The sequence below is a fragment of the Kogia breviceps genome, chromosome 5 (assembly GCF_026419965.1).
Source record: "Kogia breviceps isolate mKogBre1 chromosome 5, mKogBre1 haplotype 1, whole genome shotgun sequence".
Taxonomy (NCBI): domain Eukaryota; kingdom Metazoa; phylum Chordata; class Mammalia; order Artiodactyla; family Physeteridae; genus Kogia; species Kogia breviceps.
In genome coordinates this window covers 84,221,405-84,283,385 of record NC_081314.1, presented here as the reverse complement: position 1 = coordinate 84,283,385, position 61,981 = coordinate 84,221,405, and the positions used below count along the sequence as shown (strand labels likewise).

At 39.7% G+C, this 61,981-nt stretch overlaps 1 protein-coding gene across 1 annotated transcript; it reads right to left on the bottom strand.

Annotated features, from left to right (window-relative positions):
* Nucleotides 1-22,295: 22,295 nt before the first annotated feature.
* On the bottom strand, nt 22,296-37,916 carry LRRC58 (leucine rich repeat containing 58). The gene is made up of 4 exons (XM_059064560.2): nt 37,254-37,916; nt 27,322-27,450; nt 25,673-25,950; nt 22,296-22,829 (listed from the first exon to the last, which is right to left on the bottom strand). Exons 1-4 carry the CDS (start codon nt 37,751-37,753, stop codon nt 22,621-22,623), a joined length of 1,116 nt encoding a protein of 371 aa, XP_058920543.1. The 5' UTR covers nt 37,754-37,916; the 3' UTR covers nt 22,296-22,620.
* Nucleotides 37,917-61,981: the final 24,065 nt, after the last annotated feature.

Below are 61,981 nucleotides of genomic sequence, written 5' to 3'. Positions count from 1 at the left end.
CAAAGGTACTGACTCGAAGTAAAGAAAAGTGCTTCAGCCAAGGCCCCCAACAAGGAGGACTCTGAATGGAGACATCTGGGTTAGGAATGTAGATATGTGTATGAGCATGGCTGGTTGGATTAGGGAGAAGGAAGGCTGAGTCCTTGACCACACCACCTCCAGAAAATTGCAGTGGATTGGCAGTGCATCAAGTCTGGTGTGGGGAGGGCAGCTTCTCCCCATGATGCCTGCCAGGCAAAGCCTTGTAACTTTCAATGATCAGTTCTAAACTATCACACATACGATTTTGGCCTGGAGCTGGAGTCTTCAATAAATAATGACAAACTGCTGAAACTTGTCCAGTATCCCTTCCCACCAGAGCATGAGAGAGTGCCAGTAGAAATGGTAGTTTGTCAGGGACCCAGTAGGGAAGACTGAAATGATTTCTTTTGGGGTGTATAAACTGACATCTGAGGGCAGGACAAAGAGTTCCAGCACGACTGGGCAATGGAATGAGCCCAAGAATCCTAAGCAGGCTGAACCAGGATCTGATGTAATTGGTCCCCTCCCTTTGGGAGATGAGACTTAGTCATTTCCATTGTCCACTCAACTGAGGGCTCTACTTTTGGAGTGAATTCTAAGCACAGTGGTGTGAATGCTTGGTTTTGCTCCGTGACCTCAGAAAGTTATGACAAATCTCCTTAATTTTTATTTTTTCTTAAGAAGAACGTAGGGGCAGGACAGGAATAAAAACACAGATGCAGAGAATGGACTTGAGGACACGGGGAGAGGGAAGGGTAAGCTGGGACGAAGTGAGAGAGTGGCACGGACATATATACACTACCAAATGTAAAACAGATAGCTGGTGGGAAGCAGTCACATAGCACAGGGAGATCAGCTCGGTGCTTTGTGACCACCTAGAGGGGTGGGATAGGGAGAGTGGGAAGGAGATGCAGGAGGGAGGAGATATGGGGATATATGTATATGTATAGCTGATTCACTTTGTTATAAAGCAGAAACAACACACCATAGTAAAACAATATACTCCAATAAAGATGTTTAAAAAAATAAAATAAATAAAATAGATAATCAACAGTATCTACTGTATAGCATAGGGAGGAACTCTATTCAGTATTCTGTAATAACCTATATGGGAAAAGAATCTGAAAAAGAATGGATATATGTATATGTATAACTGAATCACTTTGCTGTACCCCTGAAACTAACACAGCATTGTAAATCAACTATAGCCCAACATAAAATAAAAATTAAGTTAAAAAATAAAAGAAATAATCTATTTTTGTTTGTCCCTCTTGAGTTTCCTCTAAAACTTATGGATATTTTTAGCTTGCACTATTTCACTGAGTAATGGATTCTCTCATTCCATTTCCCACTGTGTATACTTCATGTTTTCAATTTTTCTGCTTCAAGATTTAAATACTTTGAAATGTAATGGAGAGTAAGCATTGTCTGGTTATCTCATCCACATCCTTCATGATTTCATAAACATTTTATCACATCTTTCAGTCTTCATTGTTTTGGCCTGGTCTATTCCTTTTTTTTTTTTTTTTTTTAATTTATTTTTTATCTTTTGGCCAAGCTGTGTGGCATGTGGGATCTTAGTTCCCCAACCAGGGATCGAACCCATGCCACCTGCAGTGCAAGTATGGAGTTTAGCCAGTGGACCACCAGGGAAGCCCCTGGTCTATTTCTTTTTAACTCATTAGATGGATGATTCTCAAACCTTTTGGCTACCATAGGTGGAACTTCCTGTTTCACTAAATTATTATTGTGATCACTACCAACACTATTATTAAGTATCTATCATAGGGAAGCACCATTGTAGGTTCTCAGAGAGGGACACAGAGTTGAATAACTTATGATCCCTGTTGAACCTACTATTCTCTTTGCTTGGCCTGTAGAAGTAGCCCCCAGAGATAAAAGAAGACATTCTAGGTGGATAATCTCTTTGATAGGCCACAGGGCTGTTTGACTCTTTAGTAATGAACATAAATAGAAATTAATTTTCTGAACTCTTTTTGTCATGGAAGTAGATTCTCCACAAGGGTGAGGGTTATTAGACCTCACAGTTCTAGTTTTGCCTAGAGATTCTCCCTCGGTGTAAGGAGTTCTGACACCAACTACCTAGAGTTAGCGCAGACTTCACTGGTTGAGGGCACAGTCCTCCATAAGACTGTCTTTACTACAAACACAAGCTGCAAGTTGGTGTTCATTAGCATAAGCTATCAGGTATGATCTGGGGGGCCAACCGCAAATAACAAAGACACTTTTATCACTCTGAAAATTTCAAGGATTTGGAGATGGATTCCCAGGACCTGGGGAAAAAGGCCAGTTAAATTTTTTATAATACAACCCCCTTGGGGTCTCTCCCTAGGCACCTAAACATTAGCCTCAAGGGGTGCTAGCTTCTCCTCTACCTTCCAGGCTCAGTATTCACAACAGATCCACTGCCTTCTTGTAGTACCTGTTCTCAGGCCTGACAGAGGCAAGACATTACTCTGTAGCTAATTGTTAGAGGTCAAGTATATCCACATAAAATAGTCCAACATCTACACAGCAAATACTCATATGATAGCAGGGGAATTGGGGCTGTGTATTCCCACTCTGATTTCTTTTTCTTCCTGCTCCTGCAGAAGACAAAGTAAACTGAGAAGTTTGGTTCTACCAGGAGTTTTAGTCTTCAAAGATGTTGAAGGGAGTATTAGGGAGGGTTTGGTAAACAGGCATTCCCATTTGATGTTGATGGTAGTGTACATCAATATAACCTTTTTGGAGAGTAATTTGTAAGTAACCAAATGCATGTAACAAGAAATTGAGGGGGAATTTTTCTCTTCCTAAATTGTATTTAAGGGCTTCCCTGGTGGCACAGTGGTTGAGAGTCCTCCTGCCGATGCGGGGAACACGGGTTCGTGCCCCGGTCCGGGAAGATCCCACATGCCACGGAGCGGTGGGGCCCGTGAGCCATGGCCGCTGAGCCTGCGCGTCCGGAGCCTGTGCTCCGCAACAGGAGAAGCCACAACAGTGAGAGGCCCGTGTACCGCAAAAAAAAAAAAAAAAAAAAAAAAAAAAAAAAAAAAAAATTGCATTTAAAACCGAAAGCTTACACTGTTAGACACTAAGTAAGAAAAACTACATATATATATACATTTTCAAGACAGCCATCAACTGATCACCTTAAGATGGGGTCAAATACCTCCCTAGGGCTTCTGGAAGGAAGCAAAAACCAGCAATACTATCATCAACACACCTCAACAACCATGCTGAGTCAAGTTAAGAAGACTGGAAAAGAGTGGGATGAATGATGAGCGGTGGTCTTGTGAGAAAAGACTACCATAATCACCATGAGAGTCTTTTCCCTTCTTTGTGAGAGGAAAGGAGGGATGTTTTCCCCTCCCTGAATCCAAATGAGTGTGGACACCAAGGGTGGCAAGGGGACTTTATTGTTCTATGGATTGAGAGGAGAGGACCCTACACAAGGTTTCTGGGCTTGAATTATCTTGCCAGTACTCCATCCAAGAAGGTTACCCATTCAGGGAGCAACAGTTGTGAAGTGGACCCTAGTGATCCCGTGGTGGGAGCTCAGGAAGAAGCTGAGCTAGAGCCATGTCGCCCACACTGGGGACTGTGCAACAGAGAAGGAGGCCTCACAAGACACCTCCAAAGATCAAAAATCTTGATGCCTACTATACAAATAACATCAACTATCTGCCTGGTCAGCCAGAGAAACAGCACAGCCAACAAGATACAATTAAAGTCAAGAAGTGTTTGCTTTTTTCCCACCACCATTCCTCCTCTGTTTCTATCATTGAAGGAGCCCTTCCAAGTATCTCAAGGGAAATGGAGAGCTTTGAATCAACTTTGAAGTTTTAAATGGACTGGAAAGTTATGGAATCTGCTCAAGATGCCCTCAAAAGCCTGAAGGGTATTCAGAATAACACAGTTGAAAATGATGGTTTGAGAAACAAAACCATTTCATGTTTAGACTCTACAAAGAAGAGAGTCTTTTAAATAAACCAGTTACATGCATATGCTCTTTGATTCTGGAATTCCACAGGTAGGAATTGAGACTAAAGATATAGTAGCTAATGTATGACACATTATATATACAACGATGGTAACTGCAGCATTATTTGTAGTAGCAAAGACAGCAGTAACAAAAAGAAAAAAAAAACAAAAGCAACAAAAAACTGGAAACAATATGATGCTATCAATTGGATACTGGTGAGAGAAGACAATGTGAGGATGAAAGGAGAGGTCAGAGTAATGTGGCATCACAAGGCAAGGAATGCAGGCAGCCTCTAGAAGTGGGAAAAGGCAAGGGAATGGACTCCCCCCAAGATATTCCAGCCCTGCCAACGTGGTCTCGTTTTCTGACATCCAGACATTAAAATAATAAATTTGTGAAAAAAACCCTACCAAGATTCGTTCCAAATGGCAGAGTAGAAGGACGTGCTCTCACACCCTCTTGTGAGAACACAAGAATCACAACTAACTGCTGAACAATCATGGACAGGAAGACACTGGAACTCACCAAAAAAGATACCCCACATCCAAAGACAAAGGAGAAGCCACAATGAGATGGTACGAGGGGCGCAATCACAATAACATCAAATCCGATAACTGCTGGGTGGGTGACTCACAAACTGGAGAACATTTATACCACAGAAGTCCACCCACTGGAGTGAAGGTTCTAAGCCACACATCAGGCATCCCAATCTGGGGGTCTGGCAGTGGGAGGAGGAATTCCTAAAGAATCAGTCTTTGATGGCTAGCGGGACTTGACTGCAGGACTGGGGGAAACAGAGACTCCATTCCTGGAGGGGACACAGAAAGTAGTGTGTGCATCAGGACCCAGGGGAAGGAGCAGTGACCCCATAGGAGACTGAACCAGACCAACCTGCTGGTGTTGGAGGGTCTCCTGCGGAGGCGGGGGGTGGCTGTGTCTCACTGTGGGGATGAGGACACTGGCAGCAGAGGTTCTGGGAGGTAATCCTTGGCGGGGGCCCTCCCGGAGTCCACCATTGGCCCCACCAGGGAGCCCAGGTAGGCTCCAGTGTTGGGTCGCCTCAGGCCAAACAACCAACAGGGAGGGAACCCAGCCCCACCCATCAGCAGACAAGCAGATTAAACTTTTACTGAGCTCTGCCCACCAAAGCAACAGCCAGCTCTACCCACCACCAGTCGCTCCCATCAGGAAGCTTGCATAAGCCTCTTAGATAGACTCATCCACCAGAGGGCAGACAGCAGAAGCAAGGAGAACTACGATCCTGCAGTCTATGGAACAAAAAACACATTCACAGATGATAGACGAGATGAAAAGTCAGAGCCCTATGTACCAGATGAAGGAACAAGATAAAACCCCAGAAAAACAACTAAATGAAGTGGAGATAGGCGACCTTCAGGAAAAAGAATTCTGAATAATGATAGTGAAGATGATCCAGGACCTTGGAAAAAGAATGGAGGCAAAGGTCGAGAAGTTTCAAGAAATGTTTAACAAAGATCTAGAAGAATTCAAGAAAAAACAAACAGAAATGAACAACACAATAACTGAAATGAAAAAATAGACTAGAAGGAATCAATAGCAGAATAACTGAGGCAGAAGAATGGATAAGTGACCTGGAAGAAAGAATGGTGGAATTCACTGCTGCAGAATGGAATAAAGAAAAAAGAATGAAAAGAAATGAACACAGCCTAAGAGACCTCTGGGACAACATTAAATGCAACATTTGCCTTATAGGGGTCCCAGAAGGAGAAGAGAGAGAGAAAGGACCCGAGAAAATATTTGAAGAGATTATAGTAAAAAACTTCCCTAACATGGGAAAGGAAATAGCCACCCAAATCCAGGGAGTGCAGAGACTCCCATATAGGAAAAACTCAAGGAGAAACACGCCAAGACACATAGTAATCAAATTGGCAAAAATTAAAGACAAAGATAAATTATTGAAAGCAGCAAGGGAAAAATGACAAATAACATAAAAGGGAACTCCCATAAGGTTAACAGCTGAGTTCTCAGCAGAAACTCTACAAGCCAGAAGGGAGTGGCATGATATACTTAAAGTGATGAAAGGGAAGAACCTACAACCAAGATTACTCTACCCAGTGAGGATCTCATTCAGATTCAACGGAGAAATCAAAAGCTTTACAGACAAGCAAAAGCCAAGAGAATTCAGCACCAGCAAACCAGCTCTACAACAAATGCTAAAGGAACTTCTCTAAGTGGGAAACACAAGAGAAGAAAAGGACCTACAAAAACAAACCCATAACAATTAAGAAAATGGTAATAGGAACATACATATTGATAATTACCTTAAATGTAAATGGATTAAATGCTCCAACCAAAAGACACAGGCTTGCTGAATGGATACAAAAACAAGACCCATATATAGGCTGTCTACAAGAGACCCACCACAGACCTAAGGACACATACAGACTGAAAGTGAGGGGGTGGAAAAAGATATTCCATGCAAATGGAAATCAAAAGAAAGCTGCAGTAGCAATACTCTTATCAGATAAAATATACTTTAAAGTAAAGAATGTTATAAGAGACAAGGAAGGACACTACATAATGATCAAGGGATCAATCCAAGAAGAAGATATAATAATTATAAATATATATGCACCCAACATAGGAGGACCACAATACATAAGGCAACTGCTAACAGCTATAAAAGAGAAAATCAACAGTAACACAATAATAGTGGGTGACTTTAACACCTCACTTACACCAATGGACAGATCATCCAAACAAAATTAATAAGGAAACACAAGCTTAAAATGACACAATAGACCACACAGATTTAATTGATATTTATAGGCCATTCCATCCAAAAACAGAAGATTGCACTTTCTTCTCAAGTGCACATGGAACATTCTCCAGGACAGATCACGTCTTGGGTCACAAATCAAGCCTCAGTAAATTTAAGAAAATTGAAATCATACCAAGCATCTTTTCTGACCACAATGCTATGAGATTAGAAATCAATTACAGGGAAAAAAACCATAAAAAACACAAACACATGAAGGCTAAACAATATAATACTAAATATCCAAGAGATGACTAAAGAAATCAAAGAGGAAATCAAAAACTATCTGGAGACAAATGACAATGAAAACACAACAATCCAAAACCTATGGGATGCAGCAAAAGCATTTCTAAGAGGGAAGTTTATAGCTATACAAGCTTACCTCAAGAAAAAAGAAAAATCTCAAATAAACAATCTAACCTTACACCTAAAGGAACTAGAGAAAGAAGAACAAACAAAACCCAAAGTTAGCAGAAGGAAAGAAATCATAAAGATCAGAGCACAAATAAATGAAATAGAAACAAAGAAAACAGTAGCAAAGATCAATAAAACTAAGAGCTGGTTCTTTGAGAAGATAACAAAATTGATAAACCATTAGCCAGATGCATCAAGAAAAAGAGGGAGAGGACTCAAATCAATAAAATTAGTAATATAAAAGGAGAAGTTACAACAGACACCGCAGAAATACAAAGAATCCTAAGGGACTACTACAAACAACTCTATGCCAATAAAATGGACAACTTGGAAGAAATGGACAAATTCTTAGAAAGGAATAACCTTCCAAGATTGAACCAGGAAGAAATAGAAAATATGAACAGATCAATCAGAAGTAATGAAATTGAAACTATGATTAAAAATCTTCCAACAAACAACAGTCCAGGACCAGATGGCTTCACAGGTGAATTCTATCAAACATTTAGAGAAGAGCTAACACCCATCCTTCTCAAACTCTTCCAAAAAATTGCAGAGGAAGGAACACTCCCAAACTCATTCTGTGAGACCAGCATCACCCTGATACCAAAACCAGAAAAATATATCACCAAAAAAGAAAATTACAGACCAATATCACTGATGAATATAGATAAAAAAATCCTCAACAAAATACTAGCAAACAGAATCCAACAACACATTAAAAGGATCATACACCATGATCAAGTGGGATTTATCCCAGGGAAGCAAGGATTCTTCAATATATGCAAGCAATCAATGTGACAAACCATTTTAACAAACTGAAGGAGAAAAACCATATGATCATTTCAATAGACGTAGAAAAAGCTTTTGACAAAATTCAACACCCGTTTATGATAAAAACTCTCCAGAAAGTGGGCATAGGTGGAACCTACCTCAACATAATAAAGGTCATATATGACAAACCCACAGCAAACATCATTCTCAATGGTGAAAAGCTGAAAGCATTTCATCTAAGATCAGGAACAAGACGAGGATGTCCACTCTCACCACTATTATTCAACAAAGTTTTGGAAGTCCTAGCCACGGCAACCAGAGAAGAAAAAGAAATAAAAGGAATATAAATTGGAAAAGAAGAAGTAAAACTGTCACTGTTTGCAGCTGACATGATACTATACATAGAGAATCCTAAAGATGTCACCAGAAAACTACTAGAGCTAATCAATGAATTTGGCGAAGTTGCAGGATACAAAATTAATGCACAGAAATCTATTGCATTCCTATACACTAATGATGAAAAATCTGAAAGAGAAATTAAGGAAACACTCCCATTTACCATTGCAACAAAAAGAATAAAATACCTAGGAATAAACCTACCTAGGGAGACAAAAGACCTATGCAGAAAGCTGTAAGACATTGCTGAAAGAAATTAAAGATGATACCAACAGATGGAGAGATATACCATGTTCTTGGACTGGAAAAATCAATACTGTGGAAATGACTATAGTACCCAAAGCAATCTACAGATTCAATGCAATCACTATCAAATTTCCAATGGCATTTTTTACAGAACTAGAACAGAAAATCTTAAAATTTGTATGGAGACACAAAAGAACCCGAATAGCCAAAGCATACTTGAGGGAAAAAAATGGAATTGGAGGAATCAAATTCCCTGACTTCAGACTATAATACAAAGCTACAGCAATCAAGACAATATATTACTGGCACAGAAACAGAACTATAGATCAATGGAACAGGATAGAAAGCCCAGAGATAAACCCACGCACCTATGGTCAACTAATCTATGACAAAGGAGGCAAGGATATACAATGGAGAAAAGACAACCTCTTCAATAAGTGGTGCTGGGAAAACTGGACAGCTGCATGTAAAAGAATGAAATTAGAACACTCCTTAACACCATACACAAAAATAAACTCAAAATGGATTAGAGACCTAAACGTAAGACCAGACACTATAAAAGTCTTAGGGGAAAACATAGGAAGAACACTCTTTGAAATAAATCACAGCAAGATCTTTTTTGATCCACCTCCTAGAGTAATGGAAATAAAAACAAAAATAAACAAATGGGACCTAATGAAACTTAAAAGCTTTTGCAAAGCAAAGGAAACCATAAACAAGACGAAAAGGTAACCCTCAGAATGGGAGAAAATATTTGCAAATGAATCAATGGACAAAGGATTAATCTCAAAATATATAAACAGCTCATGCAGTTCAATATTAAAAAAACAAACAACCTAATCAAAAAATGGGCAGAAGACCTAAACCGACATTTCTCCAAAGAAGACATACAGATGGCCAAGAGGCACATGAAAAGCTGCTCAACATCACTAATTATTAGCGAAATGCAAATCAAAACTACAATGAGGTATCACCTCACACCAGTTAGAATGGGTATCATCAGAAAATCTACAAACCACAAATTCTGGAGATGGTGTGGAGAAAAGGGAACCCTCTTACACTGTTGGTGGGAATGTAAATTGATACAGCCACTATGGATAACAGTATGGAGGTTCCTTAAAAAACTAACAATAGAATTACCATATGACACAGCAATCCCACTACTGGGCATATAATGAGAGAAAACCATAATTCAAAAAGACACATGCACCCCAATGTTCATTGCAGCACTATTTGCAATAGCCAGGTCATGGAAGCAACCTAAATGCCCATCGACAGCCAAATGGATAAATAAGATGTGGTACGTATATAAAATGGAATATTACTCAGCCATAAAAAGGAACGAAATTGTGTCATTTGTAGAGACATGGATGGATCTAGAGACTGTCATACAGAGTGAAGTAAGTCAGAATGAGAAAAACAAATTTCGTATATTAATGCATATATGTGGAACCTAGAAAGATGGTACAGATAAACCGGATTGCAGGGCAGAAATCGAGACACATGTAGAGGACAAACGTATGGCCAGCAATGTGGGAAAGCGGCGGGGGGTGGGAGGGGTTGGTGTGATGAATTGGGAGATTGGGATTGACATATATACACTGATGTGTATAAAACTGATGACTAATAGGACCTGCTGTATAAAAAATAAATTAAATCAAAAAAATAGGATACTGGTTAAATCAATTATCTTATAATCATACATTTAAAAACAACAAAAGGATCGAGGTAGAGGTGTATGTGTTGACACCGAAACAGCTCCAGGATATTTTGTTAAGTAACAAAGCAAAGACAGCACAATGTGTATAAATGTTTAAAAATAAAAAAACCTGCTTATATAAATATTTTAAAAATAGGTACTATACATACTGATATATAATTTGAAAATAATTCTGGAAGTATCCACAGGAAACGTTAAGAGTGATTTCTTTTGGAACAAATGATTAAGAGACTTTAATTTTTCATTTGATACCGTCAGGTGCTATTTGAAGTTATTACTAAGGACATGTGGGTTTTTTTTTAATGTAAAAATTAAATAGTTTATACAACAATGTGAATGTACTTAATGCTAATGAACCGCACACTTTAAATGGTTAAAATGGTAAGTTTTATGTTATGTCTATTTTTCCACAATAAAAATGTAAATAAATATGTGTAAATTCATTTTAAATAAAAGAAGTATCAAGAGGATAATAAGGAGCTGCAGGAAGAGAGAGTGAGTATGTAAGAAAGCTCTGAGGTGGCAATAAAAATAAGTTCAATGCCTTGCCTTGGACTCTCATTGAAGGCTATTGCACAGGAGGCCTCCTGGGGCTTTTATGGGGGTGGTTCAGAAAGGAGTCAGGACATGAATATTTGTGTGGAGTAAGTTGGGGAGGGGAACCTGGTAATTTTTTATTTTCACTGGAGTTGTGGTTACACTCTGCACTGTTGTGTGAAATTAAAGAGCAGGAGGATTTACTGGGCAGCGTGACCAGTTTTCTACCTGAGTAACCAAGGGTTTGACTTACACAAAACACAAACCTGTACAAAACCTGGGCTGGATTCTTCATGGATGAGACACTGGCCTAGACTCATGGGGTCCCAGAATATCAGAGCTGGAAAGGGCCTCGGGTAGACCCTTCTTTTACTTGAGGATATTAAGACCAGGGAGTGACATGTCCTGGTCCAAGTCACACAGAAGCTCAGTGACTGAATTAAGATAACTTGGGTCTCTGGACCCCTGGTCAAGTACCCCTTTTTTTCTAAAAAAGTGATACCAGCACTGTTCTAGTCACGGCTTGACTGTCTTCACTCAATTTCTCTTCCTGTTAATTACCCAACTGCTCCTCAGATTTGAAGGTCTGGTGTTTGGTCATTATTCCTTTGATGCATTGCAGGATTCTGTTTGCCTGATACCCTAGAATGTTTGCACCTGTATTCCATATGTGAGATTATGGTTTTGCAGTATTATTTTTCACCAGTTTTGTGATGCATATTGTTTCATGCTTTAGTATCTCTGAAATCAAGTTGCCACTGACAATTGCCATAGGCCAGGCCTAAGTTGTGACATAGCTGTTGTTGGTGGTGCCTGTGTGAACTTGTCTGAAACCTTCCATTGACACTTGCAGCAAGAGTAAGAAAGATGTGGTATCAAAACTGGCAAACATCAGCAGTTTGAGAAAAAAAAAAAATCCAGAGACAGCAATGGACCATTCTTTTCGGAAAGGCAGTATTACCAATGCTTTGGTGGTGTGGAGAACAATATTTTATGGAAAAACACAGACATCAGCAGCTTTGGATTGAAAAGTGATTCAGAAGAGCTTGACTCTGAGTATGAAGACTTCTTTTTTAATGATGCACAAGAGTGATAGAAGATAATCTTTTAAAATAAGCCTAAATCTGACTATATTTAAAATAAAAATTCCAAATGCTAAGAAAGTATTTTTTGTCATAGTACATAAAATAATGTGAATTTTGCCATCATCGGCATCTTAGATTAGATAAAATATGTCAACTACATCAAGCTTTGATATTAAACCTTAAAATGAACTGAAGAGAGTCCCATTTTTTGCTCTAGGCTTTGACCATTTAAAATAACACGAGAATTAACTAAAGATCAACTAAGGCTCAATTATGAATCCATGTAATCCTGGGGTCTTTCCAATGCAAGGTTTTTAAGTACATTTTAAGCTTTTCTGTGCTAAATGTTCTATTTATTTACTTATTTATATTTTTATTTTTGACTTTTAAATGATTATTAGTATAATATCAGTATACTAAGTACTGACATGTAACAAGTTCTTAAATTCTATTATCTAGTAATTTTGAATAAGAGAAACCAAAAGCAGCCCAATACTAGTACCCATTGTTCTAACTCTTAGCCGGAAAGGACTATTTTAAGGCTGGCTGTTCACATAGGTTACAAATAACTATTTGCCACTTTTTCATAGATAAAGCCCCTGACCTTCAAGAAAGATTTAGGGAAAAAAAAATTTAATCCCTTTCTTTCTCAAGAAAATTGGTTTTTTAAAAACTATATATAAGAAAGAAAAAGTCAGTGTTCATAATATGCCACTTGAGCAAAAAGGCATAGGAAAACAGACAACATATACCCATTAAGTTTCTAAGAAATATGAGGTAAAAAGATAAAATCTTTGGATAGGCTCTAAGTTTGTACAAAGAAGCTACGTTTGCTATTCTGCAAAAAGTGAAGGGACCTATTATATAATATACAGAAATAATTTAATGCTTTTTCACAAGAATATAACCCAAGCCTTGCTAAAGCCTCATATTCCATGAAGGCATCTAAAAAGCCAATCCATGGAACAGCGCTTTTGTTGTTCCCCTATCCGTTTATGTGGTAATTCTCATGGATTTCTGGCCGGATGTCACAGACGAAGACCAAAAGGTTATCCAGGACTTCATCCTTGTTCCGCCGGAAGTAGGTCTGAAGGATGGTCATCTTCTCCTGGGTGTCCTTCTCCACTTCAGTGCTGCAGCTGCCGTGGGATCCCAGAGCTGCAGCTTCCTTGGCCTTGAACTCCTTCTCCCTCTGCAGGCAATACTGTTCAATTTCAGCCAGGGTTAAAAATGTAATTACAGTCATGCCAAAGCTTAAGTCATAGGGACCTAGCAATCATCTGATTCGTTTTTATCCATTGGTCATTTACACACGTCTTTCTTTTATGAGATGCTGCCCTCAGCAGAAATAAAAAACAGTTTGTTTCAAAGCTGCCTATTGACTTATCCACTACAACAAACCCTTGGAAGTAATATAAAGGGTAGAATTTTAATTGCATATTCAGGGGCAAAGTTCTCATTATTCCACTAACACTGCCCCTGGCTGCTTGTGCACTGGTTTAGGAGGAAAGATTAAAAGACCCAAATAGAGGTGATTTAAAAGGGTGGGGTGAGTGAAGCAAGAACTTACAAATATTTGAGAGCTACAAAAATGGAAAGGAGTTTTGAACACAGATAATTGTAGACTCAAAGTAAGGAAAAAACTCAGAGATCATTGTTGAGTTTACAAACAGGTTAAAATTACAAATAATGACAAAATTCTAAAATTGTATAAGCTTTCTAGCTGTTACATAAGCTTAATTTCCAAGAAGTTAAACTTATTTCACAAATCTTTAATTCAGCTTAAAAAACCCCCAAAGCAACATTAAATCCTGTCTTTATTCATAGAAAGAAAATACCCATAGTAACATTTTAAGAATATTTTTTGAGTTTCCATGGCATCATGAGCAAGTTTACTTTTCCATTTAAGTCTTCCATACATTTACAGAGTTCTTAAGATTGCATTACTATTCAGATTTAAGCAATAAAATAATTATGTAATCTTATAGCTAGACCTAAAAGAAACTGGGGTAGAAATTACGCATAGTGCTTATAAAAATGTGTAGTTGAGCTGAACTTTTCTTACTGTTTCTTAGCAAGAGAATCTATGTTTATGGATGAACTATAGTGTTTTCTTCTAGGCAGATGTCTACATTTTCTTATCTTTCGTGGTAATGTCAACTTGTTCATCACCGCTGCTTAGGATGTTAGCCATTTGTTTACCTGTGGTCAAAAGAAACAGTGTAGGGCTTCCCTGGTGGCGCAGTGGTTGAGAGTACGCCTGCCGATGCAGGGGACACGGGCTCGAGCCCCGGTCCGGGAAGATCCCACATTCCGCGGAGCGACTGGGCCCGTGAGCCGTGGCCGCTGAGCCTGCGCGTCCGGAGCCCGTGCTTTGCAACGGGAGAGGCCACAACAGAGAGAGGCCCACGTACCGCAAAAAAAAAAAAAAAAAAAGCAGCAGTGTATAGTGACTTGATGAGGTTTTCCTCGCCCATGGAAAGGCTGTCTCCTGCCTTGTGGCTTTATCCTGAAATATTTGACCAAGCCATCCTTTTACGAATGTTTCTAGTCCCGTTGATCTGTTTTGCTGCTTTTGTGCTCCATGATTCCGCAGGTACTCCGACTTAGTTGAAGCTGACTTCAATACAGCCAATTCAGTATTCCACTTGAATATACCACCTTATGTCCAACAAATGTACATCCATCTTACATTTCAGTTCAAGAAAAGGTAACTGACAGGGAGAAGCAAAGAACATTGGATTAGTAATCAGTGCCTGGTCTGAAGTAGGCATTCAATTAAAAAAAATTTTTTTTTTTTAAATAGATGAATGGATTCTAGCTCCAGCTCTGTCACGATTTACCTTAAGAGAACCTGGGCAAGTCACTTTATCACTTTGGGCCCATTTCTTCATCTGTAAAAATCCTACTTCAATGACCTCAAGTTATCATGAAGGGATTTTCACAAAAGAATCATCATCCTTGCTGGGTAACTGAGTCACAGAGAAGAGCTCAGTGGGCATCAATAATTATTGATGTCCAGACTCCACCTCTAGAGATCAGGTTTCAATTGGTCTGGGGATGGGCCCATACTTTTGTATATTTTGAAAGCTCCCATAGTGATTCTAAAGTGCAACCAGGGTTGAGAACAGCTGCCCAGAAGAAATCCTTTTAGATCTTTTTCCTCCCTGTGGGAGAAATACTAATTGGGAAGCACTATAAGGCTTAAGATTTGACTTGACTTCCTTTGGATCTGTGGTGTGTTAGGGTCAGTCTTGTGAGATGCTATCTGGGAGTAGAAGGAGTCTGATTTTGGTTGGTTATACTCAATTTACATAGAAGTTCAATTCAGATTTGATAAAGCTGATATTTATATCCCTTTCTCAAATCTATGTCAATTTCATAATTGATTTCAAACTCAGAGGAGGGTAAAGGGTGTGACAAAACCACACCAACACATTTCACCAAGTCTAGTCCTACCTCAGTGTCATGATGATTAAATAAGGTAGACTCTTGAGTATGCTTTGTAAACATAACAAGCTACCCAGATACTTACTCTTATCTAAGGTTTCCCACTAGATGTAAAGTTCTGAAGAGATGGTGTGGACAGCATCACTTTGATGCCCGTTTGCAGATTACAATGCAGTAACAATGCTGTTACTGATTTCCTGTCACACAATGGAGTATTAAAGAAAGCAGCATACAGTAGTGGAGACAGCACTGACCTGGGAATCCAGAGGCTTGGATTCAAGATTCCACCATGTGAAGTCTTTTCAACATCTTTATTGGAGTATAATTGCTTTACAATGGTGTTAGTTTCTGCTCTATGACAAAGTGAACCAGTTATACGTATACATATATCCCCATATCTCCTCCCTCTTACGTCTTCCTCCCACCCTCCCTATCCCACCCCTCTAGCCCAACATGTGAAGTCTTGAACACATCTCTCTGGGCTTAAATTTTTTCATCTCTCTAACATGAGTCACCTTCAGACCTTTGAGGTTTCCTTAAGCTCTAACGTTCTAGGGCATGCTGATGGAACTGCTCACGAAGCTGGCAATGACTCATGTTATGAATGGGACACATCCAAGTCTTACATAGCCCCTGAAATGTTCTGGCTTCCCATGTAGCATCTAGCGTTAGACAAGCCATTAAAGAAGCTTCTTCCTAAACTTGTTCTAAGGAGAACATCCACAACAGGGCAGGTTAGGGAGCAGTTTTATCCTCAGGAAAGATCATTTACACCCAATGTTTCTTCTCTTGTGCCCTCAAATTTCTGAGCCCATTTTCACCAAGAGGACTTCCTATATACCAACCAGGGAAGTGCTGAGCTTTTTCCATTTCAGCAATTCTGAAACATCGGCTGTTTTGCAGTGTCTTTCCTACCCACTCTTTACCTCAACTCATAACCAACTATGATATTCTTCCAAATCCTGGAATCTAGAAATATGTCAGGTGTTCTAGGGTCACCAAAATAATGGCACTAAATAAGTACTGCAATATCAATGTGCTCAGTTAATACTATACTACTTTGCATCAAGATTGCTTGATTCTGAACTAAATGCAAGAAGTAACTGACCTTCAGTAGCAACATGACCTCACCAATTATTTTTTAGAGTATGCATCCGTAAGTCTGTTAAGACTGTGGAAGCAGAAGGAACTCTGGTAGAAAGGATCTGGTCTAGTTCATCTTTCATCCTTTGCATCTAGCACAGAGAGTATAAATACTAATACACGCTAAATGTATTATTCATGTATTGAAAAAATTCAATGAATAGATGAGCAATGGTATAGCAAGTAATCAGGCAAAACCCAACAGTATAAGGATATTGGATTTTTTAAGTAAACGCTTGTCAATTAAAACTAAAATACTTTTGCTTTTCCAGAATACAGAATTAGATTCCAACAAAACACTTTTAATAAAATAAGGCACAATGTTTGATAAGGCAAAATTCACACAGAGGGTTAATATTAGATCACATTCTTTTGTGTGTCCTGGAGGAAAAAAAGGAGGTATAGAATTGAAGTAGCTTAAATACTCTTTTTAGAGCATTTACCATTACAAGGTAATACATAAATTTGATGCAATAAACTATATCTTGTCCCCAAAATAAAATGTAATTATTGAGTCACACTGCTGAATTACATTTATTGTTACCATTGTTTTAAATATATACCTACAGATATAGATATTCTTAAGTCACAAGAATGCAAATACAGAAAATTAAGAAATCAGGTAATAAAAAATAATTTGACTAAAGTAAAAGTACATATATATATATATATATTTTTTTTTTTTTTTTTTTTTTTTTTTGCGGTTCGCGGGCCTCTCACTGTTGTGGCCTCTCCCGTTGCAGAGCACAGGCTCCGGACGCACAGGCTCAGCGGCCATGGCTCACGGGCCCAGCTGCTACACGGCACGTGGGATCTTCCCGGACTGGGGCACGAACCCGTGTCCCCTGCATCAGCAGGCGGACTCTCAACCACTGTGCCACCACGGAAGCCCAAAGTACATATATTTTTGATATCCTTTGTTGATAAAGTCCCAAACTTTATAAAAAGTTAAAATAGTGGTTATTTAAAATATTTCTCCCATTATATTTTTGTTTCTCATGAATACAAAGTGGGCTCAGAAATGCAACAGACACCAATTGCAGGCACACAGTTTGCTCCATAGTTGTTGTAAAGTGATTGTTGAGGTTAATAATCCTTCTCAGTAACACATCATTGTCAACCATTTAAATTAATGAAAGGATTCTCTTAAAACACGAGTTGTAGACAGAAGAATTAACCAATTTAGTAATGCTTTTGTAGTACCAGCAATAGTGATGTCAAGCTTATCCCCAGTTTCTTCCCATAACTGGAATTGAAAATAAAAGTTTTACCCAATTTATTCACAGCAAAAGGAAGAAAGTAACTTCTGTTGAATGCAGATAGTCTCTCCAATCACGGTTTCTAGTATAATGGTGTATAAATAACCTTCTTTATACTAACAAATTTTAATATTAACTAGATTGAATACTGTCCCTTACGATAAACTGAGACTGACATGCAAGTGCTAGATAAAAGTCTAGTAGCACCCAAATCAATATTACCCTGTGAGTGTTCAATAACGTGTCATGTTTGTTGTTAGTGAACTGTTATTTTCTATATCAATTCTTAGCAAATATGAACCAAGTAGAGACATAAAAAGAATGGGGATATTTACATGCAAAAATATTAAACCATACCCCCTTTTTAACCTGGTATTACAAAGAAAGCACAAAACATGCTAGGCTCATGGTAATGTCTTTATATGATGCTATTAATATGAATTCGTTAGGAACTTGTCATCCCTTAGTGGTAGCAGATACATTTTCTTTATATGAAAGAGAATATTACTTTTTCACTGATTTTATTTCAGGGACTCTAATCCTTCTAAGACAGTATGTATGATTGGGATTCCTTCTCCAAAAGCCCTAGACTCAGAGACATTAGGACTAATTTTAGTGGAAGGAGTCCTTCAGGATCACAGTCATTCTCCTTCAACTCAAAGCAAAGCGTCATGAGGCTGTCACACACAACTTATTAAATGACATAGTTCCCCAAACTTTGGCTCCAGGAGGAAGATTTAAGGCACATACTTTCAAAGCACAACTGAAGGCACCTTTAAAAAGATCATGACTATAAAATACAAAATTGGATGCTATTAAATTCATCAGATTAATGTTATATAGTGCAGTGCTTAATACAGGAACAGTGAAGGTCAAATACTTCTTTTCTGTACAGTGGGGATCAGAACTATGAATTCCAGGTCACGGTGCCTAAAACCTATACAGCAGCCTTTACTGTTGTTAAATGCTCAACACAACTTCAAAACTGACTATTTTGGACTAAATGGGGAGTGATAGTTATACTGTCATAATAAAATCTCTACTTTGGATGAGAAGAAAGGGAGTCATTTAGGTAAAAATTAGGTATTTCTAAATAAATGCAGCTTAACTAATTTTATATACTATACATACATATTATAACTGATAAAAAGTTCTGCCCACAAAGGGTCTTATTTAGAATAACTTTTTAAAATAAATAGCTACTGCTAAAATGCTTTATAAGATCAAACTTAATTTGCAGTAATCATTTGCTTAGTATTTTTTCTCTTTTACATAGTGAAAAGGTAAGCATTAACCAAAGGTGTACCACAAATTCCAGGTTAATGAGGTATTACTTTCTCCCTTTGGAAAGAGCAAGGTTGGGTGTAAGAAAATCCTATTATTTGCTGGCCCTTCATTATGGAGGGATGTGGACAATATCCCACTAGCAGAAACTGAAGAAGTTTAGTGATAAACAGGCTTTCAGATGGTAGTTAGTGGGCCATTTAATTTCAAAACAATTCAGTATTACTTTAAAAAACTTTCTTGGCTCAGGGATCTCCTTGGGTGTCTGGTGACTTCTCTTTCCCTGCCTTTTGTGGTTTTTAAAGATTTCTTTCATTTAACACTCCAGCAATCAGCCTTTCCCTTGTCTTCTTTTGTTTAAATTGGTATTTTCAACGTTTGGGAGAACTGGTCTGCAGTATTACCCTGCACTAGTGTGGACTGCTTTTAACTTTACATTAGTACAAAAATTTCTCAAGTTTGAGGTACAGTTTATAATACAAGTCTTTACTTTTAAATTTGTCAACTTAAAGTTCCAAATATCAAGAATTTTAGAGTAAGAGACTCCCCCAGGAAGCATTTAGAAGTAAAATATGAACAGTAACCCTCAGATCTACCTCTACTACACAAATACAGAGAATGCTGAGAACCCTGACTAGCTTGTCTTCAGGTCAGCCAATCCCTGGCACCATGGAAGCAAAACGTTATAGTAGCTAATCTTCCTATTTCCTAAAATCCTAGGACCATTTCACCGACTCAGTTTGGTGACACTGAGAGAATTGGATTCTAGGAATAAAGATTACTAAGAATGTTCAATGTATCTATTTCAATTCCAAATATTAGCACTGAAGAATTCCATTCTAAACACATTTATGCTTTGGTTAAGTAGTTTTATCCACAGTAGTTTTGGTCACTAAAATTGTCCAAGTAGAGCAGTATCAAAAACTTACACACAAACAAGTGACTCAGCAATTAGAGAGGCTTTCAATTTAAATACAGTCAGCTATATGACTCTGGAACTGTAACTCACTTCTGGTTAACTTCTACAGTCACCAGTTATGAAAACAGGGAAGGTGGAGAAAAGAAACAGGGGAAAGCTTAGAAATTATTAGCAGCTCAGGAAAAGCTCAGAAATTACTAGCAGCTCTTATAAAAGGTTAGGTGAAAGATAAAAAAAGATAAAACTAACAGCTAAAATGTAGATTTCAATAAAAGTCACCAAAGAGAGCTCCATACTGATCAGAGATTTTCAAATGTACATATAGAGAAGCATAAGAAACATTTTGTTGGAAGACATTTTGCTGTATACAATGTATATATCTACATTACACAGCAAAGACTAGAAACTATTTCTGGTTGGACCTATTTACATCTGTAAAAGATCAATCAGTGTATCTTCTGGCAAGGTTAAGCATCTATTTACATACCTACCTGTTTATTTCACAAAGACTAACTCTTAGAAGATTACCCAAGCTGTTACTTACATCAAACTGGTAATTAATTAGGAAGTAAACCGAGGCATTTAAGCCAGTAAAATTTGGTCCTATCAATTTGAGTATTTTACTATGAATACATTATTTATTTTCTATGAAAATATTTTATGTATCTTACCTAAATCACTTACAAAAAACACTTTGGGCTTGCCACTTAGGCACTGCCTAAATCATCTTTTATCTTTTATAATTTTGTAATATGCAGCCTGCTGTGGCTCAAATGGAGAAGTAAACAAGGACTTTTTATTACTTCCATTTTATGATAGAATCACCCATGTACTACTTTGCTAGGCAGTAGAAAGATACTACATTACTTCTACAGACATAGTCAGAAAATTTCTGGATCAAAAGGAAAAAAGAATCTTATTACAACAGAGTGAAGGGATTCACTCTATAGCAGCGTTTCACAACTGCAGTCATGAAACTCTCATGATGTTTCATGAATTAACATATAATAAACAAACTATCCTACAGTATATTTTCTTCTAAAATAAAAAATATATGTGACAAAAACCGAACATATGTACATATCATTATTATACAACAACTTGCTTTTAGGAAATGGTGTGCCCCAGTCATGAATGCCACAAGTCAGAAGGGAGATCATCTGATGTTCCAATGTGTTTCTGACCTTTGTATTACTCTATAGGTAGTATTTACCAACAAACCATTATGTTATTACAGATGAGTTAGCTAACGATTGCTAATGTGTGCTATGTATTTTATTTTATAATGTCAACTTACAGTTGTACTATTACTCAATTTTTACTGCATACTAGTTAACAAAAATTTGTCATTTCTAATGGCAATTTGTGAAACTATTTTTCTGTTGTACTTTAAGGGTATATTTAATACATTTAAAATATTTTATCAATATATTATTTTCAAAAAGTACTCCATGGTTAAACTTGTTTTGGAAACTGTTCTATTGTGTAAAAACACAATGACTGCTGTGCCCAATTTTATTTCACTTGTAATGTTTCTCTAGTTTTTCTTTAAAAGTAGAGGAAGTTACAGTTCAGTACACACAGGCTAAGGAGTCATACTGGACTGCTAAAACCTTTAAAATCATTTTCTCACTCCTTTAATGCAAGACATAAAGAAGTTTCCTATCTTATATCTTTTTTCTGTTAAAATAAATCTGACAGATTTTTCCATTAAAAACTATTATTCTACCTTAGGATGAACAGACTGAACAAGATTGTGGCCTCCCATTAATTATAAAAGTGACTTGTTTAAACAAAAAATGAAGTTAAGGTGGCTATGAGCTCAGATGTCAGATATACAGTTGTTTACCTAGTTTTGTTAAAGCATATTTTAAAGTGTTCTGCAGAGTATGTCAGGTTATAGGCTGCTCTGGTATCATTTCTTGAATAAATTTCTAAATCCTTGTTATGATTAAGGCACTATTACAGTCATTGCTGGATTATACAAGGGTAACAACAATCATAGAGAACAAAGGAGCAGAAGTGAAGAGTTTTAAAACCCCACATGAAAGTTATATCCCTTACTTTACCAGTCAGTAGCTGAGAAAGGTTTAGTACCTATGTAACCATCTGTGAGCTTATCTGAATAACTCTGTAATCTAGACATATGGGCAATACAAAAATGAAGGGCTAATCCTGTTATGGTATAGTGTTCAACCTAAACTCACGGACAACTCTGGTAAAAATTACATATTTGATCATTTCTATCTTCATATCAACTGTCACAAGTTACACCACTCATGGTTTATTATAGCACTGCTCTTTAGGATGTTCCATTCTGCTGTGTGATTCATGCAAAACTTGAGTGAAAACTGCGAACAATCAACTAAATCTGAAACTGCCATTCAGAGTGAATTACATTAAAAGAATCCAAACATGGAACTGGACTCATTCCCGCTGAATGGCTAGAAACACAAAATCTTTTACACCATCTCCAACTCTGTCATGGACATTTAAGATGAAGGTACGGTTTCTAGTGAACTTCCAAGTCTATTCTCTTTTCTAACCACCTCTGCTCAGTCTTTTAGTGTTTCACACTGCCCTGCTTCCCTTTTCAACCAAGAAGAACTTTCTGCATTCTGTGTGCAGCCACACTGGCTTCATCTTCTGAGTCAGATTCACTCTGGGATGTGGAACTGTGAGAGGCAGAGCTGCAAGGGGAAGAGCATTCTGGTGAACACAGGTAGTGCATCAGGGGGAGACGGTATTTCCCACAGAAGTCCACAAATTTAATTTGTCTGACACAGCAATCAAAGTAGACTCCTGGAGAGAAGAAGGAATAAGGACAAAGTAATCATTACAAAGCAAAGACCCAGATTTTCTTTTTCAACCCTATCTCCAGCATTCTGAAGAAATGTCTTATAGTCTTCTCTGAGAATCTTAAGCAGAGGTAGTGGCTGCTCCCATAATTGTTTATAGAAATACTAGAAGGTCTTAGGGATGGCAGTTTGACTACAAAGAGAAGGCCAGGAGATTTATCTTAAAGGGAGCTGGTGTTAAAAGGACACTATTTACTTAGCTTGTTTTCTCTGGGTGACTTGGTGGAGAGTGGTTGATGGAGATTACAGGATACCTAAAGTGCCCTTTCTCCATCCCCCAAGCCCCTCCTTGGTACTACCCTACAGTCAAGAAACTTAAAAAAAAAAATACAAAACTCCTTTGATAATGATCTTAAAGAATTAGTTATTATACGCAAAATTCGCAGAAAGGAGACGACTTTTAGTACCCCTGTCCTTATGTATTGGGAAGGAAAAATTAAAAGTAACAAAATGCCATCCTATTTCCACAGGGTCTAAATCTACAGTTTCAAAGCTGTTTCACTACTGATCTCACTTGACTCATGCAATTATATATTGCTAAGTAAACTGAAACTAGTATTCAGCTCTTTTGAGTCCTAATTTAGTGCTCCTGAACTGTGGCCCTTCAGCTAAGTAAAAATACAGCTAGAGATGACAGGAAAGCAGAGGTTGCTGTTTCGTGGGCTTCTAGTTGCTCCTCCTACTAGATACTGCACATCTCTAACCCATGAAGGCTGTCACAATGGTTGCAGTATAACTGGAACTCCTAGAACCCTGCGTCCCATCACCTCTCTGGAGAAGAATCTCAACCTTTATACTCTATCTAGGATTCCTCTGGCACCAACTACTCTGTGTATATCACATAAGGGACCAAAATAAAAAAGATGTGGTCCAAGCAAAGGAGAAACAATTTTTCTCCTATTTATTTTTTTTTCTGTTACTTCTCCATTAACTTTCTAATTTTTTGATCCTGTAGTAAGTATAATTAATAGTTTAAAAAGGGAAATTCATGGTATGTTACTTTGAACAATTCAGAAAAGTAGACAGATTCAGTAAACTGATCAATCATTAACAATAAATCCCCCCAAATGAGTTAGCTTTCTGAAACAAATGGAAGTAATAAAATAATTATAGTTACCAAGAGCTAAAATAGTATAATACTATCTTGTCATCTGTAAGATCTCAGACTATACAAAGGCAATATCTCACAAAATAGAAAATTACTTTTGTTTAACTTAGAATTCAGTAACTAGGGAATCTGAGGGGGAAAATGTCAATAGTTCACTTCAGATATTATCTCAAAATTTTAAGCTAATAATTTAAAAAGTATTTTTGTTCCTAAGACAAATAACACAGCAGTATACTAAAGAACTCATTAAGAAACCATTGAAGAGAGAAAAGAGACTTCTTGTAGAGGTCTATTTCTAGAAAAGGACAGATTCCAAGAGATTAGATACAGACTATGAAGCCTGAAGGTCTGTTGTGAGTGTTGTCTGCTGCCTCTGTTAAACCCAACTTCAGAAGGAGAGTCACAGAGAAAATCTAAGTACTTCTACCTTGGCACGGCAGTCTCTACATCTAAAAGTAAGTGGCCAGAAACGGCTAAGAGTAGTGTCACTTTTCTTTCTTAAACTAGTAGTATCTTTTTTACCATTTAATATTCTTTGAGAAACTTAAATCACCTTCTCTCTGTTTAACATTATAACAGTTTTCAAGGCCTGACGGGATATCTGGGGAAAACCTCAGCTGGCTCTGATCATATTTATGCAGTATTTCCCTGGCACCTACAATAATAAAAACCTTTCTGTACCCCCATTAAATTGGATTTTTTTAAAAGTAGTTTTTTATGAGGGAGCCAAAATAAAATGACCTGCTATCATTCACCAACTCCCCTCCACACGCTCTGGCACTTCAGGCCCTTCATAATCTGGCCTCAATGTATCTTTTACTCTTCTCTCATTACTCCCTTAATTGTACATTTGAGCCAAATTATTACTCATCCAACATTTTGCCCCGTATTGTTTTGTTTCCAATTTTACTCTCTCCATCTGAAAAGTTTTCTATCCTCAATAAAACCATATCAAAATTCAACTCATACTTCAAGAACTGTCTCATCTTTTCCAGATCTAATAAATGTGCTCTTTCCCTCCTTTGATTTCCAACAGTATTTTGGACTCCTACTTTACACTGTCTTACATTATATTATTTGTTTAGTTCTCTCTAAATGCTCTAAACTCAAGAAATTTTGAAGCATGGATTTAAAAGAATATAAAATTCCAGGGTACATTCCTGTTCTCATACACCTTGAATTGTACTCTATAAAGGTACCTGATACTTAGAACGGTGAGTCTAAGAAAATGTCCTTCAAATAAATATGAAAGGTGGCCAAACATTTTAGAGACTCTTCTAAAGCAATTAGAACTGTTTATGCTTTCTTTCTGTTTCCTCTCATGCTACCAATTTACCTTATCCTATGATAGTTCCAAGAAAGATGAGACTTTCTGGGTATTTTCCCTGTGTATGAATCCTGAAGTACCATGAAAAGAAGAAATAAGGAAAGAAAGAAGAAAAGGAGGGAGGGAAGGAAGGAAGGAGGGAAGGAGGAAGGAAGGAAGGAAGGAAGGAAGAAGGAAGGAAGGAACCCAGAGAGGGTGAAATGTCTTACTTTCTGGTAAAAGGGTGAAAGAATAAGGCAAACAGAAACAAACTGCTTTTCTCTGAAAGAAGACAGCTAATTAAAACAACACTTAGATCATTAATTTAAAAGTAACTAAATGAATGGGAAACAAGGACACTGAATTAACTTACCTCCACACTTTGGGTTTGGGCAATTGCTGGCTAAACTCAAGTATCTAAGAAGATTCCCAGGAAGATCATAGGGAGTATAGGAAATATTTCGAATTTTAATGGTCCGTGCAGCTAACTCCAGGAGAGTTGGAGGATCATAGGTTAAATCTCTAACAAAACGAACAACCAATGGATTTCCTCGCAAACTCAATTCTTCCAAATGAATAAGGTTGAGGATCTCTCGAGGCAGGTATGTCAGCAAGTTATTGTGAAGACTGAGGGAACGAAGTGAATGCAACCTAGAATGAATGCAATACAAAAATCAACTGCCATAAGCAAGAAAACTACTCAGAAAGTTAAGGGAAGGACTCAATTTCCCCGTAAGAATGAGCAATTAAGTTTAAGGTCAATGGAAGTAAAATTAAAAGGTCCTGAAACTAAATTAGAGCCCATACTTGTGTATGTCATGAAGGACTTTTGCCCATGGAATCTTAGAGAGCTTAAAATAACTTAGAGAGTATTCTGATGTGTTAGCTGATATAAATGCTAGATTTAAAGGGGTTTTGGGGGGCATGCTTTATCATTCAGATACCTAAAAAAGGAAAGATTTCAAATGTAACAGGAATCAAGATCCTTCACATTATCTCATTAGGACAGGAATGCTTCATATCAAATATAAATCAATAAAATTCCATAAAACCTTGGGGAATCTATGCCAAAGTAATACTCTATTTTTGATTACAGAAAAGAGGCTCAACAACTATGGAAAACAGTATGGAGGTTCCTCAAAAAACTAAAAATAGAGTTGCCATATGATCCAACAATCACACTCCTGAACATATATTCAGACAAAACTATAATTCAAAAAGATACATGCACCCCTATGTTCATAGCAGCACTATCTGCAATAGCCAAGACATGGAAACAACCTAAATGTCCATCGACAGATGACTGGATAAAGAAGATGTGGTATATATACACAATGGAATACTACTCAGCCATATAAAAGAATGAAATAATGCCATTTGCAGCAACATGGATGGACCTGGAGATTATCATACTAAGTGAAGTAAGGCAAACACCATATGATATCACTTATATGTGGAATCTAAAATACGTCACAAATGAACCTATCTACAAAACAGAAACAGACTCACAGAGAGAGAACAGACTTCTGGTTGCCAAGGGGAAGGAGGGGTGAGGGAGGAAAGGATTGGGAGTTTGGAATTAGCAAATGCAAACTATTATATATAGGATGGATAAACAACAAAGTCATACTGTACAGCACAGGGAGCTACATTCAATATTCTGTGATAAACCATGACAGAATAGAATATTTTAAAAAATGTATGTATAACTGAATCACTTTACTGTACAGCAGAAATTAATACAACATTGTAAACCAACTATACGTCAATAAAATTTTAAAAAGATAATAAATTTAAAAAAAGAAAAGAGGCTCAATGATTTTGAGGAATATATCAGAGCATTTAAAAGTAAGATTAAAAATAAGCCACCCAATTCATAACACACCTCAGAACTTTCACTCTCATGTATCATTTACTTTGAGAACACTTAATTCTTTTCCACATACAAATCATGTGGGTGAATGCAGGATAATTCCTAAGCATGTATCTCTGTGTGTACATAAGCTGCCTGAAAATACTCACTGTGAAAGCTGAGGAGGCACACTTTGGATTTTGTTGTCACATAATACCAAGTAATTTAGAGAAGGCAAATTTCCTAATTCTGGCGGGATTTCTTTGATGAAGTTTCCTCCAAGATATAAACACTCTAAACTGCAAAAATAAATGAAAAAAAACAAAAAAAAACACCAAAATTTGAACAAGTACCCCATTATCTTTATTACAATGAACACATATCGTTTATTCATTCAGCAAATGTTTTACTCAGGCTTTCTATGTGCTACACAGTCTCTGGAGGAATAATGCAATCTTCAGGGAGCTTATATTATAGATAAGCAGACAAGACACACCACTGTTAGACAATATTATAATTAAATGCAAAACAAGGCCCCACATAAACATAACATGATTAAAATACCAAAATAAGCAGAACAATCCATAAATGATATAGGAGTTTAAAAAGCACAGAAATAAAAAAAAAAGACATTAGTTCTGATTGGAAAGGCTCCCAAAAGTGTTGTGACTTCAACTGGACTATGAATTTAGCCGCTCATTTAGGGTAGGAGGAAAGGGGACCTTCAGGTCGGAAGAAGGGTTTTTATGGGATAATGAGTATACCTTTTAACACATAAGAAGAGAATTCATGTTGAGGAACCCAGAGATACAGCTGGATAAAGGCCAAATTACAGGAGCCCTGTATTCGTGCTGGTGGGTTTGGATTCAATGCATACTAGGCAATGGGAAGGGGAAAACCACTAGCTTTTTTTTGAAGAGTGGAAAAACACAGCTGAAGTCTATGTTTCTTCTTTGCTCTTATTATGGCAAATGCAGTCTTCAGAGGCTAACTAAATAAATTATTTAAAACTGACCACTATTATGAAATTAAAGTTCTAGATAATTATCCTGTTTTCTAATAATAAGTTAACAACATTTTAGACATAGCATATATTGCACCAAAAGTACGGCTAACTCCTTGTGGTGATGACTGTAGAAAGGCTCTCTCCAAAAGATTTTTTCAGGTGATGGGGGGATGGCAGAATCGGTTCTTACTATATAAATATCAATGAAATGTATACATATAGATCTTTTCCATAACTATGTTACTTTTGTCTTCCTGTTAAATCTGTTCAGTAGACATTATCAAAAACAGCCTACTAAACTGTTACCCAAACTTCCAGGATAAGAATTAACTGGGATACTTTTAAAGCTACAAAATCTAGGCCCTGCTCAGATCCAGTAAATCAGTTCCAGCGGAAGGGCCTGAGAACTGGCAGATTTTAGGGTACAAGCTGTAATGTTAAAAGAAAAAGCCAAATGACCCTGCAGAGTTATAGCTAATTATAACCCACAATTAGCATTTAAAAGCACTCTTTACCCTACAGCCCTGCCAACACTTAATATCATCACCTGCTTTAACGTTTTTATTCTACTTTTTACTATTTAGCTGGTGTGAAAAATGATACCATTCTGTACTAGTAATCTCTAATTATTAGTGACGTTTAGCATCTTTTTATGTTTTGACCATTCGTACATCTTTAGAGAATTGCGTTTCTATCCTTTACCCATTTTTCTCATGGGTTATATCGCTTTCTCTTAGTTTGTTGAGAGCTTTGTTGTTGTTAAACATATGTTCCGCATAACCTTGTTCCTCTGTGGTCTAGAGCATGGTCTATTTTTGTTCAGATTTTATATGTGTAAAAAGAATGTGTAGTTATTAGGATTGAGCTTGTTAGCTGTGCAATTCAAATTTTTTATAGTGTCTCATTATTTCACCTTCTTACTCTGGTGGTTCACCAGTTTTGGGCACTTGGTGTTTCTTTTAAAGTTCATTTTTCTTGGAGTACATCCTGTAGAAGTTCTTTCAGTAAGGACTCACAGTTGTTAATCTTTGAGTCCTCTGTCTCTGATGTTCTTATTTTTTCCCTTCACATCTGAATAATAGCTTGGCTATTATTAATATTATAATATTAATATTAATAAAATTCTAGGTTGACAGTTACTTTTCCTTACCAGGAGGAAGATACTGTTCTACCATCTTATTACAGCCCTTATTCCTTTGTAGGTAATCTGCTTTTTTTCTTATTAGGAGTTTTTAGGGTCTTTTTTCTTTATCCTTCTTGTTCTACAGTTTTATTATGTGTCAAGATACCAGTTCAGAGTGCTCTCTTTCTTTAATTGTGGGAAATTCTCAGCTACTATTACTTCCAGCATTGCCTTTCCTACATTCTCTCTATTCTCTTTCTGGAATTCCTAGCAAACAGCACTTTGAACTTCAGGGTCTATTTTCCATTTCTCTTAACATTTCTTTCATACGTTCCATTTCTTTATTTTTTTGTACTACATTCCAGAATGCCTCAGTAAGATCTTTTAGCTTACTGATTCACTACGCATCAGCTGACTCCAGTCTACCATTCAGCCCACTGAGTTCCTAATTATATATTTTTATTTCTAGAAATTCCAATTGGGGTTTTCATAGTTGTCAGTTTTAAAACTTCTTATTCTTGTTTCACTGATGAAGTTCCCTCCTTTATCTCTATGAAGTTAGGAAACAAACTTATTTTAAAGTCCTTTACAGATGGCCTTTACACATATTTTCTCAGATACAATTTCTTCCATTTGTTGACTTTCTTATCTGTATTTCATATCTCAGCCTTCCTTGATGTGTAGTGATTCAAAAAGCCAATTTGAATCTGAAGTTTTGTCATTCTAAAAATATATTAATGATACTCTCCTTTCTATTTCTTATCATGTAAATCTTTTCAAGACTGCATTTCTCTCTTTAGATTTATAATGCTCAGTAAAAAAGTAAGCAGAACACTTAACCCTGATAGGCTATTTTTTCCTCCTTTAAGGATTACCTTGTGGCAAAAATCAATGGTCTGGATACAAAACTGAATTCCCCTACATATAAGTGTTTAAACACTGGTGAAAAAGGTTCCTAGGCAGGATTTTTTTATCTTACAGATTATGGTATTAGTTACTGCTCAGTTACTGAGAAATTTCTATTTTTCAATGATGAGAGCTACTAGAATAGAATAGAATAGAGTAGAAAAGAATATTTGGAGTCCAAAACAGAAACTTCTCTGGAAAAAAAACAATTTTAACGAGACAGTTGGGAAAAATTTTTAGCAAACTTGGAAGTTCTTTTATACAGGATTCAATAGTTACATAACAACTTGCAATTTAGTCTAGTGAGGGAGAAAAGAAAGTGATGAAAGGAAAGAGTGAGTCTGAGAGAAAATATAAATATTGCCCTTTCTATATGGTTAAGTCAGGAACCAAGAGAAACTAGTGTCTGGTGGTCAGTCACTACTCAATGTCTTCTCTCAGTGTTTTGGAGTTGGTGGGGAGGTAAACAGACAGAAAGGACGCCAAAGCTTAGTTGTTATTGTGACTTTGGCAGAGAAAGATTTGATGTTCTAAAATATAACCAAGTTCGGGGCTTCCCTGGTGGCGCAGTGGTTGAGAGTCCGCCTGCCGATGCAGGGGACGCGGGTTCGTGCCCTGGTCCGGGAGGATCCCACATGCTGTGGAGCGGCTGGGCCCGTGAGCCATGGCCGCTGAGCCTCCACCTCCGGAGCCTGTCCTCTGCAACGAGAGGGGCCCCGACAGTGAGAGGCCCGTGTACCGCAAAAAAAAATAATAATAATAAAAAAATAAAATAAAATATAACCAAGTTCATGACTTCAAAACCGTATAAATCTCTTTTGCAGCTGATGGATATCATTAATTAGAGTATACAACCAGCATATTAAATTTACATTTTCAGGCTTAAGTTCCACTTTGAAACTCAAATAATTTCCAGTTCTTGGACTTAAAGCCTTTCAATGATTTGTGGGAATTAAATTTCTAAAACACACTCTACTGTTTCCAAACATGCTTTTCTATAAGGAGAAATGAAACTATTGTTGAATTTAAAGCAAAACTGTAGTGTTTAAAAGTTCTTGTATTTGTCAAAATTGCACCTCTGTTAATCAGCCTTGAAACAATTTTATTCTTTTGATGTTTGACAAATACAAAAAACATGAAAATCATTCACAAAATTAAGAGATGAATTCTTCCTTTCTTTTTTGTTTAAGGTTAACAGACCAACCTTAAATTTGTTTTCTGAAAAGTATCTCACCTCTCCAATCCTTAGGGATACTTAAGTGGGTACCTTTCCTATAGGAAGGGCCAGTGACCCACTGGAAAAATACACTAGGGTCCACTTAGTGCCAATCAACTTAACCACAGGTGTAAGTAGGAAATGTTTTGCTTCTCCACCCAAACAAAAATGACATTAAATATAACAAAAATATACATTAGTCCCATGTTATGATTGGTTAAAGGGAGATGGAATTAAAGTGAGACAGGTTTGTACCTAAAGAGGCAGAAAATAGAAAATAAGAGAAACACAGAAAGAAAAGAACCACACATTTGTGGATAAAGAAAGTAGTTTTCTTGAGGCAGCATCCCCATACTAAATCATTTTCAAATATACTCACTACAGGATTTTAAAGTCCGTTACACGTTCAAAAGTAGAAGCACAAATGGAGGAATCATCTCTTGATTCTTGCCCCAGACTAAGGCATTGAAAAAAGTCAGAAGGAAGAATTGAGAGCCAGAGAAAAACTCAATATGTGACTCTAAATGGGGAAAAGAGTTTTTATTTAAACTTTACTGCTGCATTCTATTTATCATCTGGTTGAGTCGTCTCTTTTGTAAGATATCAACCTATTGCACACTAGCTTCAAAACAGTCCAGGACATTAATAGTTAGCTTTTATTTCTATCACAATTCTCATATCTTTAATTTCTAAAACCACATCAGGCAGACAGTGAAAGAGGGATCATGAACAGAAAAAGGAAGGAAATCTTTTCTTACTTGAGAAGAAAAGATTGTGGGGTATGGAACCAAAGAAACTCACTTGCGCTCAAGCCTACTCTCCCAATATCTAGCATCCTGGATGCCAAAGAATCCTGGAGCTTTTGTTTTCTTTAACAAAGTCTATTACCCGTTGGGTGATAAGTTATTAAGCTCTTCCTCAGTTAATGTCTGAGCTAGTTGAGAGGAATAAAAGTTAAGAGTTCAGAAAAAGAAACAGATCAAAATATGAATTACACCTACTTTTCCAACACTGTAAGAACAAAACCAAGTTCGTCCAACTACTAGCCAAACAGTTATTATACCTACTTGTTGAAGAAGAACCTCATATTTTGATGGAAAGAATCTATACCCACAACCTCATGATTCACACTGAGCCTAATTTACTCCAGGGGAATGAAGTTAATCATAAAAATACGATTTTCACCATCTACTTATCTCTTATACTTTAAAATCATCTTTCAAAAACCACTTTTCAAAAATTTTATCACCAGGGAAAAGGATCAACAGAATACAGAAAATATACATGAAAATACCCTGCTAAATCTGGAGGATCAAATACACCAATTAAGCTAGGAGTATTTATTTGTTACTCCCTCCTGGAAGGATGGAGGGTGGGGAGAAAGGGGACCTCTATATGGATTATATACTCTGCATTATTTCTTAAACTGTCGTTAAAGAGGGCAGATAGACTCCAAATGTCCAGAAACACCTCACTTGGTTTTAAAAGCAACATGGCATAGTAAACAATATACATCAATGTTACCAATGAGGTCTAGGGAGTCCACGTATATTCTAAGAGAAGATGGTGTTCTTGGGCAGGTACCTTAGGGTTTGAGTAACTGAACTGCTACCTCTACATTTTTGAAGCTTTAATGTATTATTTTAGTAGTAAGTAGTAAGCAGCCTTCGAGGGTTGAAGCACATGAATCTCCCTGTCGCTACCTGGCCTCAAGCAAGTCACTGATACTAAATCTCAGTTTCTTCATCTGTTAAACGAAGGGGGTGACTCAGGCCAATTGCCTAGGCTGTCTCTACTTCTAAGAGTATATTTCTACATGACCCTTTCAGCCTACATTCAACTAGAGTTTATATTTGGAGCATATAACCTAAACCTTGATTCTTATCAGTAAAGAGAAATAGAGCAGACAACTGAAGAATGAAAACAATGACATAAAAGAGCCCACATACAATTGGAGACAAAGGTACAATGACCAAAAACCACAGTAAACAGCCCAGAAAATCAGGTCAATCAGGAAAATGGCTTTAGCCAATCCTCCTGATCACATATTCAACAGAACAGAAATCAGAAGAATTAGGTTCTAGCCCTTACTCTGTCACTGTGGAAAATTCATGGGTTTGAAGTCAGAGATCCAGTTTGATTCAAAGGTCAAATCCAGTTCTACCACTCACTGGCTTTGTGATCTTAAGACTTTTACTTCTCAGGGCCTCAGTTTCTTCTTCTCATGTCACAGAGTCATTGTGAAAATTAAAAAGCATATGTAGAGGACCTACCACAGGGCCTACTGCATTGTAAGGATTCAATAAATGGGATTTTTGCCTACCTTTCTCCCCATGTGATGGTAATATTTGCTCTAAGTTTTTCTTAGTATATTAAAAAAATTCAAATGAGAATGTTGGAATTAACATCAAGATTAGAAGGAACTGGGCTAGTGGCGCAGTGGTTGAGAGTCCACCTGCCACATGCCGCTGAGCGGCTGGGCCCGTGAGCCACGGCCGCTGAGCCTGCGCGTCCGGAGCCTGTGCTCCGCAACAGTGAGAGGCCCGTGTACCTCAAAAAAAAAAAAAAAAAAAAAAAAGAAGGAACTAAGGCTTGACAATTTTCCATCTAAATCTCTCTCCAACCCTTCTATCAATATTTCCTACTATCTCTCCTAGCATAACCCTGGTATAAGCTACCATCATCTCTCATTCTACTAGAATAGCTTCCTTCCATCCAGCCTTCAAAATGTCTTCTCATCTCTCCACCTGCTCCCCACTCCATTTTTTTTTTTTTTTTGTGGTACGTGGGCCTCTCACTGTTGTGGCCTCTTCCGTTGCGGAGCACAGGCTCCGGACGCGAAGGCTCGGCAGCCATGGCTCACGGGCCCAGCCGCTCCACGGCATGTAGGATCTTCCCGGACCGGTGCACGAACCCGTGTCCCCTGCATCAGCAGGCAGATTCTCAACAACTGTGCCACCAGGGAAGCACCCCCCTCCATTCTTGCACAGCAACAAGACAGATGTGCTTTTTAAAAACTCTTCCATGCGTACTTAGAATAAAATTCAAGTTTTACCATGGCCTTCAAGATATGATATGGCCTGGGATCTGGTCCAAATTTATACTTGCCACTTTCCCTCTTGGTCACTTCCTCACTATGCTCTAGTACAATGCCCTCCGTTCAAAATTTTGGCCTTCAGTCCTTCTTGTCTCTGGGTTTTCATGCGCACTGTTCCTTCAATCTGGACTGATCTCATCCCACCCTCTCCTGGTTAATTCTTACTCTTCCTTTAAAAGCTCAATTCAAATGTTACTTGCTCAAAGACCAAACTTAAGTCACTTCGTTTCAAGGCACTCTGTACTTCCTCACAGAACTTATAACAACTGTAATTAAATAATGAAGTTAACAGGTGTTTAATGTCTCCTCTGTTAGAATACTCCATGAGGGCAGGATCCCATTCACCACTGTATCCCCAGCACCTAGGACAGTGCCTGACACTGGGTAGGTACTCAATAAAAATCTGTTGGTGAGTAAACAAAGGGACATCTTGTCCAAATGCCTCATTTAGCTGATTAGGAAGCTGTAGTCAGGATATGTTAAAGTGACTTGAATAAGGCTGGGACACCAAGAGTTTTTTAAATTTTTTTTAACAATAATAAACTTTATTTAGTGCTTATTACATGACAAGCATAGGTTTAGGCTCATTACTTTTTTTTTTAACATCTTTACTGGAGTATAATTGCTTTACAATGGTGTGTTAGTTTCTGATTTATAACAAAGTGAATCAGTTATACATATACATATGTTCCCATATCTCTTCCCTCTTGCATTTCCCTCCCTCCCACCCTCCTTATCCCACCCCTCTAGATGGTCACAAAGCACCTGGCTGATCTCCCTGTGCTATGCGGCTGCTTCCCACTTGCTATCTATTTTACGTTTGGTAGTGTATATATGTCCATGCCACTCTCTCACTTTGTCACAGCTTACCCTTCCCCCTCCCCATATCCTCAAGTCCATTCTCTAGGAGGTCTGTGTCTTTATTCCCATCTTGCCCCTAGGTTCTTCAAGACCTTTTTTTTTTTTTTAGATTCCATATATATGTGTTAGCATACTGTATTTTTCTCTTTCTTACTTCACTCTGTATGACAGACTTTAGGTCCATCCACCTCATTACAAATAACTCAATTTCGTTTCTTTTTATGGGTGAGTAATATTCCATTGCATATATGTACCACATCTTCTTTATCCATTCATATGTTGATGGACAATTAGGTTGCTTCCATGTCCTGGCTATTGTAAATAGAGCTGCAATGAACATTTTGGTACATGACTCTTTTTGATTTATGGTTTTCTCAGGGTATATGCCCAGTAGTGGGATTGCTGGGTTGTATGGTAGTTCTATTTGTAGTTTTTTAAGGAACCTCCATACTGTTCTCCATAGTGGCTGTATCAATTTACATTCCCACCAGCAGTGCAAGAGTGTTCCCTTTTCTCCACACCCTCTCCAGCATTTATTGTTTCTAGATTTTTTGATGATGGCCATTCTGACCCGTGTGAGATGATATCTCACTGTAGTTTTGATTTGCATTTCTCTAATGATTAATGATGTTGAGCATTCTTTCATGTGTTTGTTGGTAATCTGTATATCTTCTTTGGAAAAATGTCTATGTAGGTCTTCTGCCCATTTTTGGATTGGGTTGTTTGTTTTGATATTGAGCTGCATAAGCTGCTTGTAAATTTTGGAGATTAATCCTTTGTCAGTTGCTTCATTTGCAAATATTTTCTCCCATACTGAGGGTTGTCTTTTCCTCTTGTTTATGGTTTCCTTTGCTCTTATTCTCAGGTCAGTGTTCTTTCCACTACACTTAACTCTGAGGTCCCTTTCAGCTCTAATATTCTGTTACCTCAGAAAATTCAATAAAGGATGTGAAAAAGATTCTTTTTTTTCACTTTGGACAATACACTTGCTCTTACTTTATTTCTCACTCCCCTGCAGGACGCCTTTAGGGGACTTTTGTTACCCTGCTTCTCTGCTTCCTTCTTCCATTTAATTCAACATATATTTACCGAACAATCTAGTAGATGAGGCAGATCTGTAGGCAAGGAATTATAATCAATAAGTACAATGGCAGGGTGAATGAGGTACAGAGGAAGTACAGTTTAGGCAATAATTAACTGTTGTCTAAGAAGCAGTAAAGAAAGGAAACAAAGAAATGACCCTCAAAACAGGTTTTGAAGGATGAACACGAGTTTGCCAGATGCAAGCAACATTCCAGACAAAGGGAACAGCAACACAGAAGCATTGTATCCATTCAACACATATTTAGTCAGTGCCTACAAGGTGCTAGTAAAGTGCACAGCTCAATGAATTCCACAAATAGTTTTGCTGGTATCGCTACAGAGAAGATGGAGCAGGAAATGTAGTGGAAAACAAGGATCAGATCAGAGTACCCTGTCTGTCATGCTACAAGACATAAATTTGATCTACAGGCATGGAAAACCACCCAAGACGTCGGAGCAAGGAAGGAACCTTCGGAGCAATGTTGCAAGGAGCAACCTCAGATTTACATTTGTTTGAGTATGTACTCAGTTTGGATCACTCCCCCAGACCCCAGAGGACGACAGAAAAACTGCCTCGAAGATCTGCACAGGGCAAACACAACAAACCAAATGCTGTCGCGACAGACCACGATCTTATTAGATCTTCACTACAACTCGCTGAGTTGGCAGGGCAATACTCACAGCCAAAGAGTTGAAGAGCCTAGACTAAGGTACGTGACAACCGAACGGCGCCCCAAGACCAGGCTCGGGGCCCCGGGGCTCCCGGACACCGCCCCGGGCCTCCCTACTCTCAGGCAGGCACCCGCTCACCTCCTCAAGTTCTCAATCTCGGCAGGGATGTTCTGAAGCTGGTTGCCGCCGAGGCTGAGGGTCTGCAGCGCGCGCAGGTCCAGCAGCGAGGCTGGAACCTCTTGAAAGCAGTTCCCGCTAAGGTTGAGCACCTGGAGGCTGCGGCAGAGCGGCGACTGGGCCAGGCCCTTGGGCAGCGCTCCGGGCCCGCCGAGCCGGTTGTTCTTGGCCAGCAGCGTGCGCAGGCCGCGCAGCGCCAGCAGCTCCGGCCCCAACGCGGTCAACGCGTTGCCGCTCACGTCCAACAGTTGGAGGTGCGGAAAGCCGCTGCCCAGCGCCCGCGGCAGCGACACCAGACGGTTGTGCGGCAGCAGCAGCCGTAGCAGCGCCTCCCGCGGGCCGCGACGCTCCTCGCCCCGCGCCTCCAGCTCCGACTCCAGGGTCTCGAGGGACACGCTGAGGCGGGACAAGTTCAGTTCGGCCTCCCCGGCCGTGGCCACCACCGCTCCGGCCTCCTCCATCCCGGCCGCCGCAGAGCGCCGCGCGCGACCCACAGGCCGGGAGCTCCGTAGTGCCCCGGAACCTGAAGCAAGCGCTGAGTCGGAAGTGGCGCGGGTGGGCGGGCGGCGCGCGCTAAGCCCGCGCACCCCGCCGAGTCACGCGATGAGAGGCAGCGGGGTGCGCGCGCCGCTCGGGGGCAGGGCTGCGCCGCTCGGGGGCCGGGCTCCGCCTCACGCGGCCCGCGGCGCGGACCGGGCATGCCGGCGGGGGCGGAGACGCGGCGGCCTCCGGTTACCATCTGAACGCGGCCGGGTTTGGGCAGCCGCGGCTTATGGTCCCTGGAGTCTGGTGACCTGTCCCCGGAGTTCAGGACCGCCTCGGTAAACAGCCCGAGGACAGTTTTGTTATTTGGCTTTGAGGGTTCGCGCGTCACAGTGCCCCGCCCTCTTGGTTTCCAGTTTAGGAGTGGGGCCCCTGGTCTGCGGGATTAAGCAAGAACACAGGAATTTAGTGATGATTCAGCTCCATGACAGCAAGCCCCAGGAATTTCAAGTCCCAGGATTAACCAAGCCGACTTTGAAGTGCGAAGTCAGCTGGACTAGAAATCAGAACTCTTGGATCTTACCTCGGGTTCAGCTGTTAAATAGCCTTGTTTCCTCGGACATGGGATTTGATTTCAGTTTCTCCATCCAAAAAATATGGATAATCGTTGCCCTGCTTGCCCTACAGCATTTTTTTTTTAAGCGTTTTAAAAGGAGTGTGTCAAATAAGGACATTTCGCCATTTTAGCTGTAGAAGCACTTCTGTGGCTTTTTGGTTTAAGTTTTAGTGGCTAGAAATGAATTTGGGAGCCATGGAGAAGTTTTCGTTAATTTGAGATAGCTCAGATTAATTGATCAGTTTAAGAAGGCAGAAAGCATTGAGATTTTAGTTCAGGTTAAAACTACAATTTAACTGGGAAAATCCACACTCTGGCTTTAACTCAGTACTAATTAACATATTTTCTGCCTTGCCCTAAATTCAGTCTTTTCTGAAATTACTTTTTATAATTTTGACAAGTCATTAATAGAAATGAAAATATTCAGCGTATTGTTTACAAAGTCATGCACAAAAACGTTAAAAGATTGTGTATAACCGATGCCATTAAATTGCTTTCTTCCTAAAAAGGAGGATAAAGTAACTTTTTTCTTGCCAGTTATTACTGTGAGAAACTTTACGCTTCTCACCCCCTGCCAAACTTCACCTTAATTTCTGATTGAGTTATAGCTGTGGGAGGTTACACATTGTGAGTTTAAACCAGGGATGGAATGTTTTTAAAACCGCTGGAGTGTCCTGAATTTGAAGCCTGTTTTGAAAGGGCCCTTTTAAAAATGAGACCTTCCTTATTTTGGATCGAGATTACATTCTGGCAGGAACCTAATACGTGAAAATTGCAAATGTGTAAAGAAATAGTTTTATTCTTTTAAAAATGTGTATGTGTCTGTGATAAAAATAAACTGATGGGAATGTAATGCAAAATGAGAAAACATAATTCAAATATGATTCAGAAATAGAGTTAAGGTCACAAATCAGTGAAATTAAGGGGGAAGAGATAGAAATAGTCTCAGTATTAGAGAATGAAGCTACCTGGTAGAAAGTTCTGGAGATATGTTGAGAGTGATGGGAGGATTCCCCCCCTATTGCTCATTATAAGAACCCTCTCTATCTCAGCTACCATGGGTGCATCTCTTTGTTGAAGCCAGGTGGGTCTAAATAACGCAGCATCGCTCAACACTGCAGTGGGCCTTGAAACTGTCCAGTGAGCTTGGAGAGTTTTGAAAACTCCCTGGGAGGTGAAGGAGCTTTGGCGGCTTGTGAACCTTCACAGTGATGGATGCAGTTGGGGCACCAGAAAGTGTAAAGAGAGGGCTTCCCTGGTGGCACAGTGGTTGAGAGTCTGTCTCCCGATGCAGAGGACACGGGTTCGTGCCCCGGGCCGGGAAGATCCCACATGCCGCTGAGGGGCTGGGCCCGTGAGCCATGGCCGCTGAGCCTGCGCGTCCCGAGCCTGTGCTGTGCAAAGGGAGAGCCAGAACAGTAAGAGGCCCGCGTACCGCAAAAAAAAAAAAAAGGGGGGGGGGAAAGGAGACATGATGAGTTATCTGGGGAAAGGGAAATGGATTACAGGGAGTTGGGAAGAAACATGGCATACTTGCCCACTTATCAAAACTCCACCATTGAGTTACTTTTGGGTCAAATTGACTGTTTCAGGATAAGTCTCCTGACTAGAGTGCTACTGAAAAAAAAGGAGACCAAATGAAGAGCAGGTCCTCCTTCAGCCACCCTGTCCAGGTTTCCTGAAGGCAGGAACTGTGTCTATTTACCTTGGCACTGCCCCAGAGGCATAGTAGGCACTCAGTAAATAGTAAGTGAAGGAAATAAATGCATTAATAGGCTTTGGTATACCTGGCTAGGATGGCCACTATTACCCAATTGACTGCAGAAGAAACAAGAATAAGCTGAGTGAAGAATCCTTTCATAAACCATACTTGCCAGGAGGCAATGTACTAAGTATATAAAGTGTGGGCTTTGGCTTTTATCAGATATAGGTTTCAAATCCCACCTCTGGAAATCAAATTTCTCTTATTTAATCTTGATTTTGTTACTTAATCTCTTTAAGCCTTGATCTCATTATCTGATTATTGTCTGTTTTGTGGGGTCATTATACAGGTTAAATCTAAAGAGTTTAGTATGTATGTAGCATGAAGTAAATAATCCGTAAGTAGTGACAATTACTAGCAATAATAGTAATAGCAGTTATTGTTATAACTATTACCCTCTCCCCCTTTTTAGATCATGATCAGGGTAAAGATGAACAAAGTTGAGAACAATCTTTACTATGATGGCACAATTTACTGCATAAACCTTGGTTTTCTGTTCTGGGCCAGGCAATGTTTGGGGGATTAGAATTTGAGAGGTTGGTGTGAACTCTCCTTGCCCTTGGTCTTGACATCCAAGGTTTATGCCTATTACCTTGTCTATCTTCAAGTTATATCAAGACCTCAGCCCTCCTAAACTGGCCTCCTACCTCCATTACAGCTACCTCTGATGAAGCACTGCTTTAATTATTTCAAGCTATCTCTCTTCTACCTCTCCTAACCCCATGTCTCTTCATTATCAGATGAAGGTCAATTGCTTAGCCTGGCCTGCAGGGTTTTGGATTATTTCCATTGCTGAGTCACTCTCAGAGTGGCTTATCCAATCTGGCCTGGGATGATTTAAAGTTCTGCCATCTTCCTACCAGCTGTAGTCCAAATATCAAATAACAGTTACTCTCTGTTCCAGGCAGCATTGAAGGCAGAGGGAGAGCTGTAATCTTTCCATCCATCATGAGGAGGAGTCCGCCTCTATGTTTACAGGAGCCTAGACTGAATCTGCAGACAGTTTTGTAATTTAAGGTCTACAATTTGGTTATCAGCAGGTTCCTTCCTCTGCCTCAGTGTATTCTTGCTGTAGAATTGATAGATCAGTATTAATTGGTACATTAAGCTTTCCTCAATACCTTTCCCCAAATGAGTCTTTACTGAAGTATGGGCTCTATTTTGAAGATTCAAATAATGACATGACACTTTTATATCTGGGTGTCTTTCATTGAGAGATAGAAAAGCATCCTCATGACTACTTCCATTGAATTTACTTCATGTAAGGGTTTTCTCACACCAGTTGAGGTGTTTTCCTTGGTGATTGTTTTGGGAATTTGAGTGGCTATGCATCTTTTATTTATTTATTTATTTTTAACGTTTTTATTGGGGTATAATTGCTGTACAATGGTGTGTTAGTTTCTGCTATATAACAAAGTGAATCAGCTATATGTATACATATATCCCCATATCTCCTCCCTCTTGTGTCTCCCTCCCATCCTCCCTATCCCACCCCTCTAGGTGGTCAGAAAGCACCAAGCTGATCTCCCTGTGCTATGCGGCTGCTTCCCACTAGCTATCTATTTTACATTTGGTAGTGTATATACATCTTTTAAATTTTATCCACTTGTTCAGCCTATGTTCCATAATTGGGTTGTTTTACCTTTTCATAGATAGCTAGTCATAACAACAACTATAAACAAGCTAAAATACTTCTAGTCCCCAATTTATTCATTTGTAAATACATATTGAGCACGACTTGTGTGTAAGAAGCTGAACTATTCATTGAAGATGTAGAACCAAAAATAATGGCTAACATTTATTGAGTGTTTTCTCAGTGCCAGACACTGTCCTAGAGGCTTTGTAGTCATTATTTTATTTAATTCTCATACTCATTCTGTGAGGTGTTATCCCCATTTTACAGACAAGAAAACTGAGGTGTGGAAAAATTAAGTAACTTGCCACGTCACAGTTATGAAGGGGCTGGATACCAGCATAGTAGAATATGACTCCAAAGTTTATGATTTTGTTGAAATACAATCACTGCCTTCAAGGGATTTATAGTATAGTAACAGAGTAAACATGAACCCATAAAATCCCAAATAATCCAATTTAAAATTGGGCAGGGCTTCCCTGGTGGCACAGTGGTTGAGAGTCCGCCTGCTGATGCAGGGGACACGGGTTCGTGCCCCGGTCTGGGAGGATCCCACATGCCGTGGAGCGGCTGGGCCGGTAAGCCATGGCCGCTGGGCCTGGGCGTCCGGAGCTTGTGCTCCGCAACAGGAGAGGCCACGGCAGTGAGAGGCCTGCATACCACAAAAAAAACCCATATAAAATTGGGCAAAAAATCTATAGACATTTCTCCAAAGAAGATCTGCAGATAGCCAATAAGTACATGAAAAGATGCTCAATATCATTTGCAAATGCAAATCAAAACTGAAACAGGAGGGAAGGGGGCAGGGCATTGAAAGAATGACATAGCCCAAGGACATGACATAAACTGATTAGAACCAAATGGGTCCAAGATGGCAGACAAGTCAACTTCCACTAGACCTTGAGCCTCACAGTATACCTCACTGTAAAACATCAGCACACTAAATGACACACCCACAGGCACCATGACAGTTCCAAGACCAACCTTGATCAAAGAGTGGGCAGTGGCCCAATTCCTGGAAATGCCCGCCTTTTCCCAAAATAGCTGGAATACTCTTCTCACTCATTAGCCTCTGAGATTACCCACCCCTATGAAAACTGACAACCCCATACCCCGGTGCCTTTCTCACCTTCTGATGTGGCCCACACTCTGTCTGTGGAGTGCGTTTCTATCTAAATAAATCCACTTCTTACCTATCACTTTGTCTCTCTCCAAATTCTTTCTGCGATGAAACATCAAGAGCCTGAGCTTCATTAAGTCCTGAAACCAGATGTGTGATCTTAGTTGGAAGACTGTGGGTTTTGGCCGGGTTCATGTCCCGGCTGCATGGGTTCAAGTCCCAATCTGGGTTTAGGCTGGGTTCGAGTCCCAGCACATGGGTTCAAGTCCCAATCTGAGGTGCACGGTTTCAAAACCACAAAGAGATACCACTCACAGTTATTAGGATGGCTAAAACCAAAAGATAGATAATGAGTGCTCACGAGGATGTGGAGAAATTGGAACCCTCATACACTGCTGGTGGGGATGTAAAATGGTGCAGCCACTTTGGAAAACAGTCTGATAGTTCCTCAAAAGGTTAAAAAAATAGAAGTAACTGTATGACCCAGCAGTCCCACTCTTAGGTATGTATCCAAGAGAACTGAAAAAATATATCCAACAAAAACTTGTGCACAAATGTTCATAGCAGCATTATTCATCATAGCCAAAAAGTGGAAACAACCCAAATTTCTATCAACTGATGAATGGATTAAAAAACATGTTTATCCATAAAATATAATATTATTTAGCAATAAACATGAAGTACTGATATGTGTTACAACGTGGGTAAATCTTGAAAACATTATGAGAGAACACGTAAGTGGAAGAAACCAGTCACAAAAGACCACATGATGTATGATTCCATTTAAATGAAATGTCCAAAATAGGCAAATCTACAGAAACAAAAAATAGATTAATGGTTGTCAGGGGCTGCAGAGAGGGGGGAATGGGGAGTGACTGGTACAGAGTTTCTTTCTGGGGTGATAAAAATGTTCTAAAGTTGATTGTGATGGTGGTCGTACAACTCTGTAAATATACTAAAACCATTGAATTATACACTTTAACTAGATGAATTGTATGATATGTGGATTTTATCTCAATAAAGCTGTTATAAACCCAAAGCAATTAAAATATTAAGTAGCATTTGGTAACTGACGAATAGAGGCATAAACAAATACTATGAAAATTCAGAGGAAAGAAACCATTTTAGGCTCCTGCAGTTAGGAAAGCCCTCATTGGGTGGTGGGGTTTTGGTAGAGATGGGATGAGGCATATGAAATTGGAGAGAAAGAAATGAAGAAGGTATTTCTTGAATAAGAATGGCAAAAACAAGAAGGAAAGCTTATGTCTGGGAAACGGTGAAAGGTCTGATGGCTGATGTGCTTGGTGCTGGTGGTTACAATAGCCTGGTATTGGTGCACTTTGGAGAATAATGGGAGAAAATATTTTAAATTGTAACTTTGCCCCCCAAATCTAAGGTGTACTGTTATTATTTCGTATAAAGGAAGGGTAACGCTTGAAATGATAAGCTGGTCTAGATCATGGTGGGAGAGGTATGAATACCAGGTGAGGAGAGCATCTCTAATTCTTTCCTTACTGGAAGCTTGAAATCCCATTTCCTTATTAGCTTGTGTAGACACGCGTGAAAAACTTCCAGGCTTGGGGGAGTCTATGGAGTGTGGCACCTGTAGAAAGAGCTTTATATATGAAGACAAAGTATTCTTCCCCATTTCTCAAGACTGTAGTAACGTCAGGATGTTTCTCCTCTGCCTCAGAGGGGAAATCAAATGTATTGAGTTGGCCGAAAAGTTCGTTCGTTTTTTTCCATAAGATGGCTCTAGTAGCACTTAGTAGGCTTTAACTTCATTCAAAACAATTTTGTTAGATTGTATGTGACAGCTGTCATATCAGCGTGCATTTTAAAAAAGACATCAAAATTGGTGAATTTTTGTGTAGCCATTTTCATTTTGAAAATGGAAGATAAAAAGCAAGTATGTGTACATACTACCAAAATGGTAGCAGTGGTTGTCTGGATGGACTTAAAAGTGGTTGTAATATTCTTCTTTATTCTTTTCCATTTTTCTAACATTTTAAAACAATGAATATGTGTTACTATTAGAATCATTAAAAAATATCCTCTATTAAATGTGTGAGAGTACTGCATAAAAGTACAAAATACGGTGGAATTATGGAGGAGCAAAGATTATATCTCACTGGGGTGGGGGAATTGGGAAGGCTTTAGGATTTATGTCTTTAATAATGATGCAAAACTTTCAATCTTGGAAATAGATAATGAAATTTCATTGAGTTGAAAAGGCATTTTATATTCCTACAACTTTTTATCTCTATGACATTTGACTACAGTCTCTCTCTATTGACTATCTGTAGCTCTAGTAGCTGCTATCTGGCATATTACCTTTTATATTTTTTTATTATTATTATTATTATTATTTTTTTTTTTTTTTTTTCTGTATGCGGGCCTCTCACTGTTGTGGCCTCTCCCATTGCGGAGCACAGGCTCCGGACGCGCAGGCCTAGTGGCCATGGCTCACGGGCTTAGTTGCTCCGCGGCATGTGGGATCCTCCCGGACCAGGGCACGAACCCGTGTCTCCTGCATCGGCAGGCGGACTCTCAACCGCTGCGCCACCAGGGAAGCCCTATATTTTTTTATTATTTTAGATATGTCTTTAAAATTTTTTCCTACATATACCACAGAGAGATATTTTCTAAATCAGTAGTTGTTGTCAATCACTAGTCATATTCCTAGTCAGAGTATATATTTTTGGCAAAGAATCTTTCCGCTTGTCCCACTGACCCCAGAAATGTTTTACTTGGACATTTGCTGGCAGGGGATCCTCCTTTATCCTCTTGTTCTTCTGAAGGCTTCTGTATCTGTTAATATTCAACTCACAGAGCACATATTCTCCAGGGTCCAATAGGCCTCTAGGAAAGAGACTTATTGTAATATTCCACAAGCCATCTGCTTCATCGGCCAGGAGCTTCCAGTTATTTTGGTGGACACCCTGGGTGATGGGACTTCCCATGGTATGTGGCGACAGTGCAGGGGTTTGTCAAGACAGAATTTAGGTGACGTGACAGGCTTCGGCTAACCTGAAAGATGAGCATCTTGGTTCTGTGTGACCCTGATGAATTATTTACCCTCTCTATGCCTTATTTTCCTCACTTATAAAATGGAGACAGTAAAAAAGAGAACCGGACCTCTCATATTTTTATGAGAGAGTTTGGGAAGAGGGGCAGCTTACTAAGGTATCCACCCATCTGGTCCATTCCTTCTGTCCCTCTGGAAAATGACTGAACCATGTCATATAAAAACAGCCCCTAAGATCCCAAGGTATTTCATAACAGCCCTGGGGCAGGTGTTCTTACTCTAATTATACATAAGGAAACTGTAACATAAGAGAAATTAAGTGACTCGCCCAATTCCAAATGACTAATAAAGAAAACTTAGAACTAGAACTTGGATTTACAAATCTACCAAGATTTTTTTGTACCTGTAATCCACCGCTTCTTGATTATAATCACGTCAGACAAATAACAATTTGAGCAGGAAAGCACTTAGTTTTTTTGGTATGCAAATTCATCCTTCCAAAGGGTAGACAAGTTGTTTCTCCCTGCCTCCTTTTTTTCCATTGTCATCTTTCTTTCTTTATATTCATTCAGTCATTTATTTCATCAGTCATTTTTTTCATTCATCAAACTTAGAACGAGTGCCTACTGTTAGAAGACAGAACCCAGTTCAGATGGAGGGCTCTGGAGTCAAACTGCCTGGGTTTGAATCATAGCCCTATTTCTCACTAGCCGTGTGTCCCTGAACAACTTACTTCACCTCACTCGCTATGCCTTGGTTTTCCCAGTAGTACATTGAGGATAATAGCAGTACCTACCTCGGTGTTAGTATACAGATTAAATTAATTAGTTCAGGAAAAGCTCTTTGAATATGCCTAGGACATTGTAAAACTTAATAAATGTTACCCAATGTATTAGTTAGAGTTCTCCAGAGAAACAGAACAAATAAAATCTATATAAAGACATCAAGTGATTATGGAGGTGAGAAGTCCCCAGAACTACAGTGGTCAAGCTGGAGACCCAGGAAAGCCCACGGTACATTTCTGGTGCAAGTCCGAAGGCTCACGACCCAATAAGAGCCTATGTTTCAGTTTGAGTCTGAGCAGGAAAGGACCAAAGTCTCAGTTCAAACAGCCGGGCAGGAAGAGTTCCCTATTACTCAAGGGAGGGCTGGTCTTTTTGTTCTTTTCAGACCTTCAACTGATTGGATGAGGGGCCCCCCACATTGGAGAGAACAGTCAACTTTACTCAGTCTACTGATTCAAATGTTAATCTCATCTAAAAACACCCTCACAGACATGGCCAGAATAATGTTTGACCAAATATCTGGGTACCCTGTGACCCAGTCAAGTTGACATAAAATTTACCATTACACCGGATGCTTTTTTACTGTGTCAAGTCCTGTGCTAGGCACTGGTGAAACAGGGTGGTTAAGATATGGTCTCTGCCCTCTGTGTACAGTCTATACCCAGTGCCATCATTAGCCATGTGGTTGCCACTGCTGAAATGAGCAGATCGCATCTATTATTCAGCTGGAATGTCCCCTACCAGATGTCTCTCTGGCTGCTCTTTGCTGGGCTGATGGCTTAGAAGCTTCCTTGCCTATTAACTTTCACCTTTTGGGTTTTCCTTGGTGCCTCACGTATTTCTTCTATTGGATCTCACTTCATTATATCAAACAATATTCTTACTTAGTCTCATATGACAAGTTCTTCCTTTATGATGCTTCTTACTTGCATAGTGTCTCTAGGAGAAAAAAAAGATGGGAGTCCCTACGTTCATAATGCAGAGGTTTCATTATTCTGTCTTACTCAAGTTGGGAATTTAATAAGTCTTTGAGGCTCAAAAGAAGTTTGATAACTATGACCCAAAAGGTTCTTTTTATTTTATTATTATTATTTTTTGCGGTATGCGGGCCTCTCACTGTTGTGGCCTCTCCCGTTGCGGAACACAGGCTCCGGACGTGCAGGCTCAGCGGCCATGGCTCACGGGCCCAGCCGCTCCGCGGCACGTGGGATCCTCCCGGACCGGGGCACGAACCCGTATCCCCTGTATCCGCAGGCGGACTCTCAACCACTGCGCCACCTGAGAAGTCTTGTTTCTTTCTGTTGTGCTAACAGTATCTTTGTGATCCCAAGCAACTTTGCTCCCTGGGTTTCAATTTTATCTTTTAGTAGCAGAGACACTTGATGGAAGAATTCTTACTTGGAAGCCCCATTTATAAATTAAATTAGAGAGGGATTTTTCTGATTGAAATGATAAAGGAATGCAGATCTCACTGAAAGGCATGCAGATCTCACTGATTTGGTCTTTCACCTGGCTGTCAATGAGGTGGGCTTTGGGGAAAATAGTTTGGAAAGATTGAATCAAATGACCTCTAAGCTTTCTTTCAGCTCTAACATATCAGGATTCTATTCTAGGTCATGGTTCTATGAATGGTACATAGTGCATGGCTATATTCCCCATAGCCCTCAGCCCCTTCTGTTGATAACTCTGCCCAGACCAGTAGATATTTGTGGCAGGTAGAATAGACTGACTTACTGAAATCCTATTTTTGCCTTTTTAATGTGCCTTCCTGAACTGCTGAGACTACAGAGTAAAAAACTATATTTCCAAGATTCCTTTGTATTTTGGGTTCTGGAAATGACGTAGGCTCTGCCAATCAGATACATTTGCTAAAGGACCAAGTTAGCAACTGATTTAAGTGAGGAGAATGGTGATAGTGCATGAGGCATCCTTTCTGTTCCCAGTGTGAATCTAGCTGGTGCAGTTTGACTCTGGAGCCAATACCTGCAGTGACAACTTCCTGATTTACCAGCTTCCTGATATGGCAGAGGCAGCAGTTCCACTGGCAGACCAGCTCAGCCTGTTGTTCTGAGCCTAGCATAATTCAGGGAAGGACTTAACACATACATTGCATGTCTTACCTTCTATGACCTTGTTTGGGCTAATTCCTCTAGCCTTCCAATGATTTTGTAAATGTCTAATTCCCTGTACTAAACCTCTTTCTGTTTGACATAGCTAGAGTGATTTATTTTATCTGTTATTAAACCCTACCTGATGCAGTGTTCACTGGTCTTTACAAATACTCTGCTGACTTCATTTCTTCTTTGACATCCTCAGTGTCTATAGAAGAGTTGCGGGCCCATCCTTTCACTGATGTTACCCTTTCCTGTCATTTCTCCTTTGTGGACGGCACAGAAAATCTTGAGTTTTCTTGGAAGAGAGAAGACATCAGACAGGAATATGAGGTAGAGGATAATAAAAAATATTACTGGTTTTTTAGGTACTATGATTTTTTTGCAAGTTTTCTTGAAGCTGGTTTACCAGTTTAGCAGTAACACAGAGCAACTAGAGGACCAAAACTCCTTGTATGAGGGAAGAGTCTCTGTGGATCGGGAGGAAATTTCTGAGTGGACTCTATCACTCTCATTAAGAAATGTGGATTTCATGGATGAAGCTATCTACAAATGCTCAGCCATCACACCAAATGGAAGAGGCAAAAGTACAATTAAGCTAATAGGAGGGGGTAAGGGAATTTATTGGATTAACTTGGTTTCAAGCTCTGTTTCTGTTCACAAAGATAAACTGCACGTTTTCTCTTCTGGTGTTCTCACTTTTTCTCTTCTACTCAAATCATCATAGGTACTTCTTTTTTTTTTTTTTTTTGTGGTACGCGGGCCTCACTGTTGTGGCCTCTCCTGTTGCGGAGCACAGGCTCCGGACGCACAGGCCCAGCGGCCATGGCTCACGGGCCCAGCCGCTCCGCGGCATGTGGGATCTTCCCGGACCGGGGCACGAACCCGTGTCCCCTGCATCTGCAGGCGGATTCTCAACCACTGCGCCACCAGGGAAGCCCCCATAGGTACTTCTTATTCCCATTATGAGATTCCGTATTTGGAATGTCAATTCATCTTAGCTAAAAATATTGCTCTGAACCAAAGGTGTTAATCTATACCTGACTACATCATTCATTCATTCAAACAAGCAAACAAAACATTAAAAAATACCCAAAACCCAAAACCCTGGTCCTATTCCAAACTTACTAAACAAATTGTAACACTGAAAAACCAAAATGTTGCAAAAGACTCCTACATGAAAACTCTGAGATATGATGTGTGGTTTGGTGAGAAAAGCCCTGTGCTGGGAGTCAGGAGGCCCAGGTTCTAATTGTGTGACTCTGGACAAATCATTTAGATTTTCCAGGCTTCATTTTCTCACTATTAAAATGTAAGATTGGACTGGACCAGTGGATCTCCATAGTGCCCCAAGGATCCTCACCCTTTTCAGAATTACATGGAGAGTGGTCTTTTCCTCATCAGAGATCTCACAAAGGTGGAGGAAGGCATGGCAGGATTCCTCTGGGTAAGAGTTGGAAGAGATGCCAGGGTGGTGCTGAGAGTCATTTATCTTCTATGATCCTCAGCAGGGCTACCTGAGTGCAGCAGAGAGCCTGAAATGAACCCCCTCACATAGACGAAGGTTCCAAAAATAAAGACAGCAGCGGTAGATGAGACCTGGAGGGCAGGCATATGTGTGTATCCTGATATTCTCTTGCTGTGCCTGGATCAAAACTTTAACTACGGTGAACCTCAAGATGTGTTGCCTACATAAGGGTTAATGTAAAAACTCAGGGCAAAGTTCTGCTAGCCTGATCCTCTTGGGGATGACATTTAAAAAGGAACTAATTGTTTTCTTATTTTTTCCAACCAGACTCTGCAACACCCCAGGTGCGGTTTGATAAGATTAATGATGAGGATGTGGCCACGTGTGTCTCCAGGGGCTGGTACCTCACGCCCAGTGTGACATGGCTGGACCGGGCAGAGAGGGACCTGAGCAACCACAGTACCGTGGAGGTCCTTGAAGAGCAGATGAATGGCTTCTACCGGGTGTTCTCTGTCCTGAAATACCCAGTCAAGTTAAATGAGAAATATGTCTGCCACATAACAGAGACAGATGTGAACAACCAGCCCTTCAGAATCATCTGCAAGTACCCAAGTAAGTGAGTTAAAGCAGGGTTTATTCCCCCACAAAGAAGTCATTATTCAGTAATATTTACCAAATGCCAAATGTATCAGGCACTTCTGGGCACTTTGGAGATTTAAAGAAACTCAGGAAGAGAAGGTTGTAGCTTGGGGCAAGAGAAGGTGGTGAGGTGGGAGTCTCTCTGTGTTTGAAAAAAGACCACACTTAAGGAACTTACAGCTTTCATCCCAATCGATGTGTCTGTTCCTATTGGTAAGGCTTCTCTACCGCTGCTAAGGGCATCAGCTTTATGATGTGACAAGCTGAATAAGCATAGCTGCCCTTTATCAGTCTCTTACCATGTGCCTGGCACTTTACATATGTCATTTTAAGTCTTTGCCTCGACCCTGCAAGGTAGTTGTTATTGCTATCCCCCTCCTGTGTGAGGGAAGCAAGACGGCAAAGAATCTGACCAAGGACATGGCTAATAAGCACGTGAGTTAGAATTCAAATCCATTCTTTCTGAATCCAAAGCTTATATACTTTATTTTCTTACACCACCCAGCACTTATGTATCTAAGATTATACACTCCATGAACAGATTTAAATCATCTAAGTCTGGAGAAGGGGAGCCCCTGTGCGGTAAGTAATGAGACTACAAATGAAGTCGCTGCTCCACTCATGAATCCTGGAAAGTCTTAACATTGCTCTCTAACTATGCTCTGCAGAGCCCTGCAGCTTCTCGAGAGAAAATTTGACATATAGTTTTTTGTGTGTCGGTTCTATTCCTTCTAAACTGTGCCTGCGTCCTTCAAGGAAGTGTTCAAGGACTTGAAAACGCATATAAGAAAAGGAACATGTATTTATCAAACACGTACTGTGTGTTAGGGTGGACCTAGGTACCTTCTCATACCGTATTTAACACTACAGCGACCTCTGAGGTAGATACTAATATTACCCCATTTGGCAGAAGAGGAAACTGAGGCTGAAAGAAGGTAAATTACTGAAGGCTACACAGCTGAAAGTGTTAAAACCTAGGATTTGAACACAGGCTTAACTATTAACAAGGCTTAGGAACTTTCCACTCTACCGTGGTTGACTCAGGGGCATTAAGCTCTTTGTGTTATAACATCCAGAGCCTCAGGCAGAGTGATTGGTCTGTGCTACCATGTGTGGCCCCACATGCCTCTCTTTTAAAAAGGAAGGTTATGGTGATGAGGACACTTGCACGTAAGCTAATTCTTTCTACTTTCCTGTGTCTCTGACTTAGTCTTCTTTGGAGGGTTAGACCTGCCAGGGACTTTAGCCATCATCTTCTACTAACCACAGCATGTGGGAGCGAGGAAACAGCATTCCAAAGAGTTGGGGTACTTGTCCAAGGGTGTACAGCCTCTATACAAGAAGTAATAAGGGCATCTGGCTTCATGCAAAGATTGGTTGGTCACCTTTCAGGTCTAGTCTGTATGGGCCTAGCAATTAAAGCATTCAAGACACTTGTAATCCTGGATCTATCAGTAACTAGCTGTGACTATTATATAACTTAAAATTATTCACCAAAAATTTTAATGACATGGAGAAGGGTTCACGATATACTGTTAAATTTAAAAAAGCAAGATGTAAGCTTGCATGTGAAGCATGAGCCCAAGTTGTTTAGCTGTATACAGATTAAAAAGATAGGAATAATAATAATAATTATTATTATTAACAACAATTACTGGTTACCTCTGCATGATGGGGTTATAGGTGATTTTTGTTTTCTTCTTTGTACTTCTCTGTCTTATGCAACATTCTACAATGAACATGTATTTTTATAGTCAAAAAAAGCTATACTTTAAAAAATCTTTTTTAACATCTTTGTGAAACATTAATTCGCATGCCATAAAATCCATCCATTTGAAGTGTACAATTCAGTTGTTTTAGTATATTCACAGAGTTGTGCAACCATCACCACTATCTAATTTTAGAACATTTTTATTACCCTGAAAAGAAACCTCATACCTCTTTGCAGTCACTCTTCATTCCTCCCGCTGTGTCCTCCAGTACTAGGAAAACATTAATCTACTTTCTGATTACACAGTTTACCTATTTGAACCTTTCATATAAATGGAATCATACAATGTGTGGTCACTGGGTTCTTTCACTCAGGATAATGTTTTCAAGGTGCAACATGTTGTAGCATGTCTCAGCACTTCATTTATTTTTACTGCTGAATGATATTCCTTTGTAAGGATATACCACATTTTATTTATTCATTCATCAGTTGACGGAAGTTGTGTTGTTTCCACTTTTTGGTTACAGTGAATGGTGCTGCTGTGAACATTGTGTACAAGTTTTTGTGTGGATATGTGTTTTCATTTATCTTGATATATACTGGGAGTGGAATTGCTGGATCATATGGTAACTGTTTTTTAACTCCTTGAGGAATTGCCAGACTGTTTCCCAAAGTGGCTGCACCATTTTACATTCCCACCAGCAGTCTATGAGGGTTCCAATTTCTCAGCATCCTTGTCAGTACTCATTATTATCTGTCTTTTTGATTTCAGTCTTCCTAGTGGGTGTGAGTGATATACCACTGTGGTTTTTTTTTTTTTTTTTTTTGCGGTATGCGGGCCTCTCACTGTTGTGGCCTCTCCCATTGCGGAGCACAGGCTCCGGACGCGCAGGCCTAGCGGCCATGGCTCACGGGCTTAGTTGCTCCGCGGCATGTGGGATCTTCCCGGACCAGGGCACGAACCCGTGTCTCCTGCATCGGCAGGCAGATTCTCAACCACTGCGCCACCAGGGAAGCCCACCACTGTGGTTTTGATTTGCATTTTCTTGATGACTAATGATGCTGAGCATCTTTTCATGTGCTTATTGGTGATTTGTATATCTTCTTTGGGGAAATATCCATTCAAATCCTTTGCCCATTTAAAAAATGGGTTATTTATCTTTTTATTATTGAGTTGGAAAAGTTCTTTATGTATTTTGAATGCTTGTCCCTTATCAAATGTATGATTTGCAAATATTTTTCCTCTTTTGTGAGTTATCTTTTCACTTCTTGATTATGTCCTTTGAAGCAGAAAATTTCTGATTTTCATGAAGTCCAATATATCTATTTTTATTCTCACTGTGCTTTTGATATCATATCTAAGAAATCATTGCCTAATGCAAGATCATAAAAATTTACTCCTATGTTTTCTTCTAAGAGTTTTATAATTTTTGCTCCTGCATTCAGGTCTATGATCCATTTTAAGTTAATTTTTGTATATGATGTGAGACAGGAATCCAAAATCATTCTTTTGTGTATAGATTATCATTCTTCCCAGGGCTATTTATTGAAAAGATTATTCTTTCCCTTGATGAAATAAAATTCATATTTTATGGCGAAACAAGAAAAATTTAAACTAAATTTTTCTTTGCCAGTTTGGGCCTCCTCCCTCCACTTTAATGTGTGTTGTGTATCTGCAGACCTCCTTAGGAGATAACATTCTTTCTTAATCTCATAGAGGGTCACAACTCCTTAGGAGATAACCTTCTTTCTTAATTTTGTAAGGGGCTACAATGAACCGTAATCCACTATTTGCTTGGTATTTGTAGATCTGGATTACGTAAACTGTCAGTAACATGTCATTTAATGTACAGCTCTCTGTCTCAAAAACTTATATAACTGTGCTTTGACCTCTCATGGGCAGAAGAGTCCTCAGAGCTTTCTGTAAGATTGATTTGGGGGTGGTAATCCTCAGTTTGGCTTGAATAAAATTTTCCACTTTTTTAAAAAAACTGAAGTATATTTGATTTACAATTCTGTGTTTTGGGGATCGACTATTAATTTTTTTTCATCGACACCCCCATTGCATTGTCTTGACATCCTTGTCAAAAATGAATTGACCGTAAATTAGGGTTTATTTCTGGATTCTCAATTCTGTTTTTTTGAACTATGTATCTATTTGTATGCCCATCCTGTCCTGATTTCTATAGATTCTTATTAAGTTTTAACACAGGGAAGTGTGAGTCCTCCAACCTTGTTGTTTTACAAGATTGTTTTGGTTGTTCTTGTTTTGACATTTCCAAATGAATTTTATGATCAATTTGTCAATTTCTGCAAAAAGGAACCTGGGATTTTAAAAAAATTTTATTTATTTATTTTTGGTCTTGCAGCCTCTGGGATTTTAGTTCCCTGACCAAGGATTTAACCCCAGGCCCTCAGCAGTAAAAGCTTGGAGTCTTAACCACCTGGGAGCTTGCTGGTAATGAAAATTTTCAGGCCCCACTCATGACCTCCTGATCTGGGGCCTAACAATTTGTGTTTTAATAAGGCCTCCAGGTGATTTTAACTCACTCAAGAACCACAGGTAGAGCATGGCCATTAGGGGAGGTGAAGATGCCCACAGCATCTCTGGCCTATCTTCCCCTGTGAGGATGGGGTGCCATCCCCTCAAAGCCAGGGCTCTCAGATCCTTGCCCCATTCCAGTAAAACAAGACTAACTAGACAGATACAGTGATTTAAATGTACTGTTTTGAGCTGTCCTTTCCTTTAAAGGAAAGAAAAGCTGCAGTTGCTTATTCCCCAGACTATTAAGCCTTTCTCACATGTTTAGGAGTAATTAGAGGTCTTTGACCATTACAGTGGCCACAGATGCTCTTCTGAGACACTAGGATAAGTTATTGATGAGCTGACTTTAAGGAAATCCTTGTTTTATGTCCCCTTAAATTTCAACATTTAAAAAAGGTCCTGGAAATGCCTAAGAGACCCCTATAGTTTACTTTTCTTCATCTCCTTTCATGGACTTATTTGTATACAGCCCTCTGAGATCTGGTGTTTGCCTATTTTTCCAGTCTCCTAGGTCTCTGTTTTTCAACACATGGCTATTGCTCATTGCTCTCAGCTTACTGACTCCTTGCGGTTTCTACTTCTGTTTATTTTTTTCATTTGCCAAGCCTTTATAGAGACTCTGCCTGTGTTTGGAATGCCTTTTGTGGACTGCCTCATGGACTCTGCTCATCCTTTAAGACTTCGTTCAGACTTTAAGCACTTCTTAACTCTCCTACTCCCATTTCCATTTGTTCAATATTTCATTCATTTATCTAATATGTGCTGGGCTACAACTCTGTGTCAGATACTCTTTTAGGCTTTGGGGATGCGGCAATGAAGGAAACAAATCCCTGCCCTCATGGAGCTTACATGCTAGTAGTGGGGCAAAATAGGCAGTAAATAAACAGATCATTAAAATATGTAGTATGTCGCTATATGAGTTCATTTATATGAAATACAAAAGCAAGCAAAAATCTATGCTGTTAGAAGTCAGCATAATGGTTACCCTTGGAGTGTGAAAGGGGGATGGTAGCTAGAAGAGAGCATGGGAGAATCTGGAGGTGTTAGTCATGTTCTGTTTCTTGATCTGGGTGCTGGTTACATGATAGTATTCAGTTTGTGAAAATTAATTGAGCTAGATGCTTACATGCCCTTTTCTGTGTGCATATTATATTTCAATATAAAGTAAATATTTGTGTAGTATATCAGACAGTGAAGAGTCATATAGAGAAAAATAAAGCAGGGAAGGAAGATTGGGAAGAGGGAAGTAAGCGGGGGAAGGAAGGTTGCAGTTTAAAATAGGCAATCCAGGGGCTTCCCTGGTGGCGCAGTGGTTAAGAATCTGCCGGTCAACGCAGGGCACACGGGTTTGAGCCCTGGTCCGGGAAGATCCCACATGCCGCGGAGCAACTAAGCCTGTGTGCCACAACTACTGAGCCCGTGTGCCACAACTACTGAAGTCCATGCACCTAGAGCCCATGCTCCGCAACAAGAGAAGCCACCGCAATGAGAAGCCTGCATACCACAACAAAGAGTAGCTCCCGCTCGCTGCAACTAGAGAAAGCCCGCGCACAGCAAGGGAGACCCAACGCAGCCAAAAATAAATAAATAAATTTATAAAAAAATAAAATAGGCAATCCAGAGAAAGTCACTGACAGGTTAAATTTTAACAAAGATTTTAGGAGGTGAGGGAGCCAGGCCTTGCAGTGGGTGAGGGCTGGTAGATTTGAGGGGCAGCAAGGAGGCCAGTGGTTGGAATAGAGAGAATGCAAGGGAAAGTGTTAAGAGATAGTAACAGAAAGTTAACAGTAGGCTGGATTGTGTGGTGCTTTATAGGCACCATGTTGTAAGGGTTTTAGCTTTTTCTCATACTATGAGACTAGATGGAAAGCTATTGGAGGGTTTTGAGCAGAGGAGTGAAATGGTCTGACATATTTTAAAAGTATCTTTCTGGCTGCTTTTGAGAAAAGACCCAAGAGAGGCAAGCATGGGAGCAGGGTGACCAGTTGGGAGATTGTTGTAATAATCCAGGTGAGGGAAGATGATGGCTTGGTCCAAGGTGATAGTAGTGGAAGTGGTGAGAAGAGAGTGAATTAAGTATATATTTTTGAAGTTAGAGCAGATAGGATTTGTTGACAGGTTGGATGATGGGTGTGAGGGAAAGAGGGGAGTCAGTGATGACTAAGGTTTTTGCCCTGAGCAACTGCAAGAGTGGTGTTGCCATTTATGATAATCGGGAAGTCTGGAGTTTGGTTTGGGATGTGTTAAGTTAGAGATGCCCATTTCAGACATTTGAGGTGCCAGGTTGTGTAGGTGGTTGGATATGAAATTTGGATTTAGGAGAGAAGTCCAGGCTTGAAACATAAACCTGGGAGCTGTCAACACATAGATGGTATTTCAAATTATGAGATTAGATGGGCTCACCAAGGGAGTAGTCATAGAGATTAGTAGAGGTCCGGGGACTGAATCCTGGGACCCTCCAGCATTTATAGGTCAGGAAGGTAAAGAGAGACCAACAAAGGAAAATGAGAAAAAGTGGACAGTAAAGTAGAAGGGAAACCACAAAACTGTCATGGACTGGAAGCCAAATGAAGAAAATGTTTCAGGGAGGAAGGAGTGATCACCTGTATCAAAAGCTGTTGATGGGGCTTCCCTGGTGGCGCAGTGGTTGAGAATACGCCTGCCGATGCAGGGGACACAGGTTCGTGCCCCGGTCTGGGAAGATCCCACATGCTGTGGAGCGGCTGGGCCTGTGAGCCACAACTACTGAGCCTGCGCGTCTGGAGCCTGTGCTCCGCAACGGAAGAGGCCACAACAGTGAGAGGCCCGTATACCGCAAAAAAAAAAATAAATAAAAAAAAATGCTGCTGATGGGTCAAGTAAGATGGGGACTGAGAATAGATTGAGAGAAGGAGCATGGGCAACTTTGGGAGACTGAGAATAGATCACTGGAGAGGTAACCTGGAGGACAGTTTGCTTCAAAGGGGAGCAGCAGAGAAATGTGTATTAACTGATAAAGTTATAGGGTCTCATTTTTCTCTTTTTAGATGAGAGAAGTAACAGTGTGTTAGTATGTTGATAATGAACAAATGGGGAGGGTAAAGTTGATGATGCAGGAGAGGGGGAAGAATTACTGAATAATGCCTCTCAGTAGGCAGCGGGGATGGGGTCTAATGCACAGGTAAAAGGGTTTGCCTTAGGTAGGATTATGTAAAAGGGTAAACAGAGTATGTGGGCAAGATGCCGAAAGGTAAGCGGAGAGGTAGTGGGAGATGTTTATCTTCTGCTTTTGCTTCTAATTTTCTCAGTGAAACAGGGGGCAAATCATCGGCTGAGTGTGAGGCTGGAAGTGGTGTGGTTGAAGGTTTAAGGAGAAAGAATGGGGAGCAGGAGAGAATAACTGAAGAAACATAACAGGCTTCCTGGGCATTACTAAAAGCACTTTTGAAGTTTGTGGTTATAAGTTTAAAGTGAGAACACCCAGCATGGTTGTGTATTTTTCTCCAGCCACATTCAGTTGCTTGTGTGTGGATGCAGAATGGGAGGAGAGTCAGGTTAACCAGATGTTGGGATTTGGCCATGCAAGTATGACAAAGGAAGACAGATGAGCACTAGAAAGTGAGGATAAAAATCAACTATGGGATCTAAGCTGGATTAGAGCATGAAGAATGTGAAGCATGGGAAGGACTGTGAAAATGTGGTAGGATAATTGGGTTTTAGGTCTTGATGGCTGCCAAAGAATTTTAGACTTGGGTGCTATAGATAGTGAGTGAGCTGGAAGGAGAGAGGCAGTGGCTGGAGAGTTTCAGTGCTTGAAACTGAGGTAATGAAGTGGTTTTGGTTATTGCTAGTAACAAAATCTAAGTTCTAACCATGGGGAAGATGGCTAAGATAAGATGTAAAAAACGGGTCCTTGGAGGAAAGGAGGTTCCAGTCCACAGGAGGTCAATGGAGGTATCATACATGAGGTAGTGACACCGAGAATTATGACAGAAGTAATGTTGGCAGCTTGACAAAGCCAGAAGCTAAAATCAAGGAATGGTGGTGGGGAACAATAGAAGACTGTAACAAGGAAGGGTGGGGACGAGACTTTAAGCTGAGAGGAGGACAGGAGAATGCTGTGGAAGCCATAATGAGAAGAAAGGAATTCACTTACCCAAGTGTACGGCAAATGTTGGAAAGAAAACCAGCACCACTTGAAAGGACTATATGGGAAGAAATGTCCTCAGTGGAGAGTCGAATTTCAGGAGGTGAGGGAAATGTTAATAGAAGAAGTTGAGAATACAAGGGGTTTGCTGATGACTGGTAGCAAGTCCAGAGGGCACAGTAGAAGGGTTTCAGAAGTTGGGAATAGGTTGGAAAGGAGATCAATAAAGGGAAAGTACAGAGCCATATGGGGCTCAGAGTCCGTGTGGTGAAGGACGCACTGAGGGTCTTGGGCTTCTTGTGGTGGTAAACGTGAATTGAGAAACGGACCTGATGACACTGGATATGGTGGTCTCAAGGCAGACTCTGAGGGCAAAACTGTGAACGTCGTGGGGGGAAAGAGGGTGAGGGTATTGTCAGGAGCACAGAGTTCTGAGGTCCCCTCTTCATTCTCCATGACAGAGGTGTGGAGGCCAGGGCGGAGCAGCCTTACCTGGAGCACATGGCACTCTGGGACTCCCTTTTGATTCTTGTGGGTGACGACGTGGAAGCTGGAGAAGGAGAAGAAAGGTGGCTCAAGTTGTGCATGTTACAACTCAAGAGTGCTCCACTGACATAGACTCTGATGTGCCTGGCACCCCTGGAGAAGGGCAGAATGACCAACCACCCTGGAAAAACACGCTCTTCATAGCACCTCAAACACATTGTATGAGCAAACTTACTGCATTCCTGAAATTATTATTCATCTTGTCCCAAGACTGCGAATCCCTCACAAGCAGGTGCCATGTTCCTCTATCCCTCTTTTCTGGCTCCTGATACATAGTAGGCTCTTGGAATAGGTGTTGTTAGCTCTTAGTTTTTGAGTCTCATCATCATGGCCCCAGAGATGCAAAATAACCTTGAATCTTGAAATGGAAATGCACAACTCTGTTCCTTTTCTCAGGACACATCAGGAGCATCTTCCTCCCTCCTCCCCCTGCAGGCTCAGATCTAATAAGCAGACTCTGCAGTCATTCCTTGGCCTGGGATGTATTATTTCCGGTGTATACTGGAATGTGGTGCGACCTGGTGACTGATGGTATCAGTTCCTCTGACATGTATCTCAGTCCCACAAACCCAACAGACACAGTAGTATATTCCAAAGCCCTGGGCCTATTTTGCTTCTGTATCCACCCTCTCTCTGAAATTTGGTGGGAAATATCCCATTCACTTCCCTTTTCTCTTTTTGCTTCTGTCATTGTTCCCCTAACAATAGTGTTGAATTAATGAATGAGTAAACCAGGATTTTGCCTTAAAAATGAAGGAGAGTTGCTAATGGTGAATGAGTTATTTGAGGGCTACTGCTCTTAGGAGGAACAGAGAGAACTCATTTTTCATGGTTGTTCCTTCCTGTGTGACTTTCAGGAATGCATTGTAGCTGAATGCAGGGTTTGCCTCTAATATAAAACTCCAGCCTTCCATGCTTGCTTTCTTTTTTACAGGGAGAAAGTATCACTGTACATATGACTACTATTAAAAGATTTGAGTAACATCTGCCCGAGGACCAAACTGTCTTGCCTTTAGCCACTGGAGCTCCTGGTTTTCTCTTGTGGACTATATTATCTTTGTCTTAGGCACCTACCTGTCATAAACCTAAAAAATAAGGAGGTAATCCATCTGCCCCCTGAAATCGTGCCTGCCACCCTGCGCCGCAGTCGTCCTGAGACTGGCAGGCCGCGGCCCAAAGGTCTGGAAGGAGAGCGACCTGCAAGACTCACAAGAGGGGAAGCCGACAGAGACACCTACAGACGAAGCGCTGTGCCCTCTGGTGCCGACAAGAAAGCCGAGGCTGGGGCTGGGTCAGCAACCGAATTCCAGTTTAGAGGTGGATTTGGTTGCGGACGTGGTCAGCCACCTCAGTAAAGTTTGGAAGAGATTGTTTGTGTTGAATAAATGTGTAGCCAGAAAAGAAAAAAAAAAAAAAAAATAAGGAGGTAACAGGTCCAGTGTACTGGATGTTGACTATAACTATAGGAGCTCCCCTATTTTGTCTCTCTTAGGTCTGTATATTGATAAAGTATTGTTTCTTTATCTCTAATTCTCTTATTTATAAGATTTACTTTTATTTGACCTCATTATTTCTCACATGTCAAGTTCTCAGAATAAAATTTTAAAATCTTTACTGTGAGATGAAAGATGATCAAAAACCTGATGAACTTTCTACTCTGTCTATGTTTCATTGATGTGGTGCTGCAGTGACAGATGATTTGCTGGAGACTTCAGGGCAGAGCAGGATTTCTCTAAGCCAGATTTTTTGGGTTTTGGTATCGATGTTATTACATGGACACTTTGCTGATACAAAGTTGAGAGACAGACATCTTCCTAAAACTGATTATGAATGGGAATCACTATATCTGTAAAAGCCTTCTTTTACATAGCATAACTGAGCAAAGGCTATGGAAATCTTGGAAAGTCAAAGAAGGTGAGACTAACTCTTGAACGTTTCTGATTTGCCCAACTGATTTCAGAGTCTTTATTATGCCTAAAACTCACCTTCCAAATCTCTCCTATCTCTATGCTTTTTGTACAGAATCTCCTCCTTTGTTCCTTTTGGAAGGGGGTGGGGGTGATATCTGTCCCGGGCCTTGTAGGAATCAAGCTTAGGTTATGGGAGAGAAGAGAAA

Coding starts and splice junctions, on each gene's coding strand:
- LRRC58 (XM_059064560.2), bottom strand. CDS start 37,753: ATGGAGGAGGCCGGAGCGGTGGTGGCCACGGCCGGGGAGGCCGAACTG. Junction 27,451..37,253: donor GAGATTGAGAACTTGAGGAG/GTGAGCGGGTGC, acceptor TTATTTTTGCAG/TTTAGAGTGTTTATATCTTG. Junction 22,830..25,672: donor CCCAAACCCAAAGTGTGGAG/GTAAGTTAATTC, acceptor TCTTCTCTCCAG/GAGTCTACTTTGATTGCTGT.